Below are 72,089 nucleotides of genomic sequence, written 5' to 3' on the forward strand. Positions count from 1 at the left end.
ATTTTGGGAGGCCAAGGTGGGAGGATCACTGGAGGCCAGAAGTTTGAGACCTGCTTGGGCAATATGGCGAGACCCCATCTTTACAAAGAATAAGAAAATTAGCCAGTTGTGGTGATGTGTGCCTGTAATCCCAGCTGTTGGGGTGGCTGAGGCAGGAGGATTGCTTGAGCCCAGGAAGTCAAAGTTACAATGAGATACGATCACACCACTGCATTTCAGCCTGGGCAACAGAGCAAGACTCTCTCTCTCAAAATAATAGTAACATTAATAAAGGCATTCAGCCTGAGAGATCAGTTGAATTCCAGGATGTCCTGGGTATGTGTTGGGAATAGGGAAACTCAAGTGTGAGTATCAGGTGTTGTCACAGTTGCAAGATGGTAGCTAAGCTTGACTTGATCCTTACAGTTCCTGAGGCAAGTCCTCTGTCTGGGAAGCCACCTCAGTACCTCTATCCATCCTCACTACCTTTGGCAGCAGCATCTAAGATGCCTCATTCATCATGTGTGGGTGCACTTGGGGCACTGCCCTTGGGAGCTTTGACCCAGAGTCCCCATGTCCAGGGCAGGGGCAAATTGAAAGCTCGGCCCGGTGCCTTGGCTGGCTGGGCTGGAAGGCGTGCGGCAAGCCTGAGCCTATTCCAGCCAATGGACTTTATACCACGCAGAGAATCCATACCAGACGCTGTCTTGAAGAATCCAGTCCCAGGGAGCAGTTTATTGATCTGGCAGATGATTAAAAGACAGCAGAGATGAGCTCAAGTGTTGCTTCGGTTTTTCCATCCTGAGAGTGAATCTGACATCTCCTTGGGGGCTCATCAGCCCCGTCTGCTGCAGAAGAAGCAGATGACTCCTCTGTGCAGCCGAAGGTCACAGGAATGTTCGAGTCAATGTCTTCTGGCTCAATTCTGTTCGCAGCGAGACACCCAGGGGAGCGTCACGTTCGCCCCGGGTCTGGCGCATGCCAACGCCTTGCTCCGGATCATGTCTGTGCCAAGAGAAGTCCACGTGCATTCATCCCACAGGCTTGCCCTCTCCTCTCTCCTTATGGGATAAAGAGAATGATCACAGCACAGCCTGTAACGTTTTATGGCTGCTCAAAGAGAATAGGGGGAAAAAATAGCTTGCATACGTTGCAAAGAGAGCAGACCATTTTCAGCAGTAGGGAAAAGGGATGGAATTTTGGCTGATGTGTATGAAGTCAGCTGGAGTTGTCATTTGAAATAGACATCTCTGCTGTCAACCCTTGGATGACCTAAGCTGTGCAGCAGATGCCTAGGACTTGTCACTAAGTAGATATGCTGTGGTTTTAGGAGAAATTACAGCAGGTGAAATGCTCAGGCAACAGATTATTTACAACCTGTTTCTAATGCGAGAGTTTCTACAGCAAGTGGTTTCATGGACTAAAGTACATATTAAATGGCTCATGTAATTGTTCACATTGGCAGTGAAATATAACTGGGTTGGATTTCAACAGGACACCTATAGCAATGAAGCATGCTTCAATCTGATTAAAAAGTGAACAGCTCTTTACTGGGACAAATTATACACTGCCCAGGCCAGCAAGAGGAGAACCTGAACAGCAAATGAATCTTGACAATTAGCTTCTTCAAAGCAAACTTCCCATTCATCCACTTCCACAGCTTCTGACACCCCTTTGGAGTGAGACGTGTATGTTCTCCTACAAGTCAAAGAACACCAGCTCAGAGTTATCAAAGCTGATTCTGCTTTGGAAACCTTGAACAAAAAGAAGAAAAAGGAGAATATAAGGAGAAAGAAAAGGAGAAGGAGGAGGAGAAGGAGGAAGAAGGGGAGAAGGGGGAGAAGGAGGAGGAAGAAGAGAAGGAAAACAAGAAGGCGGAGAAAGAGAACAGGAGGAGGAGGAAGAGGAGGAGAGGGAGAAGAGGAGGAGGAGAACAGGAGAAGGAGAGCAAGAGAACAGGAGGAGGAGGAAGAGGAGGAGGAGGAGGGGGAGGAGGAGGAGGCAGCTCAAGAGCCTGCCGTTCCTCTGTTCCTTTTTCATAGAAAAAGAGAAGGAAAAAGAGAAAAGAAGAAGAAGAGGAAGATCTTAAATCCCCTTCTTTCCTTAAAAATTTCTGCAAAACTTGGCCTACGGTAAATATGCTCTGTCCCAGAAAAGCTCTGATCCACACAGTTAGATTGGCTGCATGGAAGGGAACTTCCCTAGACATTTTTATGGGGACCAGAGGATAGATAAGCTCCCTGCATGCTCCCCACCCCCAACTTCCCCAACCCTCGCACTGCTGGTTTTTGTCAAAGATATTTGTAGTTACAGCTCATTAATCATCCGTCACCCAGACTGACTCTGACAAGAATGCTGATAGCATCAGGGCCCCCAGGGAGCAAACCACAGAGGCAGGACAAAGAGTGGGGGCGACATTCTCTCCAGCCTGGCCCAAAAGGCCACCAGCCCCAGAGCCTGCCATTTCTCAGCTCTTTTTCATAGACTGAAAGCTCATGCCTGACTCAGGCTCAGATCAATTGGGCGAGATCTCAGACAATAGGTTCTTTGCCACCTGAATAGTAACAGCACTCCCAGGCCATCTTAAAGGCCGGCATAATTAAAACAACCAGAAGTGGTTGGCATCCTTTATTAAAGGCATTCACTGGGGCTGAGCACGATGGTTCATGCCGGTAATCACAGCACACTGGGAGGCCTGAGCGGGAGGATTGTTTGAGCCCAGGAGTTTGAGACCAGCCTGGGCAACATAGGGAGCCCTCATCTGAAAATTTTACAAAAAGGCATTCACTCTGGGTCTGCAAATTAGTTTTCATTTATCATTACATCAGCAGTGTGATTCTGTTTCTGGATGCCAGCTGGAACCATCTGTGATTTAAATGGTGTATTTGCACACACACATACACACACGCTCATATCTTCAGAGAAGGATGTGCATCATTTATATATTAACCCTAATTTCAGAACCCAACACTGGGATGTCTGGTATGATAAGCAAAAGTAATATTGTTTTATCTGGGAAAAGTATATATATCAAAGAAAAAAAATCAGTGGATAAAAAATTGAAATCCAAAGCACCCCAGACCAGGAATTTCAATAAATATTTGCTTCTCTTCTAAAGAGATACACCAATATTAAAATCACGTCAGAGTAAGACCCAACTCCAGTTTTTAAAGAGAAGCGTCTTAATTTGTTCACAAATATCTGTAAGTTGCAGAGAGGCAAAACGTATTGCATTTTAGAGGTGAAAATTTGGAGGCCATAGAGATTGGATGCCCACCTCACGTCACTCGGGGAAGTCTCATTCTGTGACACCCCATTTAATACAAATTCCATTAGCCACCCTGTCAAAGACACTCATTTCCTTCCTCAGACATTGACTTTAATGGATATAATGTCACATTTTGGCATCTGGAAGACCTTATTTCCTTTGCCAGTCCTCTCTGTCGGGGAGATGGAGGGAGAGAGGGAGAGAGCCCAGACAGTAGGGGTTGTGGGGGGTTGAGATGGTGAGCTTTGTTTAGTGTGTTCAATTGCCCTGATTTGAGAGTCAGGACCTACTACTTGAAGTTAGCTGGGATCTTGTGAATTTTCTGAATCAGACTAGGAGGGTCTTGTGTGATTCATGGCGTGTTTCCCTTTCCAATTAAAGGAAAGATTTCAGGGGTGCCTGTAGCTCAACTCCTTCTTTTTGTTACCACACCCTCTCCACGAGCCAATGTAATTCCCAATTTATGAACCGTGTGTCCTACGGAAGGACTGCAAACTTCAAGAGGGTTTCGCCCACAGTCCCACCTACTCAGCCTTATTAAATGTCGTGAAAATTTGTTTCCAAGCAAATCCCAGTAATTCATGTAATTGAAACACACAGAAGCTTGTCTATAAACAGGAACATTGACGGAAGAGGTTAGGCAAAATATTAAGACAGCCAAAGCTGCTTACTGAGATGTGCAAGTGACTCGCGGGGGGACAGACATGCCACTTCCTCACCAGAAGATTTTAATTTAAACAATATGATTCTACGACCACCACCCTTACCCACTCTTCCGCCTTCCCACACCTGAACTCCAAAGAAGTTTGAATGCAAGGGGAATTTAAATAAAAGTGTTCAAAGGAAAAGGCATTGAGAAACCCTCAAGTGGACAAGTGTTTTTTTTTTTTTTTTTTGCAGAGGGTTTCAGAAATGTAACTTTCATTAGTGTCCATGTGAGCTGTCCTGCCTAAAGCCAGCTATTGAGCAAGTTGAGTAAATCCCCCTAAGGTAGGAAACAAAGTCCTCTCTCTTTACATTAAAGGGAAGGAAAATTTAACAGCAGAGTCCAGACATACCACAAGGCTCGCTTCATAAATAAAGGGTTTTATTTAGGAGATAAGGTGAACTCTGGGGATCTGTAACAGTTCCTTTCTGTGAGATAAATGCTATGGCATTTGTAGAAAATAAAACTCTCAGAGAAGCCAAGACTTTTCTTGTCAAAACAAGGAGATTATTTTCTAGCAACTAAGTTCATTCTCTTTGACCTTGCCTGCCATTAGGGTAAAGGAGATAATAAAAGAGGAAGGGGGAGATTGAATCAGATAGCTAATGTGCAAAGAGAATAAGAAAGATATTTAAATATTTCTGGAGAATTCTGTTCCAGTGAGATGCTTTTAGGAAAAGAAAAAAAAAAAGATGCATTCTCCATTGCTCCCAACTGGATTGCAGAAATAGCACAAGATTATTTGGAATCACGTTTTATTTTTATTTATGATCTGGAGGGGGATGTGATGCGCGAGGGCTGACTCCTACTCCACAGCTGCACTCTCCAGGTTCTGGAGCTGAAGACATGGTGTGCTCTTGGGGGAAAGGTTAGCGCTGAGAACACATTGCTGTTTCTTGCTCAGATGTGCTGGTGAGAGGGGCCCTGGCTTTGCCTTGTAAAAGTAGCTCCGAAGCAAACCATTAGCACATCTAACCTCAATATTTTGAAATCCAGAAACAACATTGAGTCATGCTGGTCATACTATAAAGTTTTACTGCATTTTTTTAAGAAACAGAGTCAAAAACAAGCCGGGGGTCATGTGAATTATCTCTTTACATGTGTCAAGCCCAGGAATTTGGCACATGGATCAAAATGATGGAATGGAGCAGGGAAGCCACCGGGAAAGTGTCATTAGAGGAAAAATCACCCTGGCCCCCGGGAATGCATGGCACTTTATCAGGCGGGGTGCCCCTTGTCTTAACCACATACCTGGCACAGTGTCTGATCTTTGGAAAACTACAGCTATAAATACCCTTCATCCTGTACTAAAAATAGAGACTCTTTAACAGAAAGAAGCCAGAGAAAAGAAGGATCTAGTGACATCAATGTGTGTCCAGTGTCTGTGTCATCGTGGCCATGTCTCTGTGAGATGGTGAAGCCAGGATCTTAGTGTTTTCAGGAGAAAAATGAATGAATGAACTAATCCCCTTCTGGAGAAAACTCAGGATGTGTTGATGACTGGAACTCCTTGTCAACTTTTCCCAGATGCTTTCATGAGTTCGAGGTCAATCTTTTCTGGGAACAGTCCAGCAATTTCACCCCAAGTGTCAACTTTGTAAAAATACTCGGTAGACAAGAATCCAGGAATGGTTCCTTAGTCTATGGCACCCGAGGCCATGAGAGCAGACAGTTTTCCCAGGCTGCTCAGGGCTGACTTTACTAAACCGACCATAATTCATACTAACACCTTGAATAATGAGGAGCTCTAAACACATGAGAAAATCCAATAAAGTATTTTAGAAGACAAACAAGAAGACTAGCAGTAGACTTGCAGTGCCAGGTGCTATTACAAAGCTGCAGTAATTAAACGAATACGCCAGTAGCCCCAGAATGGACAAAGAAGTCAATGGACCAGAGTAGAATGTTGAGACTAGATCCCCCCAAATTCAGTATCGTATGATAAATGTAGCAAGTTCATTTAGAGGGGAATAGATGATTATTAAGTTGTGCCAGGATAACAGGTTGACCCTAGAAAACACAAAGTTAGAGCTTTACCTTATGGTTTACACCAAATGAAATTCCAGATGGACTAAAAGAAAATAAAGATTTAAAATAAAATCATCAAAGGAGAAAATTTGGTTGTTTATGTAGTTGTTTTACAAGAAGGGAAGGTCTTTCTAAGCATGACACAAGAGGTAGAAACCATACTAGAAAAAAACGACCAGTAGGAGATGCAAAACAAACCTTCTATACGTCACACACACACACACACACACACACACACACACACACACACAGCGAGAGAGAGAGAAGAGAGAGAGAGAGAACAATGTGTAAAGGAGGTGAATATGCAGTTCATAAGAGAAGGCATACACAAAGAAGATAAAACCATGAAAAACCTCTCTAATAATCAAAGAAGTGAAAATTAAAGCCATCAATTATGCCAGGCATGGTGGCTCACACCTATAATCCCAACACTTTAGGAAATGGAGCCAGAGGATCGCTTGAACCCAGGGGTTCAGGACCAGCCTGGGTGACAAAGCAAGACTCTGTCCCTACAAAATAAAAATAAAAAAATTAGCTAGGTATGATGGCATGTGCCTATAGTCCCAGCTTCTCAGGAGGCTGAGACGGGAGGATCGCTTGAGTCTGGGAGGTCAAGGCTGCAGTGAGCCATGACTATGCCACTGCACAACAGCCTGGACAACAGACTGACACCTCATTTCTTAATAACAAAAGCCATGAGTTATTATTTGGTTCTTATCAAATTGACAAGTATTTAAAATAATGCTAATGCCCAGATTGGGCAACGTAGAAAGGCAAACCCTCTCATACCCTGCGGGTGAGAATATAAAATGTGTCCAAGGTTTTATAGTTATTCTACTGTATTTGTCCTACCATATTCTTTTCTAAGATAATTTTTGAATGATCACTCTTCTGTAATATAAAGCTCATGGTGCTGGTATGAAATGACCCAAAAGTCCAGATTGAAAGGACAGTTGAATGACATCAAAGCCATTTTCCTGGTAACTGGAGCATTGGACTATGGCCTGTGGCCATTGTATGTTGTGGTTGGGCATGGCAGCTATTGCTGGCTGGCTGTCCCAACCACCACGTGTGAACCTCTTCCTCCTAGTTCATTTTGATCACAAAGGCTATAAAAATCTCAATACTTACTTTCCACACCTGTAGCCATGGTTGACCATGTGATGTGAATCTGTATAAAGAGTTGTAAAAAGAGGTTTGTTATAGCTTCTGGGACAGTCTTTGCTTTTGTCTCTGGGGGCACTTCTTTGTTTCTTCCCAACGTGACTGAGGAGGTAAAGCCTGGAGCAGGGGCAGCCATTTTGTGACTGTGAGGCAAAGTCCAGAGTATCATAGAGACTTCAGCCCCAACACTGAAAACCTTCTTCAGTCCCCAGTTTTCTTGTTGTATAAAAAAAAGAACCCGTATTTGTTTAACATAGCATAAACCTAGCTCTCTACTACTTGGTAGCAAATAGCATTTTAACTGATTGAGAAGTGCACAACTGTTAGCAAACATAACATAAATATATAATATATGTTAAACCCCTTAATACATAAAAAAGGGGAAAGAGTATGCATTTAGAAGAAATTTGGCAGAGGCACATTTTTATTTTTTTAATAAGTATACTATTTGGAATAAGATGCTTACATTCTAGCAATATCGTTAGCTCATGAACAGCCATGCCTGAACATTCTGGATGAATAATCTTTCACTAAATATCTAAAAAGCTTTTAAAGTAAGTCTGGTATTAAAGTAACAAAAAATAATAGAAACAAAATATACATTCAAGAATGTTCATTTTAACAGTATGTTGTCAAAATAAAAAGGGAGGAATTCAAAACCCTAGGTGTCTAAAAATAGGAGATTGGTTAAATGAATAATGGTAAATCTATAAAATGAAGTCATATGTACCCATTAAAAATAATGTTGTAGAAGAATATTTATTGGTATAAGAAAATTGTCACTATATAATTAAGTGAAAAAAGCAACCTACAAGATGGAATAAACAGTACATAATTATTTCTGTTACTGAAGACCGAGACCACCTTAGTCTTGCTTCTCATTGCATTCCCAGTGCCTAATACAAAGCCTGACACATACCAGCGGTGCTTTTATTTTTTTTATTTTTTTGAAACAGAGTCACCCAGGCTGGAGTGCAGTGGTGTGATCTCAGCTCACTGCAATCTCTGCCTCCTCACTTCAAGCAATTCTCCTGTCTCAGCCTCCTGAGTAGCTGGGATTACAGGCATGTGCCACCACACCCAGCTAATTTTTGTATTTTTAGTAGAGATTGGGTTTCACCATGTTGGCCAGGCTGGTCTCGAACTCCTGACCTCATGATCTGCCCACCTGGGCCTCCCAAAGTGCTGGGATTACACTTGTGAGCCACCAATCCTGGCCTTAATTTTTTTTAATGAGGCTGGGTGTGGAGGCTCATGCTTATAATAACACTTTGAGAGGCTGAAGCCAGGAATTCGAGACCAGCCTGGGCAACATAGTGAGACCATGTCTCCACAAAAAATTTAAAAGTTATCTGGGCATGGCGATGCACACCTGTAATCCTAGTTACTCAAGAGGCTGAGGCAGGAGGATCACTTGAGCCCAGGAGTTCGAGGCTGCAGTCAGCTATAATCACACCACTGTACACCAGCTTGAGTGACAGAGCAAGACCCTGTCTCTAAAAATATATGTATATAAAATATAAGTGAAAATTGCGTTAAATGAATTAAAATGTGAAAGAAATATACTACATTGTTGCTAGTGTTTTTCTTTCTTTTTGCTTTTCGCTTTGAACATATACATATCCTTTTTCATATTTTCCACTGATTTTTGCATTCAACATCTATGACTTTTTTAATTAGGAAAACTTAAAAGACAACTCATGAAATGAACTTTTCTTCTCTCCGATGCCGCTTTTCACCATTGTATCCAAAAAGGGTATGCAGACTTTTCTACCTGAGGCCCCTTCCTGACATGTGGTCTTCGCGGGTGTGGAAGTGAGCGTGTGCCAGGTTGGAGCAGGCAGGCTGATTCCTCAGGGCCACGCTGCTGCAGGGACGGCCACAGTCCATGGCTTTTCCCATTGTCCACTCAGCCCTGGCCCTCCCAGGGATCTGCCAGCTGATCCCCGGCTGCTGTTGACTCCCCACTGAGTGGCCACCAGAATCTCAGCCTTTCTGTTCACCACCCTCCTCTCTCTACACCCCATGATCTATGTCCTCTCATAATCTATTCTCTGCTTGACAAAGTGACAACAAGCTATCATGAACAGATGTTGTTGTTGTTGGTGGTGGTGGTTTTGAGACAGGGTCTCGCCCTGTCACCCAGGCTGGAGTGCAGTGGCATAATCATAGCTCACTGCTTGCAGGGCTCAGCTTCCTGGGCTCAAACAGTCCTTCCACCTCAGCCTCCTGAGTAGCTGAGACTACAGGCACACGCCGTCACACCCAGCTAATTTTTTTTTACTTTTTGTAGAGATGAGGTCTCACTGTGTTGCCCAGGCTGGTCTCAGACTGCTGAGCTCAATCAGTCCTCCCATCTCTGCCTCCCAAAGTGCTGGGATTATAGGTGTGAGCCACCATGCCCAGCCTGTTTATTTATTTTTGCTTTTTTTAATTCCTTCCCAGGGTAGTATTTGCAGCAGAAAATACACCTGGTATATCTGAAATTTAGCTAAAATGGCAGAATGTGATAGTGAAGTTGCCCTGTGGAGGCTCTAGATGGATTTCAGGTTCTAAGACATTGGGTTGGTCCCAAGTATGAAGTCCAGACCAGGTCAGGATTTTAAGGGAATTGGAGTAGGAGCATGGAAAGTCAAAACACACTCTGCCCCCTTGACCCTATTTCTACCATTGCTCCTTTGAACGTAGCTCTTTTGAATGTGCCAGAGGAGAGAAATCTCATTTCCCTCACTGACGGAGGTCTAAGACCTAGAGGACAGTATTGGTTTTTCTTCTTCTAGAGAGCAAGTTCAGACATTGCCGGGAACACCAGCTGCTCAAGCCCATCCTTTGCCTCTTACTGACCTTTCTCCATCTGCCTTTTCACCCCAGACTCCCTGCACTCGACATTTCCCAGTTATCACTCAAGTACTAATTGTCAAGGGGGGCTGCCTCATGAAAACCCCACTCTTGCCATCAATATCACTTTTAAAAACACTCCCCACACACCTGACCCTTCTCCTCCTCCCAACTCTGTGGTTACAGGCAGTAAGATTTTCCACCATTGCCACGGTTCCATTTTGGAAATCTTGCACCTTAGAGCAGAAGAAATAAAGAAAAATTTCAAAAATGAAGGAAACAATCAAGGTGGAAAGAAGAAGAGCAATATAGGGATGCTGGGGAGAGGGGAGGAGTGGCATCTGGAATTCTGCCAGGCATTGGTAAGGAGCTCTCTCAAGGGTTTCATAAAAATGGCCCCAAGTCACTGAAAGTCAGCCAAACACTTGGTCCTCCCAGGGCCTCTCGGCTTTGGCAGCAGCCAACTCCACTGCAGCAGCCGTCTAAGGTTGAAAAGGGACAGAGACCTGAAACTGGTAGCAACTGATTGCCCAGAGGAGAAGGAGAGAGAGAGAGAGAGAAAAGGAAAGAAAGAATGAGAAAAAGAGAGAAAGAGAGAAAGAGGGAAAGAGGGAAAGAGAGAAAGAGAAAGAGAAAAAGAAAAGAAAGGAAGGAAGGAAGAAAGGGAAGCGAAGGAGGGAAGGAGGAAGGAAGGAAAAGAAAGAGAAAGAAAGAAAGAAAGAGAAAGAAAGAAAGAAAGAAAGAAAGAAAGAAAGAAAGAAAGAAGAAAGAAAGAAAGAAAGAAAGAAAGAAAGAAAGAAAGAAAGAAAGAAAGGCAAGCAAGCTGTTTGTTTCCTTCTACTCTGTCAAATGCTGGCCACATATTACATACAGCCTTATGAAAAGCCTATGGCTTCCCATTTCACAAAGAAAGAGAGAGGGGAAGGGAGGGAGGGAGGGAGGAAAGAAGGAACGAAGGAAGGAAGGGGGGAAGGAAGGAGGGGAGGAAGGAGGGAGGGAGAAAAGGAAGGAAGGAGGGAGAGAGGGAAGGAAGGAAGGTTGATAGGTAGAAGGGAGGGAGGGAAGGGAGGGAAGGAGGGAAAGAGGGAAGGGAGAAATAGGAAAAGGGGGAAGGGAGGGAGGGAGGAGAGAAGGAAGGAAGGAAGTAAGTAAGGAAGGAAGGAAGGAAGGAGCTATTTGTTTGTTTCCTTCTTCCACTCTCTCAAATGCTGGCCACAGACCTACAGCCTTGTGAAAACTCCATGGCTTCCTATCTCACGCAGGCAAACCTGGTGAAAATTCCCCACACTCCTGTGCTCCACCTCTGCTCCCAATCCATGGCCCAGCTGTCTGCTCATGTGACACTTGTCCGAGGTGCTCTCATGTGAACAGTGACTTCCGCCCACAGTTCCTGGTCTTCTCTCTGCACCGTGCTATCCCCAGGGAAGAGTTCCCATGAACTGCACCCTAAAAACAGACTTGAGAAGGGTGGGGGCCTCGTCATGAAGTAGAAACACAGACTTTTCCTCCAGCGGCCATCTAATAAGCAGCTACTATTGAGGGCGTTATGCTGTATGCCGGGGCAGAAAGATGAACAAGGCATGACTCTTGCCCTCAAGAGGCCAACAGACCAATGTGCCCAGTTGCCATGTCACAGCTCTCTGGGGACACAGGCCCTTCTCAAGGAGGAAGATGCCAAGGCACAGAGCAACCAAGCAGACTGCTCATGGGGGTGCATGGTTAACAATTCTGGTTCCTTCCTCATGCCAACGTTGAATTAAGCAACATGAATGGAGGAAGTGGGAAATGACACCAAGAAATACTAAACCTGGTTTTCATCTTCTCTTGCCTATTTTTTAAAAATATGTGTTTTATGTTTATACACTGTTGGTGGGAGTGTAAATTAGTTCAACCATTGTAGAAGACAGTGTGGTGAATCCTCAAAGACCTAAAGACAGAACTGCCAACCCAGCAATCCCATTACTAGGTATATACCCAAAGGAATGTAAATCATTCTATCATAAAGACACATGCGTGAATATGTAAATGGAAGCACTATTCACAATAGCAAAGACATGGGATCAACCTAAATGCCCATAAATGATAGACTGGATAAAGAAAATATGGTACATATACACCATGGAATACTGTGCAGCCATAAAAAATAACGAGATTGGGCCAGACATGGTGGCAAACGCCTGTAATCCCAGCACTTTGGGAGGCCAAGGTGGGTAGATCACCCGAGGTAAAGAGTTCGAGACAAGCCTGGCCAACGTGGTGAAACCCCGTTTCTACTAAAAATACAAGCCAGACATGGTGGCAGGCACCTGTAATCCCAGCTACTAGGGCGGCTGAGGCAGGAGAATCACTTGAACCTGGGAAGCAGAGGTTGCAGTGAGCCAAGATTGCGCCACCGCACTCCAGCCTGAGCAACAGAGTGAGACCCTGTCTCAAAAACAAATGAACAAAAAACATGAGATTATGTCCTTTGCAGGAACATGGATGGAGCCAGAGGCCATCATCCTTAGCAAACTAACGCAGGAACGGAAAACCAAATACCGTATGTTCTCACTTATAAGTGAGAGCTAAATGATGAGAATACATGGACATGTGGAGGGGAACAATACACACTGGGTCCTATTGGAGGGTGGAGGGTGGAAGGAGGGAGAGGATCAGGAAAAATAACTAATGGATACTAGGCTTAATACCTAGGTGATGAAATAATCTGTACAACAAACCCCCATGACACAAGTCTACCCATGTAACAAACCTGCACATGTACCTCTGAACTTAACATTTTAAACAATCCTATTATTAACTCATATTTTTAAAAGCCACCTTTTTCCTACACCTGTACCTGCACATTTTGTTCCTGTCGCATTACCCTCTTCCTTAGGCTGTTCATTTCAGCAGCTGTGAGAAACAGAATGCTCTGAAAGTTTGCAGGGTTTTGCCAGGCCAGCTCTTGTACGTGAAGTGCAGAGCTATACAATCGCAGACTATTCTGAATGTGCATTTGTGTGTAAACATAAGCACCATCATAACAACTGGTCAACGTATTTACACAGCTTGCCTGAGAGTGTGAAGAATTAAATTCATACACACATACATTTTACATTAAAATATATGCATGGAAACATAAAACGTTTAATGTGTGTATATCCATATCTATAACAACACAGATAAAGACAAAGAAAATTTGCACCAAGTAATTCTGGGACACCCAGGGCTGTACAGTAGTCAAAGCAAGCTAACTGTAGGGTAGGAGTCATCTTGATGGTTTTGCATGGCCTTAGAGAGAAAGGAAGCTGCTAGAATTGTATAAAATTCTGAAATCTTAGCCGGGCATGGTGGCTCACGCCTGTAATCCCAGCACTTCGGGAGGCCGAGGCAGGTGGATCACGAGCTCAGGAGTTGAAAATCAGCCTGGCCAAGATGGTGAAACCCCGTCTCTACTAAAAATACAAAAATTAACCAGGCATGGCTGTAATCCCAGCTACTCGTGAGGATGAGGTAGAGAATTGCTTGAACCCGGGAGGTGGAGGTTGCAATGAGCTGAGATCGCACCACTGCACTCCAGCCTGGGTGACAGAGCAAGATTCCATCTCAGAAAAAAAAAAAAAGGCCGGACACGGTGGCTCACACCTATAATCCTAGCACTTTGGGAAGCTGAGGCAGGCAGATCACCTGAGGTCGGGATTTTGAGACCAGCCTGACAGAAACCCCGTCTCTACTAAAAATACAAAAAATTAGCCGAGTGTAGTGGCGCATGCCTGTAATCCCAGCTACTCAGGAGGCTGGGGCAGGAGAATTGCCTGAACCCAGGAGGCGGAGGTTGCGGTGAACGGAGATGGCGCCATTGAACTCCAGCCTGGGAACAAGAGCGAAACTCCATCTCCCCCCACTGCCCACACACACACATAAAAGATGCTGAAATCGCAGGAAATTTAATGGTATATGTTCGCATTCTGCTGTAGGAAGCATTCCTAGCATTACTACCGTGAGACAGGCATGGTTATAACCTCAGAGGTAGATGCTGGATCCTCTCTGACACTATAAACATGAAATTTATATTCATTTGAAAACTATTCTGGTTGTGAATGGGAGAATACAGAGAAACATTAGAGGACAAGGGGGCAAATTTCAACAAATTAAAGCAAACAAAGGAAGTGTTTAGAGAGCACAAGTAGTCTCATTAGAAGAGACTCCTTACTTTGCTTTGCCTCTAAGGCAATCTGGAGTCTTCGCCACTGGGTTTGCCAAGTGAAATGTTTTTTTCTGCTTTACTATTGACCCAGCAAGTTGCATGGTGCCGTTTTATTGAAAAAACATGTGCAAAGTGTCTCCTAAGCAGCAATGAGGATGAGGCCGCTTGCTGCACTCTCTTGAAAGCAGCCACCAGCAGGGAGCCCGCTCTGGTTAACTGATGAAATGGCAGGCCGCCCAGGCTCCAATCATCGATTTCCACAGCCGCAAACAATTGATGCAATCATCCAAGCTCAGAATTAGCCTGACTTACCCTCATTTGTGTGTGTGTGTGTGTATTTGTTTTGTGTTGGTTCCCTAGTCCCAGGACCCATCTTCATTTTTGTACTTGTTTTGTTTATATTTCCAAAATGCAAATTTTGACTTTCTGCCTGGGAACACTACAAAGTCCTTTCTCACAAACATTGAGGAAACAGGAAATTCACAGATTTCTCACAAAAGGGGCTTTCAATTCTTATTAGATAAAATGATATTCATAACAGGTTCCCAGAAAACAAAATACTCTTATTTATTTATTTGCAAAGTAAAGGAGACATAAGATTCACCTAAAAAATAGGAGAAGCTGGGATTAGGGGGTCTCTTTACTGACTTTTTAAAAAATGCCTTACCAAAAATCTCTTGAATGTTAGTAGAACTTTCTAGAATTTTCTAAAACTTTCTACACAGAAAGTGTAGAAAGTTTTTCTAATGGGCTCTCTTTGATTAAATAACATATGATGATTCCAGGGCTATGCCCCCTTTTTTCCCCCTCAAAAAAGGTTAAAGGCCGTTTTTCAGCAGGGCTTTCTTACACATCAGCCTTCATAGAAAGCTGATACAAAAGTTACATCAAGAGAGGGTATGTATTAGGAAGAGATGAAAACTTTCCATGCTGGCCATCTTTCTTTCTTCACAATCCTCACAAATTTCTGGCTAGCATGTTTGTCGGCTTCGACTTGGTTAGACATAAAAATTCTTTTTTTTTGTGGAAACAGCAGATGTTACTCTGTGACTTTGAGGGTTGACACCATTCGTCTATCAACCTAGAATAGGTCCTCTGTGCCTAATAGTGTCTTCATCCTGAAATGCAGGACTCACTGCATCTGCTATAATCACTGCTACCAAGTGCTATGGGTGCCCATCTCACTTTTCAGGTGGGCTGAAAAGAATAGCTTGGCTGACTTCCAATCACAACTAGGAAAAATTTGATCTAGAAGGTGGGCCTCTAAGACATGTCACCAATAGCCCTACCAGTAGCATTCTTTCCTTTCTATTTGTGAAACAATTTAAGATATTTTATAATAAAAATCTCTTCCACACTGCTCCAGCGTGGGACCTGTAACTTAAAACACTAGTCTTCCCTATAAGGTTAAATCATAGAAGATTCATTTTTAAATACAGAGGGTTTAGTGGACAGGAATCAAATCCAGTGAACTATTTATTTTTTCTAGAGACAGGATCTCTCTCTGTCGCCCAGGCTGGAGTACAGTGGCACAAGCATGACTCGCTGCCGCCTCGAGCTCCTGGGCTCAAGCAATCCTTCTGACTCAGACTCCTGAGTAGCTGGGACTACAGGCGTAAGCCACCATTCCAGGCTAATTATTTATTTTTTACGGAGACAGAGTCTCGATACGTTGCCTAGGCTGGTCTCAAATTCTTGAGCTCAAGAGATCCTCCCGTCTTGGCCTCCCAAAATGTTGGGATTACAGAAATGAGCCACTGTGTCTGGCTTGGTGAACCATTATTTTTTTTCCTAGATGTACATATGCCTACATTTTATTTATTATTATTATTATTATTATACTTTAAGATTTAGGGTACATGTGCACAATATGCAGGTTTGTTACATATGTATCCACGTGCCATGTTGGTGTGCTACACCCATTAACTCATCATTTAGCATTAGATATATCTCCTAATGCTGTCCCTCCCCGCTCCCCCCACCCCACAAGAGTCCCCAGAGTGTGATGTTCCCCTTCCTGTATCCACGTGTTCTCCAATCCAAATGTCCAACAACGATAGACTGGATTAAGAAAATGTGGCACATATACACCATGGAATACTAGGCAGCCATAAAAAATGATGAGTTCATGTCATTTGTAGGGACATGGATGAAACTGGAAACCATCATTCTCAGTAAACTATTGCAAGGACAAAAAACCAAACACCACATGTTCTCACTCATAGGTGGGAATTGAACAATGTGAACCGTTATTAAACTTGAACATGAATAACAGAGAACAGGCCTTAGAGGAAAGGACAGAGGGCTGTGAAAAAATAATACTGTTGGCCAGGTGCGATGGCTCACGCCTGTAATCCCAGCACTTTGGGAGGCTGAGGTGGGTAAATCACAAGGTAAGGATTTCAAGACCAGCCTGACCAACATGGTGAAACCCCATCTCTACTAAAAAATACAAAACTTAGCCAGGCGTGGTGGCGCATGCCTGTAATCCCAGCTACTCAAGAGGCTGAGGCAGGAGAATAGCTTGAACCCGGGAGGCGAAGGTTGCAGTGAGCCGAGATCGTGCCACTGCACTCCAGGCTTGGCGACAGAGCGACATTCTGTCTCAAAAAAATAAAATAAAATAAACATAAATAATACAGTTGAGGCAAAGGCAAAGTTTCAAAAAACATGGTTTTGCTAGGACTCATGGCAGGATAGGTGCTATAGCAAAGGCAGCTGGGGGCCACAAGGGTATTAATTAAGATACTGGATACCTCCAGGTGGGTGGGCTGGAACAAGAACACTACTAGAGGAAGAGGTGGATGGTGAGACACCCAGAAAGCTGTCTGCTAGGTAGTTCTCCCTGGTCTACATTGTTCAGATGAAGACACTGCCTTTGAGATTCTTATATGACATGATTATCTCCAGACTTAGGGGCACCTGGCCCAGGAAGGTGACTAAAATCCCACCACCCTTTCTATTCCACAAATATGGCAAATGGTTTTCTAGGCCTCCTCTCTAGGTTTCATAAAAGAGCAATGGAAATTAAACTAACAATGCACATCCATCAATACCTTGCTCAAATTTTATTTCCAAAGAGTAAGTTCCTCCAGAAATGTCTTACTACTACAAAACATTCAGAAAAAATATATATCTCAGATGAAATGACTTTATGCTTCTAGCAAAACAATATTCCTGGAAATATGTCAAAGTCTACCCATTTCAAAGAAAATATTGATATGAGAACATCAAATATTAACAAAACAAATCATGCCATCTGAAGGAAAGTAAAGAAATGACACGGAACTAAGCCTTTCATGTGTTTTTGATGGGGATGTAATAGGATTTGGAGGGGGCCTAAGTTTCTCTTTAAAATGATAGCATCCATGTGAACACGTGTTAAATTCAGCACATTTATCGTCCAGTTGGTGAAGTAGTTCCTTGGGAAATGAGATGACAAATGCTTTTGGTTTCATAAAATGTACTTATGTCTTTCTTCGGTTGGTATTTAATTGGCAATGAAAACACTTTCCACAGATTGAAACAGACACTTCAGGATCTCATTTATAGTCCATTGGGACAGGGAAGTATATGGCAGGAAAACAGTTTCAGCTTCCTTGGAAACGCAAAATGAATGAGAGTTTGCCAAGTCAGAAGTGTTTTAACAACCATCGAGTGTGGGGATCCTTAAGGCTGGTCCACATCAAATTTTAGGGTGAACTCCCCAGGTGTGTTTGCATGTTTATGTGTGAATATACATTGTTCTAGGGCTATGGTTTTCATCATATTTGGAGGCAACTCCAAAAATGTTAAGAACCACTGATGTACAGTAAAACAAAAATGAAATAGTAAGATACAGAAGTGTATTTTGGAAGGAACAAATATTGTAAAATTGAATAGTTACTGTAGAAGAAGGATTTGTTGACTCCAACATTTTCCTAAAGACTCGGCACCCAGGCCCGGGAAGGGGCGAAGGCAGAATCCCATTCCCTTGGAGGGAGAGGCCATCCCCGAGCAGACTTCATGCTTTATGTCTTAATGTCTTCAAAGCTAAGATTTACTTTTAGGGTTTTACAAATATATGGCAGGATGAAAGGTCAAGACCCATTGGATCCAGAAACTGAGATGAGTAGGTCTAGCATGAGAACCAACAGGCTTCCCGAGGACTCAGTCCAGCACTGCCTCATTCTTCAATTCTGAAATTAGGATGACGTTAGAGAATATACTACAAGCAAAATGAACCCTTTGCAATTGTGTTGAAGTCCACACCTGTAGGAGGATTTCATCTGGCCTACAGATACTGACATTCGTATCTTTTAACATTAGTGTGTGTAAAAGCCAAGACAGACAATAATGCAGGTCATAGTCTTGCAACTCACTTGCATACACACAAAGCTCAGCTCAAAGAGAAAGAGTGCAGCAGTCAGGTTCTCCAGAGAAGCAGAACCAATAGGATGTATATTTCTGTGGAGATATGTTTAGACAGAGAGAGAGGACAGAGAGGGGAAGAAGAGAGACAGTGATATAAGGAATTGGCTCATGTGATTATGGGGACTGGCAAGTCCCAAGGTCTGCAGTTGGCAACATGGGGACCTAGGAGAGCCGATAGTATAGTTCCAATTGGACTCTGCAGGCCTGAGAACTGGGAGTACTGATGGCACACATTCCATCAGCCCAGAAAAGCCAATGTTTCAGTTTGAGTTTAAAGGCAGGAAAAGACTGATGACCCAGATCAAGGCGGTAAGGCAGGAGGAGGAGTTTCCTCTTACAGCCTTTTTGTTCTATGTAAATCTTCAATTGACTGGATGAGGCCTACCCAGATGAGGGAGAGCAATCCACTCCACTCAAGCCACCAATTCAAATGTTAATCTCAAAATCATCCTTACAAACACACCCAGAAAAATGTTTGACCAAATATCTGGGCACCACATGGCCCAGTCATGTTGATACAAAATTAAGCATTAAAAAGAGGCTGTTTCTTTTTAATCAATACCTCAGCTCCTACACATTAAATGTCTTTTGTCTTTTTCAAAACTGCCAATTCAGTAGTCTTTGCAGATCTAATAATAATGGCTGGTCTTTGCTTAGCAATTACTGCACGCCAGAAAAAAAAATCTGAGCATGTCACACAGATTGACTCACTTGACCTTCACAATAACTCTGTAATAGAGGTTCTATTATTTTCCCCATATTATAGATGAAAAAACTGAGACGCATGTTCTACAAGAGTCCAAGAGATTTTAAGAGAAGGGAAGGAGCTGAGATTCAAATCCAGGCAAACTTGGCCCCAGAATTAGGCTTCCAGCTGTCTCTCACTCTGTCTCATGCATTTACTACTCTCCTACAATGCTTCCACATCTCAAAATGCTTTCATCACTTTTTTTTCAGAAACACATTCAGTGCCAGTATGCACTATTTTGAAGTTTATTTCCTCTGATGCTGAATTTTTTTTAAAGCCAACTATAATTCCACATCATATCTGCCTATTAAGGTAGTTGATAAACTCAGATAATACTAACTTGGCAAGCGGTGCCTATAACATAACAAAGTGAATCCTCAAGTGTTCTTCATATAATACCTCTAGCAACAAAAGCAAAAGAGACTTTGGTCAGTGCGGTAGTGTAAATGTTGTGTCCTCTCCTAAATTAATACGTTAAAATCCTAATGCCTAAGGTAATGGTATTAGGAGGTGAGGCCTTTGGGAGATGATCAGGTCATAAAAACAGAGCCTTCATGAATGGGATTGGTGCCCTTGTAAAAGAGACCTAAGAGAGTTGCCTTGCCCCTTTCATTATGTGAAGACAGACTAAGTTGCCATCTATGACCCAGAAAGCAGGTCGTTTGCAGATACTGAATCTGCTGATGCCTTGATCTTGGACTACCCAGACTCCAGAACTATGAGAAGTAAACCTTGGTTGTTTATTTCATCATACCAGTCCAAATGGACCAAGACAGTGATTCAATGACACGTGTAATTGATATGGAAATATTCCATCCTAACCAAATATGATAGCAGAAAATATAACAATAGTTATTCCTGGAATGTAAAACAAAGCGAGTGCTGTGATTTTACACATCAATCCCCTGCTTGCATTCCAAACATGTAGCATTAACAAGTTAAAGTAAATTAATTTTTAAAATCATAACCATGCAAAAAGAAAAACAACCCAAGATTAGTGACCTCATGGGTAAGGAACAAAACAAAATACACAGCAGTAAGTGGGAACTGAAGCCTTTCTATTGGGTTCCAAGATTGAAACGTGTGTGAAACCAGGGTCTAAGGTGGCCCTCCCCAGTTCAAATGGAGCTTTCATGCTGTGCCGTTAAACTGCACAGAGCTGCTGCCTGATGTGGTGGGAGGAAGTAGAGACAGCTCTACAGTTTGGAGGTGAGCAAGCCCTTGCTGGTTTAGGAACAGGAGCTCTGACATCCCATAGGACACACTAATAGAAGAACTGGTTCTGAACTGGGATCCCTGATGGGATAGAGGCAACTGTAAGATATCCACATAGAGGTATTAACATGGGAAGAGGAAAAGAAAACATGCCACACACACATCAACACACACACATCCTTCTCAAGGTGAGCTTGAAAACCAAAGCAAGAACAAGACACTATGAAACAAACAAATCAATACATTAATCCAGAACAGGGATGATTATAAAAGATAAGTACTACCACTCAAACAATAATATATTAACTGAAATTTAAAACTAAATAGAAGTGATAATAAATACTAGACTTGTCATAGCCACAGAATTAAAGAGCTATAATATACTGATTGATTCAGAATGAAGCACAGACAGATAAAAAAACCTAAAATATGGAAGAGAGGCCAGGAAACACAGAGAACAGATTGAGACCCTCTCTGATGGACCTAATTGCAGTTCCAAAAGTAGAGAATATACACAATTGTTGGTGGAGTGGCATTTTTGAGAAGGTGATGGCTTAACATTTTCTTGAATTAAAGGAGAAAAAAAGAGTGTTCATACATGTAGTGCATGCCAACTGTGGACAGGACACCTGTCCACACCTAGATATTTTGTAGTGAAATTGTAGAACACCAAGGAAAAAGAAACAACCTTAAGATGTTATAAGGGAGAAATGACAGATGAGCTACACACTGGTAACAGTAAGAGTACTGTCTTAGTTTTCTGTGCTATGTAAAAAATTACCACAAGCTTAGCAACTTAAAACAACACATATTTCTTATCTCATTGTTTCTGTGGGTTGGGAGTTTGAACATGGTTTAGCAGCAATTGAGGTGTCAGCCTGGGCTGGGTTCTCATCTGGAGGATCAATTGGGAGAGGATCTGCTGCTTCCAAGCCCACTCAGATTATTGGCAGAATTCACTTCCTTGCAACTGTAGGACTCATGGCTGCTTGCATCTTCAAAGCAGCAAGGAGAGCGAGACTCCAGAGCCAGTCTGCAATCAGTCAGTGTTATGTGACACAATGTGATCACAGGAATGGCATCCCATTACTCTTGCCACACTTTATCGGTTAGCAGAAAGTCACAGGTACAACCCACACTCAAAGGGAGGTGATTATATAAGAGCTTGCACACCAGGAGGTGAGATTGTGGAGGCTGTCTTGAGGTCTGCTTGCCATAGGCAGTAGACATCTCACCAGCAAGAGATACCAGAAGACAGTAGAGGAATAGCCTCAAAGTGATGGAGAAAATAATCATCAGTCTGCAGTGGGAGGAAATTTCATTTAAATTGAGAGCCAAATAAAGTCGTTTTCAAACACATAAAAACTTAGAAAGGTGACTACTCTTTCTGACTTTTGGAACAGTATTTTAAAATTATTTTAAATAACAGTAACAAAGACATTGGTAAAATATGTTGACATGTCTAACTACTGATATTTAAATGTTAAATAATTGCTTATATTTTGTCTTTATAGAGATAGACCTAAAATTCCCGCTAGAAATAGTATGAAGATGGGGAGATAAGATGGAAAGGAGGAGGGAATGCATGCTAACTGACTAACAGAGTCTTTGTTTTTCAGAAGAAAGACAGAGGCACTGGATAACTTTAGATATCATTAGAAAAATGTAAAATAAAATATATATATTAAAACTGAATTTCATCAAAAAGTGAAGGAATACAAGTTGTAATATTCAAACCAGCCTAAGGGAGGGAAAAAAGCAAATTCAAAACAAGAACAATTTAAAAAAAAGATTTTTTGTTTGAGATGGAGTCTTGCTCTGTCACCCAGGCTGGAGTGCAATGGTATGATCTTGGCTCACTGCAACAGCTTCCTCCCAGGTTCAAGTGATTTTCCTGCCTCAGCCTCTCTAGTAGCTGGGATTACAGGTGTGCGCCACCACACCCAGCTAATTTTTGTATTTTTGGTACAGATGGGTTTCACCATGTTGGGCAGGCCAGTCTTGAACTGCTGACTTTAGGTGATCCACTCGCCTTAGCCTCCCAAAGTCCTGGGATTACAGGCATAAGCCACCGTGCCTGGCCAAAAACATTTTTTTAACCAAGTCAACAGATGTCAAGAAAGTAGGAAAATATATGCAAAAAAAAAAAGCATGGTTCAAAAAAGATAGCAGGAAGAAGCCCAATGTGTCAATAAACACAACAAATAAATGTAATGTGATTACACTCACCTATTAAAATATGCTGATTGTAAAAAGCACAGTTAAAACATCTGGGGAAAGTTTTAAAATGAAAGAATTTTTTGAATTCATGCATTTCCAATGCACCATATTGCTTAGTGATTCTCTAATATCTAGTGAAGGATTTGATGAAAATGCAGATTCCTGGGCACTGCCCCAGAAATATTGGTTCAACAGGTCTGGTTTCTAAGCCAATCTTCTGGATAATTAGCAAATTAGCCAGTTTTCTCTGATGAGGATAACCTGAATGCCAAGCTCTAGAAGTCAGATTCTTCAGCAGCCTTCGGCCTAGCCATCTAAACCTTCCATCATCAGCTCATCCTACTTCTCTCGATTTAGCTTTCCCTGATCTCCCAACAAACAATATTTTTCCTTTTACCAAGAAGAGAAGGGAGGCCTGACTTTGTTACAGGAAAGGTGTCCAGATCTAGACCCCAACAGAGGATTCTTGGATCTCACGCAAGAAAGAATTCAGGGTGAGTCCATAGAGTAAGTGAAAGCAAGTTTGTTAAGAGAGTAAAGGAATAAAAGAATGGCTACTCCATAGACAAAGCAGCCCCAAGGACTGCTGGTTGCTCATTTTTATGGTTATTTCTTGATGGTATGCTAAACAAGGGGTGGCTTATTCATGTCTCCCCTTTTTAAACCATATAGAGTAGTAACTTCCTGATATGGCCGTGGCATCTGTAAACTGTCATGGCACCGGTGGGAGTGTAGCAGTGAGGACAACCGGAGGTCACTCTCCTCTTGCCATCTTGGTTTTGATTTTGGTTGGCTTCTTTTTTTTTTATTTTTATTTATTTATTTATTTTTTGAGACAGAGTCTCGTTCTGTCGCCCAGGCAGGAGTGCAGTGGCGCAATCTCTGCTCAATGCAACCTCGGCCTCCCTGGTTCAAGCGATTCTCCTGCCTCAGCCTTCTGAGTAGCTGAGATTACAGGCACCTGACACCACGCCCAGCTAATTTTTGTATTTTTAGTAGAGACGGGGTTTCACTATGTTGGCCAGGCTAGTCTCCAACTCTTGACCTCAAGTGATCCACCCACCTTGGCCTCCCAAAGTGCTGGGATTACAGGCGTGAGCCACCACACCCTGGCCGGCTTCTTTACTGCAAGCTGTTTTATCAGCAAGGTTTTTATGACCTGTATCTTGTGCTGATCTCCTGTCTCATCCTATGACTAAGAATGCCTAATGATCTGGGAATACAGTCCAGTTGGTCTCAGCCTATTTTACCCAGCTCCTATTCAAGATAGCATTTGCTCTGGTTCAAATGCCTCTGACAACTTGTCTAGTTTACCGCTTCCCAGGCTCAAAGCTACAAGAGTAGGTCCAGGGTGTTCTTCAGCCGTTGTTTCTGCAGCAGCAAAGATGAAAGTCAGACAAAATAAGCCAAAAAGTGCTGAACTATGACGGCTAAGTCCTTAGGGGTTTATTAGACTTTACTTCCCTCGGACATTGAGAAAAGTCTTCAGCTGAAGTCCATTAAGCAAATTGAAACACTGGAGAAAAATAAACATAGATTGAGGTAGATAGCAGTTTTATGAGAACAAGGAAGCAGTTAGTTTTAACAAATCTCCCGTCTGTAACTTGGACTCTTGGATGCTCTTAAAACTCTTAAGATACTGTTCTCTCCAAGATATTTTTTTATGACTACTGGCAGTCATAAAAGAAAGTTAATAGAATTTTTCCCCCACGAATACAAAAGCTGGTATAACCAAAAATAAAAATATAATCACATTGTTTCTCAGTACAATTCCTGACACCAAGCCATTTGTCCTTGTGTCTCCAAACAGGGAACTAAATAATAAACCCAAGACTGTGGTATATTGGGTACATGCCACATAGCGCTTGGACTTCAAATGAAACCAAACCACACTAATATACACTTGCCCCAAAGTGGAAACCTGTATGTTAGAGAATCACTTCAAATTCATACTTTGGGGGAATTATTAGCAATATCTGAAAAACAAGACATTTTATTTCCAAATCTTTAATAATGCAAAATTTAAAAAAAAATTTGTTTCACACCTATGATGTGCAATGCTTGGGCCTATGACGCATGCGAAGAAGATGAACAAATGGTTTATATGCAAATCATCTTTCTTGCAGATGATTCCGTGCATTTATTTTAGGCATTTAAAAATAAAGTCACCACTTGGACTTTGTCTCCAAGGCAAGGAATATTCCCTCAGGGCGATGACTCTCAAAGCTCTATGCATGCATATTTTCCTAAGGGACAGGGGTGAAGCCAGCATTAGATTTTTCCATTTCACATTCTGTGGCATATTCAGAGGCCCTGCTCTCTTCCTCACCTTGCCCTGAGGTTATGGAAACAGAGCCTGGTGCCAGCCTCATTCTCCAGCAGATCCACATGCATGGCCTTGTTCCTCTCCAGGGGGCAGGGCTGCAGAAGATGGAGGAGGTGAAATACAGATTTAGTCCTTGGATTTTCTAAGCCAAGTAAATTCAATATTTCAAAACATTCTTACATTTTAAAAGGCTCGAGCTTTCTAAATACTGCAAAATTATTTACTTCCAAATATTTTCAGCCTTGCTTCATACTGAATATATGTATGCATGATTAAAGACATTACATATTTCCAAAGAAGGGGGGAGCAAAATCCCTGAGTCATCTAAACCCGTTACAAGTGAGAACTATTGTTTTGCAGAAATGTCACAGTATTTTTTTAAAGGGAAAAAAAAGCAAGTTGTACTAATTCATAATAGATAAAAGCACAATTTCCTCTTTTATGTGCAATTAGTTACAAAGGAGAGCGTCTCTGAAATATAAATGGCCAAATTCTCCCTCAGCCCAAGTAAATATCTCCCAAAAGAGCCCATAATAATCTCAAAGCTAGCTGCTGCTCTCTTGACACTGAGAATCCAATTAAATCTGATTATCCTTTCTAGCAGGGCACGGGAAAGACATAAACAGTTTAAATCCACAGAAACCCCGAACTTCATTTTTGCCAATCATTCTAACATCGTCTCCCTTGAAATCTTTCACAAGAGATGCCTTGAAAAAACAAAATGGGCTAATTTGGCTCCTGCTGTGCTGTCTTTTCTCACTGGTTAGTGAAGACACTATGGCATGCATTGCGCAGAAACCAGAGACAAGAGGTTCAAATACTCCACAAACCAGATTACCAGCCAAAGGAAAAATCTAAAGGACCAAGAGTTTCCCCAAACCCCCAAATGAAATTAGAAATAATAACCCCCTGGAAATGCCCAAGGTCTTTAACATTTGTGGAATGCTTGGTTGAGTTAATATCAAGTATTATGACCACATCTGAGTTAGCAGGCAGAATTCCCACTCAACCCTGGAGCCTTGACTTTTTTCATGCAACCTCACTAGTGGCAGAAACTCTGCTGTGAAAACCCAGATTCTCAATTAGCATTATCTCCTGTTAAAAAGACTATGCGTACAACAAAGTGTAGAATTCTATGTTGTGTAAAATATGGAGTTTAATTATAAAATGGGGAGCTTGAGGGGTGGGAGTGCCTTCTCAAATGGGGCTGGTGACCCACTGCTCTTGGAGTGGAAGATGAATGAGGACCAGCCTTCTGAGCACTCAAAGGTTTGGGAGGGGCAAGGGGATCTGATTAAAGTAGATGGAGAAACTTTTTTTTGCAGAGATTGTGAAAAAGATGCCAACTTCTAAGGGGGACAGTATGCCTTTATTCAACATCAGCCACCATGAGCAGAAGCACACTTCTCAATTACAGCTGACCCTTAAACACCAGGGATTTGAACTGTGTGGGTCCACTTATCTTCAATTTTTTTTCAATAAAAGTTGCACATAATATGCCTGCCTCTTCTGCTTCCCTTTCTACCTCCTCCACCTCTGCCACCCCTGAGACAGCAAGACCAACCCCTCCTTTTCCCCCTCCTCCTCAGTTTACTCAACATGAAGATAACGAGGATGAAGACATTTACAATGGTCCACTTCCACTTAATGAATAGTAACTATATTACTTTTCCTTGTGATTTTCTTTTTCTTTCTTTCTTTCTTTTTTTCTTTTTCTGGAGTCTCACTGTGTTACCCAAGCTGGAGTGCTGTGGCATGATCACAGTTCACGGCAGTCTTGACCTCCTGGGCTCAAGTGATCCTCCCACCTCAAGCCTCTCAAGTAGATGGGACTACAGGTGCAAGCCATCATGCCTGGCTAATTTTTGTATTTTTTGCAGAGACGGGGTCTCACTTTGTTGCCCAGGCTGGTCTTGAGCTCCTGGCCTCAAGTAGTCTGCCCACCTCAGACTCCCGAAGTGCTGGAATTACAGGTGTGAGCCACCACACCCAGCTGTGATTTTCTTAATAACATTTTCTTTTCTCGAACTTCTTTTATTATGAGGATACAGAACAGAATACATATACCCTACAAAATATGTGTTAATCAACTATTTATGATGTCAGTGAGGCTTCCAGGCAATAGTAGGCTATTAGTTGTTACGTTTAGGGGGAGTCAAAAGTTATAGATGGATTTTTGGCTGTGTGAGAGTTGAGGCCCCTTTTATTCAAGGATCAACTGTAATTTGAATGATAGATATTGGGCAATGGCAATAATTTGCTCTTCTTGTTTAGAATTGTGCTATATTAACACTGCTATATTAACAAAGGAACATGATGACATGGGTTTTCATTTTATACTGATATGAGCCGGTTATGTGGACAGTTGTATCTCTGGATTAAATGATAGTTTATTATTATTCATTTGTTGACTGAGCTCCTATAGTCATGTCCTATTAACTCAATATTCATTAAGCTCTGACTGAGTGTCTGGCACTAGGACTCTCTTTCTCAGAGCAAGTCACTCGATCACACATGTTGACTCAACAAGCACTTACCAAATGCTTAACTTGGAGCCCAACTTTGTGCCACACATTAAAAAGGCAAAAAAGTAACTCCCTGGACCTCAGCGTTTTTTAATCTGTAAAGGAAGGTACTGGACCACAACAATTTTTGGGGGTTCCCTCTGGTTTTTTTAAAAAAATGAAATCTCATTTTTGGTTTTGTTTATAAATAATTACCTTTAATTTATAAACGTCAAGAATCTAGATTCATTATTGCAGCTTCTCCTGATTCTAAATTAGACATTCGAAAGGTCACCAGATGATTCCACACTCACCGTTGGAGCCCGCCAGCACTGGGAGATCAATGTGAACTGGAATTTTCAACACATGCTTACAAATTACTGCAAACCCCAGATACAATAAACACATGACAGAGAGGGAATCGAGATCTTTAGAGTCATTTCATAAAACGCCTTTCCCACTTGATAATGGCAACATAATCAGGATTCCAGCAGAGACGGGGCCCTCCTGTGTGAGGAGGAGCTAAAGGCTGGAGGTGATGGGGTTGGTGCCTCCTGTCCCTCTTATCCGTCTCAAAGTAACAATCATTTTGCCATTGACAGGAGCCTGCAGTTGTAAGCCTGCTGGGTTTCTGATTTTTCTTATTCTGGAAGTGCACTGTTGGATTAAATGATGGAAAAAATCATGCCACACAGACATTTTCCTTTGAAGACGTTAAGGAGAGTTCAGCCACAGTGCAAGTTCTTTCTGCATTTATCTTGGACTTAAAAAAAAAATTGGAAATGGCTATAACATGACATGCTGACATATGAGAATAAAAATGGGAAAGATCTGCAAAGATGTTGGCAAAGAAAAGAGGTCTACCAATGAGTGGGCATTTGTAGGAAAAAAGTAGCAAAATGCATTGGGCACAGGACTGAATGTTCACACACACACATGCACACAAATACGTACACACTCACATACAGACACACACATAGTGAGAGAGATTCTCCAACGGTTAGAGCACCAATAACTGAAGAAATTCCAGGGGTACCACAAAGGTAGGGAATTTGTGTTTCATGGAGTAATGCGTGTTATCCTACTGTCCTGAACTGTGTGTGCCTAAAGGATTTTGGAGTGTTTGGGATCCTGGAAAATTTTCTGCAAGCATTTGGCAAATGTCAAAAATGTCAAGGAATTGAAATAATTTTTAAAAGACCCAGTGCAAGATGAGTGTGGCATGGAAGACACTGAAGGATTCATGTCACATCCATCCACCTGCCTCCAGGCTGGGCAGAACACAGCCTGCAGAAAAGCTATTTAACTTAGCAGGCTCAAAAGTAGCAGTTCTTAACATTGTGAAAGTTCCACATTCCTTTGAGAATTTGGTCAAATTTAGAGTGCGTCCCCAGAAAAATGAACATGAATACCCCCACTTAACATAAATTTACAGGCTTTTTAGATCATTTGAAGCCTTGGACTAAGAACTCCCACCCTTATTAGAAAATATCCCTAGACCTTATTGATGAATGAATCTTTATGCTGCAGGACCTCACATTTCTTCACCAAAATAATTCAAACCTACTTGATACTTTTGCCTAAGGCTTCATTTTTTTTCACCATGGGGGTGGGTTAATAATAACATTCATAGTAGTAATATCTCTACTAATGATCATGATAACCATATATGTTGAGCTCTTGTCATGTGCCAGGAATTATTCCAACAGTTTTTATGGTAACAATTGGTCATTGGCAGGGCACAAGTTTGTATCCTGGAAATCTGATGTCAGAGCTTGCATTCTGATTCTAGATTCTTCTACCCATGAAAATGTTTCTTTTCTATGCATGACAATGGAAACTGTTGAACAACATACATGATACAAAACTATGAAACATATTAAAAAGAAATTTTTTTAAAAAAAGAGAATCACCCACCACATCTGTCTGTCACCTAGGCTGGAGTGCAGTGGCACAATTGTAGCTCACTGTAACCTCGAAGTCCTGGGCTCAAAAGACACTCCCGCCTCGGCTTCCTGAGTAGCTGGGACTATGCTCAGCTAATTTCCTGATCTTTGTTTTTTTTTTTTTTTTTTGTAGAGACAAGGTCTCACCACACTGCCCAGGCTAATCTTGAACTCCTGGCCTACAGTTATCTTCCTACCTTGTCATTTTAAAGCTCTGGGGCTATAGGCATGAGCCACAGTGCCCAACCTTAAAAAAAAAAAAAATTATCCTTTTTCCTTATCATTTCAAAGAACTCTAGATGGTTACCTAGGGTTTTGGTCAAAGTGCACATCCTTTTGTGAGGATGGACCACTTTGCAGTTCCAGTGGCCAGCTGCTACCCACCAAATTCATAATTGGAATCCTACAAAAATCTAAGGAAGAGTGTAGTCTTGAGAAAGTATGATGTCAAGATATATGGGTGGGTCTCAAATGACCACTGGAGTAATCCAACCTGTTTGATCACTTTTAGAAACATCTAGAGAGCAAAGACTAACTCTTTCCTATGATATAGTTGGTGCCTCTTCTGTGTTTGAATTTTTGAAATAAGCTTAACCAGCAATGGTAGTGTCTGTCGTACAAGTCTAAAATAGTGGAGGTAGTAGCAGACTATATACAGTGGGATGGGCCAAGGCTTATGACATGGCAATGAGGTTTGATTTCCTATAAATCCATCTCTGTGTTTATAACATGTTCTGTTGCTGTGTTATTCCTAGTGGTACTGTCTTAGTCATACTAGGAAACTTACCCAGTGCGCTTGACTTAGAGATGCATTACCTGTGGGCACCCTTGAAACTTAGAGCCATGTGCTACAGTCCCCAAAGTTCCCTAGAGTAGTCTTAGACTCAGCCCTATCTGTCACCCTAATGCCATAATGACTCCCCTACTGGTCTATAACAGTCTCAGAAATCTGACTAGTAGGAGTTCATTGATTTGGGTTAAGGAGGTGTTTTTTGTTTTTAAACAGGTTTGAAACCAAATCTTATTCAGAGCCCAAATATTCAAGCTCCTCCCACTCCCCCTACACCCACAAAAAGTAGAGCTGGAGAGCAAGTCAGATTGCCCTGGGGACAGGAGTGAGTCTGTCCATTCCCAGGGTGGCTCAGACCTCCTGTTGTGGGGCTTGGGGAACAGGGGCATCCATCCTAAGGCAACTTCATGGGGCCTTTAGTCTCTGAAGAACTGAAGTTTTCACAGTCTGAAAACAGGTTTCAGGGAAAGAAAACCACAGTATTTTGAAGATGTCTCAATTCATATTGCCATTCTCTTGGGAAAAGTTACACATTTAATCAACCTCAGTGATTAATTCCCAATCGTAAATTCATTTGTCAAGTTGGCCAGCTGAGCCCACAGGAAAGCAGCCATCCATGGTGTCAAGGTTAATAGGAGATGGAGAGGACTAGCTATTTCAGATTTTCTCACACTTCAGTGGGCATTAGGATTACCTGGGGAGCGTGTAAAATCTCAGATTCCCAGAGGCCACCACAACCCTAATTCTGATTCTGCAGACCTTGACTGAGATCAAGAAAATTTTATTTTAACATGTTTTTCTGGTAAGGTTCCCAGGCTGGTGGTGAGAACTACACTTTGCAAAACACTGGTAAAAACATTGTAGACTCAGTTATAGGAAATATCCAGAACAGGTAAATCCATAGAGACAGAACACAGATCGGTGGGTACCAGGGCTGAGAAAAGGGGAAATGGGAAGCGAATTAATGGGAACAGAGTTTCCTTTTGGGGAGATGAAAAAGTTATGGAACTAGAGAAAATTGATGGATGCGTGCTGTGAATGTACTTAATGACTCTCATTATATACTTTAAAATGGTTAAAACAGTACATTTTATGTAATGTCTATTTTACTGCAAGTTTTCCAATAAACAAATAAATAAAAACACTGCACACATTTAAAACCTCTGCTGCCATCATCACCACTGAGCTGACCAAGTCTGTGTTTGATTTGCTTCGTGTTTCTGCGTGGTCTTAGCTTTGTGGCTGGTGACTCTATGTAGATAAACGTGTAAGTCAGCTCAGGAGCTTGAAGCTTTACCCCTGTGTTGTTTGGCTCTTGTGTCTTCATCTTACTTTCTATGGCCCCCAGGTAAGAAGATGGAGAATAATGTATCCATTTGCTCCTTTTACTTTACTGAAATATGTGGTCATTTAGATGGCACAGGATATCACCAGTGCGGTCCCATTTTATACGAAAAATAAGTAGGATCAGACTGTATTAGTAGAGTGAAATTAATATGGTTAATTTGATTAAAATGAGACCTTTAAATAATAGAACCTTACAATAATTTATCATGAGAAGAGGAGTGAGTTTGAAAACTTTTTGTGGCACATGTGTGCTGGGTTTCTCATTGGCAACATAGTTACAATCATTGGCCACTGTAGAGGTCAGTCACTTTTATTTTACAATAATCAAGCAATTCAAATCTGCTCACCTTTTCTGTGGTAAGTGGCTATCAACAGTATGCTAACAGATTTTTAAACTTATTTTGGTATCATTTTAGATTTATAGAAAAGTCGTGCAGAGAGTCCAGAGTCCCACATACCCTTTTCCCAGCTTCCCTAACATGAGCATCTTACACGTCCACAGCATGTCTGTCAAAACCAAGAAATTAACATTGGTGCAATATATTAACTGCAGGCTTTATTCAGCTTTCACTCGTTCTTCTAATATTGTCCTTTTTCTATCCCAGGATCCAATCCAGGACACCACATTGCTTTTAGTTCTCATACTTCCTCAGTCTCTTCCAGTCTAGCATTTTCTCAGCCTTGGTTTTCTTGACTTTGACATACTTGAGGAAGCAGCGGTCAGGTATTTTGTGGATGTCCATCCTTTGGGGTTTTATTTATGTTTTCTCATGATTCGAGTGGGGTTATGGATTTTGGGGAAAGAAAACCACAGAGGTGAAGTGCCCTTCTCTTCAAGTCCTATCGGGGGACCTAACATGACTCATCCCTGATGAGGTTAACCTGGATGGTCACTTGACTAAGATAGAGTCTGCTGGGTTTCTTCACCAGAAAGTCACCATTTTCCCCTTTCTGCATTCTATCTGTGGGAAGCAAGTCAGTCAGTGGAGCCCCTACTCAAAGGGAGGAGAATTAAGCTCCATTTCCTGGAGGGGGATTATCTACATAGATTACTTAGAATTCTTCTGTGAGACAGACTTGCTTCTTGTCCTCAGATATTTATTTATTCAATCATTTATTTATATCAGTATGTCCTCATATATATTTATTTTATTCTGTGTGTTAGAATCCAGTACTATCATTGTTTATTTTGTTGTGTGATTGTCCCAGTTTAGACCATCAGGGGTTTTCTCAGTTTGGTTCCCGTGTCTCTTCGACATGTTCCTCCCCCACCCTCAGCATTTCCTTATTCTCTGGCACCAACAAGATACCCCAAGCTTATTTTGCATTTTCCCTGACTCAGTTCTGAAATCAGCTTATTTTCTAAGGAGTCCTGGTTTCTTTTACTGGAGAATAAAATGGTATTAGAAGCAAGTCTGTATGTTGAGAATGCTCGTAACTACTGGAGTGCCACTGTTTCTAGGTAGATGGACAGATTTATATTCATGTCTCCAACTCTAATCCAGTGTTACAGAGTTCAATTCTAGTCTTTCTCTTTTGCTTATTTTTAACTTCTCTCTCTGACAGTGTGAAATCTGGCTCCCATTATCTGCAATTTTTTTCTTCATTTGTTTAATGCTAGTTTACATGTAGTTTCAGAATTGCTAACACTTATCCCAGTGAGAAGGGAATTCACCAACTGGAGTACAGTGTTTATGTACAGATTGTTTTGTCTTTAGACTTTAGATATTCAATCAAAACACTGTTTTCTGAAGTTACCTGGATCTGCATCTCTTTTCCCACACCTTCAATGAGGTTATGTCATACGTTTGTAATACAGTTAGGTCTTTTTGTCACAGACTAAATTCTATCCTGGTATTCCCCAACATCCTGGATGATTTTTTTAAAGTTTGCATACAATGAAGATCTCCCATTGTGGTGTATTGGTCTATAGATTTTGACAAATTCATGAAGCCATGTATCTACTACCCCAGTATCATAGAGAACAGTTCCAATGACCTAAAATAAAATAGAATGTGTGTGGTTCCTTTGTAGTCAATTTCTCCTCTAACCCTTGACAATCATTGAACTGTTTTCAATCCCCATAAATTTTGCCTTTTCCATAATGTCGTATATATGGAATTATATATAATACATAATCTTTTGGGTCTGTCTTCTTTTATTTAGCGAAATGCATTTAAGATTCATCCACACTGTTGCGGGAATCGAACAGCTCTTTCCTTTCATTGCTGAGTAGTATTCCATGTATGGATAGATCATAGTTTTTGAATATATTTGCCTGCTGAAGGTCATTTTTGTTGCTTCCAGTTTTTAGTGATTATGAATAAAGCTGCTATAAACATGGGTTAGCTTGTTTTTGTGTGAATGTAAGTTTTTTATTCACTTGAATAAATACATAGGTGTGTAATTGTCGGTTTATGTGATAAGTCCATGTTTAATTTTATGAGAAACTGACTAACTGTTTTCCAAAGTGACTACCATTTTGCATTTCCACCAGTGATAAATCAGAGTTCTTACGGTTCTGTGTCTTCATCATTTGGTTTTGGTTTTGTCTAATTGATTTTAGCAATCCTAATTAGTGAGAAGTGATATCTAATTGTGGTTTTATTTACTCTTTCCTGGTGACAATGATATTGATCATGTTTTCATATGCTTATTTGTCATTTGTATATCTTCTTTGAAATGTCTGCTTAAATCATTTGCCCATTTTTTTAATTGGGTTATATGCTTGCTTATAGTTGAATTCTAAGAGTCCTTTATATATTCTGAATACAAGGCTTTCATCAGATATTGATTTTTAAATATTCCTTCCAATCTGTAGCTAATCTTTTCATTCCCTTGACAGTGTCTTTCAAAGAGCAAAAGTTTTAAATTTCGATCAAGTCCAACTAATCAGCATTTTTTTCTTCCTTTCATGGATTGTGCTTTTGTTGTTATATCTAAAATTTCATTGCCAAACCCAAGGCCCTGCAGATTTTTTATATTTAACTTAAAGAATTTCATCGTTTCACACTTTTCACATTTAGGCTTTTGATCCATCTTGAATTAATTTTTGTATGAGATATAAGGTATGTATTCTTCAATATGCCTTATGCCTTGTTTTATTTTTGTTGTTGTTTTTGTTGTTTTGCACATAGACAGTCTTATTTTAGTACCATTTGTTGAACGGAACATCATCTTTCCATTGAACTTAATTTGCATCTTTATAAAAAGCTAGTTGACTACATATTTGTAACACTATTTCTAGGCTCTCTATTTTGTTCCACTGTTCTATGTGTCTCTTTCCACCAATATCATCCTGTCTTGATTATTACAGCTTTATAGTAAGTTCTAAAATCAAGTAATATGAGTCCTTCAATTTTGTTCTTCTTCTGAATAGTTTTGCCTGTTCTAGTCCCTTTGCCTTTTTCATATAAGTTTTAGGATCCTCTTATTGATATTTTCTAAACAATTTTTCTGGAACTTTAAATGGGATTCCACTAAATCTATATATTAAATCTTAATAATATTGACTCTTCAAATTCATGAATATGGTGTATCTTATTCATTTACTCAGGTCTTCTTTAATTTTTCAACTGTCTTATAGTTGTCAGCATATATATCCTGCACATATTTGTTAGGTTTAAATTTAAGTACTTCATTTGTGTTTGTGTACTATTGTAAATGGATTTTTTTATTTCAAACTCTTATTTTCTATTCCTAGTATATAAGATTGTAAATGGCTTTTGTATATTTACATCATATCTGAAAACTTGCTAAGCAAGCATTTTTGAAAAAGAAAAAGACAATCTGTCTCTATTTTCTCACTGGTAAGATCCCTATTTCAAAGCATTTTGAAAAAGATGTTTGAGGGAAAAACTTATACATTTTCTCATATTATAGACTGTTCACAAGAAAAGTTCCACTAATGGCTTCTAAGGATAAAAAAGACCCTCAAGCAGCTTGAAATAACAAAAGTTGAAATTGAAACTCTGCTGAAAAATTATGTTTCATCTCTAATATTGACAAATGTTGAAACATTTGATAACACAGTGTGCTATCTTCCTGATATAAGCCCATGTGAAAGGCAATTTGGCAAATATCTAGCAAAATTACAAAATTATACCCTTTGATCCAGCAAGATATTTTTGTAAAGGTACAAATGACATATGTACAAAATTACTGGTTGTAATATGTTTATAATAGAAGAATAAAATAAGTGTTCATCAATATGAAATTGGCTAAGTATGCTATGTTGTATCTGTATAATGCAATACTATATGAACTTAAAAATAGATTTCAACAAAACCTTTGCATTATTGGCAAATGGAATTAAGAAAATATAACGATTAGTTAGGTGCAGCCAACAATAAACTTCTACTTAGATCTACAGATTCCAATGAGAATTCATTTCAAATGTGTCACTAAATCTGAACATTGAAATAGACCTTGAACACAGCTCTTTAGTTATTGATTCACAAAGTGTTAAGCCAAATTTTTCAAAAATAATAAAATCATGTTATTACAAAAGTATTTTATTAATAATAATTTGACTATAGCAAAGAAATGTGCTGTTAATAAATTTTTAATGTTAATTTTACCTCTATGTCATTAATTTTCAAATTTTAGTTTTGTGTATGTGGATAATTTATGTAGCATATTAGTACAGAGGTACAGAAGTATGATTTATAACTTAATGTACATCTAAAGAGGATACATGCTTAACTTTCTTTATTAATGGAATTTGTGATAAAGTTTGCAGACTGTTGCCTCAGAGAACAGCTCTCACTTGGACGGGAGGCCCTGGCCAAGTTGTGTAATGAGAAGGGTTGTTGAGGGGAAAAGAAAAAAAACAAGAGGTATTAAGCCCCAGAAGACAGTTATCACCTGCCTCAGAACACAAGCATGCAGGATGATATAGCTTTCAGTGCCAAGAAGTAGAATTCTAGCATCTCTAGGTGGTGAGAAACAAAGGACTAAGAATTTTTCTTTCTCTAACACTCTAAAGAAAGGTTCTTGAGGTAGGAAAGGATTACTTGGGCCTTGTTAGAATCACACATGGCTTCAGGGGATGCAGGATGCTCACCTGAGCTGCCAGTCACCGACTGAGTAAGTGGAGCAGTGCTTCTTCCGCAGACTCAGCTGAGAAGTCAGCCTCTGGGGCAAGCACCAGGAATCTGCCTTTTCAGTAAGACCTAAATTACTCTTATGAAGCCACCTGTCCCTGAGATCCAGCAATGGCAGGTTCTTAAAGGATGTAGAACATGATGCTTGGGGTTATCATTGCTGCGGGTTTTCTTTTGACTTGTTTGAGATCAGTAAAATTCTAAGGCAGGGGATGGAAACCAACTTTATTTGTAAGCTCTGCATCTTTTTTTCTTTTTCCTTTTTTTTTTTTTTTAGACAGGGTCTCTCACTCTGCTGCCCAGGCTGGAGTGCAGTGTCACAATCATGGCTCACTATGGCCTCAACCTCCCAGCCTCAGGTGATCCTCCCACCTCAGCCTCCCAAGTAGCTAGGACCACAGGCACACACCACCATGCCTGGCTAATTTTTGTATATTTTGTAGAGACAGGGTCTATCTTTGCTGCCCAGGCTGGTCTCAAACTCCTGGCTTCAAGCAATCTGCTCGCCTCAGCCTTCCAAAGTGCTTGGATTACAGGTATCACCCACCGTGCCTGGCCTTAGCTCTGCATCTTAAACCTGGTTTGTCTGTCCCTCACAGCTTAACACAATGCTGTACACCACTGACTGGCATGCTGTCTCTGAAAAGGGCCAGATAATAATATGTTAAGCTTTGTGGTCTATACAGCCTCTAACACAATTACTCAACTCTGCCACTGTAGTTGGAAATCAGCCACCAATGATATATTACTAAATGGGTGTAGCTATGTTTCAATAAAACTTTACATACAAAAGCAGGCCTGGTTTGCTGACGCTTGCTATTCACGTTTGTAATGTACATGCCCCTCATGCAATGCGGTTCCTTAACTTATTGCTTAGTCACCTTAAAGCCTCACTTGTTACTTGGTGCAGTGGCCTTGCTGATGACTACTTATCCCTGTTTTGGGACTAGCCTTTCGATGCAGGAATCCAGCCCCAGGGAGAGAAACTAATGACTGGAGAAGTTTCTAGGCAAGTGCAGAAAATGACATGGGATGAACATATGTAAGAACATCAAGTTCAGGATCCCGAGTAGTTGCCAGAAATTTCACTTCACCCCATCCCAGCAAGGCTGTTGTATTTGGGGAAGACATTATTTCAAGAGGGGAAGAGATTGTGGAAAATCGGTAGGCAGCAGGAGATGGCGCTCTTGATCCTACTCCCATTTCAGATGATTCCGCAGGTGTCTCTTTATTGCCCCTCTGCTCCCCCAGGTGCTTTCCTCCTTTTGTGAGGCATCGTCATCCATCCCTCTTGCTCCCCAGTCAGGCGCCAGACTTTTAGGAGGCCCCCTGGAGCACTGGTGGTGAAGCTTAGCAAAACAATGCGTTTGCAATCTAAGATAAAACACTGGTACTTTGGGCTGGGCATGGTGGCTCACACCTGCTATCCCAGCACTTTGGGAGGCCGAGGTGGGCAGATCACAAGGTCAGGAGTTTGAGACGAGCCTGACCAACAATGTGAACCCTGATCTATACTAAAAACACAAAAATTAGCCAGGTGTGGTGGGTGCCTGTAATCCCAGCTACTCAGGAGGCTGAGGCAGGAGAATCGCTTGAACCTGGCAGGCAGAGTTTGCAGTGAGCCGAGATGGCGCCACTGCACTCCAGCCTGAGCAACAAAGTGAGACTCCATCTCAAAAAATAAGTAAATAAATAAATAAATAAATAAATAAATAAATAAAAGCACTGATACTTCGGAAGCAACGCTCCCACATTTGGAACTGAAGAAAAGAAAATGAAAGAGTAGGTGCTTAATCTTCACTCTTTGATAAACCCCCAAACAATAAATCTTAAAGTTTTCCATACAGGCCCATGTGTCTTTCATCTCTGGCTGAAATGGGATGTCTGTTTCTACACATCCAGTTGACCCTTGAACAAATGTAGGGGTCACGGGTGCCAACGCCTGCTCAGTTGAAAATCTGCATGTAACTTTTGACTCCCCAGAAACATAACGACTCCATAGCCTACTGCTGACTGGAAGCCTTATTGATAACATAAATAGCCAATAAACACATATTTTGTATGTCCTAGATCTTCTATACTGGATTCTTACAATAAAGTAAGCTAGAGAAATGAAATGTTATTAAGAAAAGAATAAGGAAGAGAAGATATATTTACTATTTGTAAATATAACTATTTGTTAATAGTAAATATTTACTATTATATTATATTTACTATTTGTTAAGTGGAAGTGGATGATCATAAAGGCCTTCATTCTGGTTGTCTTCACACCGTGCAGGCTGAGGTGGAGGAGGAAGAGGAAGGGTTGGTCTTGCTGTCTCGGGGTGGCAGAGGCAGAAGAAAATTCACGTATAAATGGACCCACACAGTTCAAACCCATGTTGTTCAAGGGTCAGCAGTATAGGGAATGTTTCGCCTTGTATTCTATTTTTTTATTCATAGAATTAAAATAGAAATCCTAAAAATGCCCCCTGTGGTTTTCACCTGGATGTGTATTAAGGAGGGTTAATTTTTTTCGCTTGCTTAACCCTGAAAACACAGCATTGACTTGAAAGTTACAGCATGGAAAAGCATTAAGGAGACAGCCTGCAGTCGCGTTCCTTCCCTGGACTGTAGAGTGGCCGGTTTTCCCTGATGGTGGCTCTGAATGACCAAAGTGACAGGCAGCATCTAGGCAGGGCTGTGCACAGTCACCGCTGCTGGATTTCGAAGTTCTTGAATCAAGATCGTCTGACCCGTTCTCCTGCTCTTTGGCAGGTTCTGTCTCCGGCAGGCTTTGAGGATGAAGGCTGAGGGCATTCTGACCCTCATTGGCTGCCTGGTCACAGGCGCCGAGTCCAAAATCTACACTCGCTGCAAACTGGCAAAAATATTCTCGAGGGCTGGCCTGGACAATTACTGGGGCTTCAGCCTTGGAAACTGTGAGATTCTTTCTTTCCTGCTTTCTTTCTGTCCTTGACAGAAACCCTGAGATGTTGAAGGTCCTGGCCACACTCCCTGCTGTGTCTTCCCAACTACCCCTGCTCTGCCCTCACCGCACCCAGGGGTGGCTGCTAGCCTAACTGTGGCTCTCTGGGTCTCCTCTCCTTCCTCCCCTGCCCCTCATTTCCTTATTTCTGGAGTCCTGTCCTTACGACACCAGCCAGGGAAGGGGAAAATAATGCCACCTCTGCTGGCATCGTGGGGAGTGGGGGGACCTGACTTTTGGTCTAGATTAGGCTCAGCCCCTGACTGGGTGTGCAGCTTCAGGTGTGCCATCCCAGCCCCCAGTGTGCCTCTCGTGTGCCCCCTGGGTGCATGCCCACCCTGCCCTGCCCAAGGTGTATTGGGAGGAAGCAGTCAGCTAACAGGGATAAGGAAACTCGCCCTCAGACCAGGCTTAGAGCAAACGATGCACTTCCTTTGCTGGCGTTTCTGGGTACCCCCCTCCAGGGATCTGCATGGCATATTACGAGAGCGGCTACAACACCACGGTCCAGACGGTCCTGGATGATGGCAGCATCGACTACGGCATCTTCCAGATCAACAGCTTCGCGTGGTGCAGACGCGGAAAGCTGAAGGAGAACAACCACTGCCATGTCGCCTGCTCAGGTGAGGCTCTGACTTTCCAGCGATGCCATCCTCGGGACCAGGCGAGAAAGCTGACAATGGGATCATCAACCATGTTTTGCTTTAACTAAAACTTGGAGTTCAGGCTTGCAAATAGGTCTGTTCCAGATTGGTAAATTATGCAACAGTTTCCGAGGTGACACTCAGGATCCTGCAGCTGACTTGTCCAAAGATGATTTATTCCTTGTAAGACGGTTTTATGAAGCCCTCCGCTAAAGCAGGGGGATGGACAAACAACCCTACTGCCCTTCATGTTAGAGATATTTGATGTCTTCAGTAAGAAAAAGGAAGCTGCCTGCCAGCCGTTTTCCATAAGCAATTCACTCAAAGGATGAAGTTTGTACTTCTTTGTGCAGAATGAGATGAATACAATTTAGATTTCTTTCTTTTCTTCTTCCTTTTTCTTTTCTATCTTTCTTTTATTTTTTATTTATCTTTTTTGAGATAGGGTCTCACTCTGTTGCCTAGGCTGGAATGCAGTGATGTGATCATAGCTCATTGCAGTCTTGACCTCCAGACTCCAAGCGATCCTCCCTTCTCTGGGTAGCTAGAACTACAGGCACACGCCCAGCTATTTTGTAATTTTTTTGTAGAGACAGAGTCTGGCTACGGAGTCCCATTATGGGGTCCCACCTGGGCTGGTCTTGAACTCCTTGCCTAAGGAGATTCTCCTGCCTCGGCCTCTCAGAGTGCTAGAATTATAGGCGTGGGCCACTATATTTAGCTAGCAAAATGTCTTAAACATTAGAAATTAAGCTAGAATTTACTTTCACATCTTCTACTTTAGTCATTCCAGAAATACATATGAGCACAGCATTGAGGATAACAAAATACATCAAGCATGAATTCTGCTTTACCAAACTTTCATGTGACATGACAAGAAAAGACAATATGTGCTTACATGAAGTTAAATCATGTAAGGAGGAGTGCGCTGAGTGCCATGGGCTTCAGAGGAAAGTGACAGTATTAAGAAAACCGTGCAGCCAGGCACAGTGGCTCATGCCTGTAATACCAGCACTTTGGGAGGCCGAGGCAGGTGGATCACCAGAGGTCAGGAGTTCAAGACCAGCCTGACCAACATGGTGAAACCCCGTCTCTACTAAACAATACAAAAATTAGCTGGGCATGGTGGTGGGCACCTGTAATCCCAGCTACTCAGGAGGCTGAAGCAGGAGAATTGCTTGAACCCGGGAGGTGGAGGTTGCAGTGAGCCGAGATTGCACCATTGCACTCCAGCCTGGGTGACAGAGCAAGACTCCGTCTCAAAAAAAAAAAAAAAAAAAAAAGAAAAAGACAAAAAGTAAATCATGGAAAATTCTGTAAACACAGTGATATTTGACCTGAGACTTGGAAGATAGGGAAGATTTGGGTAGAGATAGAGAAACGTTATCCCAGGCCAGGGGAACAGCAAAAGCAAAGAGGTGCCTGTGGGAAGGTGTGAAGCATGAACAGAGAGTAGGGAGAGGCTTGTTTTTTTTGTAACAAAATGACATGAAGAGAATCCCAGGAAAGGCAGGTGGAGAGGCTAACAACCACCTAAGTGTGAAAAACCCAGGCTAAGAGGCTTTCACTGATTTCTGCCTGCAAGAGGAAACCAAAAGAGGTCAGTTAATTAAGCATTGATTCAGCAAGCTCAATCTGCAAGCAGGGTGTGGGATGGATTAAAGCAGAGACCATTTAAGTGTCACTGCAGTTATTGAGCTAAGTGCCACAAAAAGACTGAATGATGGTCATGGTTGGTGACATGGAGAAGACTGATGCAAGAGATGCTGAACAGGCAGAGGGCAGAGCTCAAAGGCATCTTCTCTGTGTTCCCTCTAGAGTGTAAGTCCCTTGAGGGCAGAGTTCTGCTTCATTCACTGACATATCCTCAATGTCTAGAATGGTGCCTGGCCATTGCAGGAGCTCAATAAATGTTTATTGAATAAATGGACAGAATGAGGAACAAGAGTGAAGTCAGAGAGTCATAAAATATTCTATTGCAAATTCTTTCAGAGCAGAAAATAAACTGTTTTAACTTCTCTTTGCCACATCCAGGAGTCTCCTCCTTATTGAAGGGGGATACATCCCAAGACCCCCAGTCGATGCCTGAAACTGCAGATAATACCTAACCCTGTATATACTATGATTTTTCCTGTACATAGATACCAGTGACAAAGTGTAAGTTATAAATTAGGCACAGTAAGATGTTATCAACAATCAATAATAATGGGATAATTATAACAATATACTGTAATAAAAGTATGTCAGCAGCTTCTCTGTGACCCTCAAAATATATTATATTGATAAAACTAACCAACCACTGCTGAGTGTAAATGAAAACTTGGAAAATGAAACTGCAGATAAGGGGGAACTATTGTACAAGATAATCAGTATATGGGTTTGAATGTTTGAATGACTGAATAATATGTTAAGTTACCTAGTATATTGTCCCTACCCTAACATTGATAAAGAATGATCACTACCTCCTGAGATAGATCTCCCGATTGTTGGTCAGCCCTTAATTTAGAACATTCCTTTGTTAGGCCAAAGTCTATCTTCTTCTAACCTTCTATTATCAATCCTAGTTTTTCCTTCTGGGTTTATTCAAAACAAGTTTTCTTTATGATACACATAAAAACTTATTAACTGTGTGCAAATGATTTATAAGTATCTCTCATCTCCGGTTTCTTATCTTCTGAGCTAAAACATTCAGTATATTCACTTTCCATAAGCATGACTTTTGAACCCTTCCCTGTCCCAGTCAATCTTATTAGCATTCCCTAAGAGCTCACCAATGGAGTCTTTCAGTTAAATATGAGGATTAAATGTGTGCATTTACCTCCCATGATGGGCTGAGCCCCCAACTTCCAAATGTCCACTCTCTAATCTCTGAAATCTCTCACTCTGTTACCTTACAAGGCAAAAGGAACTTTGCAGATGTGAGGAAGGATCTGAGCTCAGGCAGGGGAGATTATCCTGGACAATGTGGGTGGAGCCAATCTAATCTCGTGAGTCTTTAAAAGCACAGAATCTCCAATGATAGAAGAAAGAGAGATTTAAAGTGTGAGAGGGACTTGACCCATCATTGCTGGCTGTGAAGATGGAGTAAGGAGCCATGAGTCAAGGGGTGTGAGTGCTCCCTAGAAGCCTGGAATGGCCCTCAGGTGACAACCTGCAAGCAACAGGGATCTCAGTCCAACACCCATAAGGAACTGAACTCTGCCAAAACTCAAGTGAGCAAGGAAATGGATCTTCCCGCAGAGCATCCAGAAAGGAAAACAGACCTGTGAGCACTTTGACTTCAGCCGTGTGAATCCCCTGGCACTCTTCCAGCCATCGGAACTGTAAGGAAATTTTGCAGTGTTTAAGCCACTACGTTTGTGGTAATTTGTTAGGGCAGCAACAGAAACCCAATACCCCTCTCCTCCTTCTTGTTGTCCTACCAAATTAATACTAAAGGGATTTGAGAATCAATAAGATAAAAAGGTAAATCCACATATACAAGATAAATGGAAGAGGAAACAATACCAAAACATTTAGAAGCTGGAACGCAGGAGGCAAGTGGTGACTAACTTAGTGATTAAAGAAATCTGAATCCTAAACCTGCAGAGAGAAAGCTGAGAAGCAAACATGGAACCAACAACAAAAACAACAGAAAGCTCTGAAATCAGTAGCATTCGCTAATTCTGGAAGTTAGAATGAAGACAGATTACAGACAGGAAGATATATTCAAAGTTCACTTAAGGAGTAGTTAGAACATCCAGTCCCTTCCTGAGGCATTCACCTACTGACTGCCCCTCACTCACCCTGGCAGAATACTGGGACAGTTTCCTCTAGACAAGTAAAGTAGAAAACCTCTCAACCGAGACCTCAACAGTCTTTGAGGGTGAGAGCTCCAAACCACAGACATGGGAGATTAAGTTATAGTTTCTATAGTTCCAACCACCTTCTCCACTCAGACCCCACGATGATGGCAGCCAGGCCAGACTCTCCAGATGAGAAGATTTTCTTCTAGGGATCTGGCCAAATTGAAAGGAAATTACTAATGATTCTGAGTGGGACTCCCCAGTGAACAAGACTGGTCAAACTACCTGCAGTGAGATCCACAGCTGAAAATCCCTACCTCTGAGCACAGGGCTCTGCCAGCCTTTAGTGCCCCTCTCTTAAATAGATGCAGAGAGCCAAGGCTCACCAGACTTCAGAGGAGTAGCAGTGACATGAAAAAAAATGAGGCAGAAACCAAACAGATAAAACTTTTTGAAAGCAGAGTTTATGCAAGGAAATGAAAATTTGAATCATTCATATCTTCAGATAGATAAGAGAGGATGCTTGGATGAAACAAAGCAAGATTTTTTTTTGAAAAAAAAAAAAAGAGAAAAAGGAAACATTCAGAGAACCAAATAAAGAGCCTTTGGAAATTAACAATATTATAACAGAAATGGAAAACTCAATAAAGTAGTAAGAAGATAACACTGAAGAAATCTCTCTAAAAGCAAATGCAAAAAAAGAGATGAGTGGAAAATAGGATAAATAAGAATGATAAAATAAATGGATATAAAAATATGTTTTAGCAGGAGAGAAGAGAAACGATAGATAGGACACAACCTTTAAAAATCATTTCCAGAACTAAAGAGCATGTGATTTCAATTTGTAAGGTTCATCACATGACCAGTACAGCAGTCACTCTTTGTCTATAATTTTGCTTTCCATAGTTTCAATTACTCATGGTCAACTGTGACTCAAAAGTATTAAATAGAAAATTCCAGAAATAAACAATTCATAACTTTTAATTGCATGCTATTCTGAGTAGTGTGATGAAATCTTGCACCATTTTGCTTTGTCTTATACTGGATATAAATTATTTCTTTGTCCAGCATACCCACATTGTATACACTACGTGCCCATTAGTTACTTAGTAGCTGTCTCAGTTATCTGCCTTAAAAAGCATAGTATATATAGAATTTGGTACTATTCATCATTTCAGAAATCTACTGGGAGTCTTGGAATGTATCCCCCTTGGATAAAGTGATTATTGTACACTCACACTCAGGAACATCCTCACACAATTTCAGAACACTATAGAAAAACAGAATATTCAACAGGCTTCCATTTGAAAAAAAAGTTCCATACAAAAAATCAAGCATCAGAGTGACATCAGACTTCTCAACCACAACACTGGAAGCTAGAAGAAAATGGAAAAAGTCTTCAAAATTCTTAGGGAAAACCATTTCCAATATAAAATTCTGTGCTACCAAATTATCAACACATTTTGAGCATAGAATGAGTACATTTTCTGAGAACCAAGTTGTTAAATTTTTTACCTCCTGTATCATAAAGAATCCTGGCTGGAAGATAGAACAAAGACAAACTGGGTAATTGGAGGAGAATATTAATAAAGACTCTACTTACAAAAATCTGATCAAATCATAGAAAAAACATGGCAATAGTGAAGTAAGGGATTAGGGATCACAGGCAATTACCACCCCCTTGCCCAATGAGGAATGGAAAGAGAACTATGACCAGCACCGAGGTACAAAGGGTCTGCAGGGAGAGGACAAACTTCTAGGATCTGAGACCTTCCTTCAAGGGACATGACTTGTGCTGAGTGACCTGACAGAAAGAAAGCTGGAAGATATTATATGTGTATCCCAATCTCAGTGTCCCTCCTCTGTCCCTTCCCTGCTGATGCCTACTCTTACTTAAACCCCTTCAGAAGTCAGAGGACATGGGAGACCATTGACGGCAACTGTGTGCGTCAGCCTCTGAGTGCACAGAGCATGGTGGAGAAGCATAGACAGTGGATCCATCAGGGCAAAGATGACATATTCAGTTCACCTCCCATGCACCCTCTCTCACAAAACTATAGGAAAACATGCTTCACGAAAAGGATAAACTAAAACAATAAAGAGGAAGACATGGTTCAGGAAACAAGGGACTCGATAAGGGAGAAAGGCAAGAGGAATGCCCAGCCTGACTGTGAAGGATGATCCCAGGATGAGCTTTTATTATAGATTTCTAGTTACACCTCATTATGGTCAGAGAATATGGTCTATATCAGCGGTCCCCAACCTTTTTGGCACCAGGGACCAGTTTGCAGAAGACCAATTTTCCATGAACCAGAGGGAGGAGGATGGTTTCAGGATGATTCAAGCACATTACATTTATTGTCCACTTTATTTCTATTATCATTACATTGTAATATATAAGAAATAATTATACAACTCACCATAATGTAGCATCAGTGGGAGCCCTGAGTTTATTTTCCTGCAACTGGGCAGTCTCATCTGGGGATGATGGAAGACAGTGGCAGATCATCAGGCATTAGGTTCTCTTAAGGACCATGCAACCTAGATCCCTTGCATGCTCAGTTCACAATAGGATTCGCACTCCTATGAGAATCTAATGCTGCCACTGAGCCAACAGGAGGTGAAGCTCAGGTGGTAATGCAACCAATGGCAAGTGGCTGTAAATAGAGATGAAGCTTAGCTCACTTGCCTACCGCTCACCTCCTGCTGTGCAACTTGGTTCCTAACAGACAATGGACTGGTATCTGTCTGTGGTTAGGGGGTTGGGGATCCCTGGTCTATATGGTTTCAGACCTCTAATATGTCTTTAACCTTGTTTTATAGCACAGCAAATGTGTCTTATGGTGAATATGCATTTGAAAAAAATGTGTATTTTATATTTGGTGGGTAGATGTTCTATAAATGACTGCTATTTCCTTTCTGATTTTCTTACTGAGAACTTATTAGACAGATCTTACTAGAACTATCATATAGTGAGAGATACATATTGAAATTTGCAACTATCATTTTGGTTTTGTCTATTTCTCCTTTCAGTCTTGTCCATTTTTGAAGCTTTGTTATTAGGCACATATTCATTGAGGACTGTTACGTCTTTGTGGTGAATTGACCCTTTTATCACTGGAGTCCATGTTTCTCCTTAACTCTGGTACTATTTCTCATCCAGAAATCTACCTTATCTGATAGCAATATAGCCCACTCTCACTTTCTTTGGGGAAGTCTTTGCATAATATGTTTCTTTCCATCCTTTTACTTTTAACCCATCTGTGTCTTTATATTTAAAGTGAATTTCTTATAGATAGCATATAGTTATGTGTTGCTTTTATATCCATTCTGGTAATTACTGCTTTTCAGTAGGAGTGATTAAACCACAGGTCAGCAAATGTTTCCTAAAGGGCCAAATGGTAAATATTTTAGGCTTTTCAGGTCATATGGTTTTGACTGCAACTACTCAACCATGACAGAATGTGAACACAGCCATAGAAAGTATGTAAATGAATAGGACTGGCTGTGTTCCAATAAGGCTTTATTTACAGAAACAGGAGGTTGGCTTGTGGGACATACATTGTGGAACCTTGATTATATCATTTACATTTAATATGATTATTGATATGGTTAGTTTTAAATCCCATCCTGCTATTCTGTTTTCTGTTTATGCCATCTATTCTTGGTTCCATTTTTTCTGCCTTCTTTGGAATTTTTAAAAAAATATTTATTATTTTCTTTCATTTCCTCCATTGCTTTGTTAGCTATATCTCTATATTGTTTTTAGTAGTTACTCTAGGGTTTCCAATAGGCATCATTATCTTATTACATTCTACCCTCAAATAACACACCACTTCATATATAACATATGAGTTTCTTAACAGTATTCTTTAATTTTTCTGATTTCGTCCTTTGTGCCATGTTGTCATGCATTTTTCTTCTATATTTATATACCTCACAATCCATTTTTATTATCTTTGCTTTAAACAATTGTCTCTTAAATAAATTTTTAAATGAGGAAAAGGGTTCTATAATATTTATTATGTATTTACTATTTCCAATACTCTTCATTCCTTTGGTGGATTTATTTGGGGAAGTAGTTAATTGATATCACTTTCCTTCAGCTGAAAGAACTTTCTTTATCTTCTTTTTAGTTTGGTTTTGGTTTTTTTAGACTAGAGGTCTACTAGCAAGCATTCTCTCTGCTTTTGTTTGTCTGAAAATATCTCTATTTTATTTTGATTTTGAAGAATATTTTCTTTACATATAAAATTCTGGGCTGACAGTTGTTCTCCTCTCAAGTTGTTGCTGTTTTGAGACAGGGTCTTGCTCTGTCACCCAGGCTGGACTGCAGTGGCATGATCACAGTTCACTGCAGCCTCAACTTCCTAGGCTCAAGCAATCCCCCCACCTTAGCCTCCTGAGTAGCTGGGACCACAGGTACATGCCACTATGCCTGGCTGATTTTTATTTTATTTTTTGTAGAGATGGGTGATATGGTTTGGCTGTGTCCCCACCCAAATCTCATCTTGAATTGTAACTCCCATAATTCCCATGTGTTGTAGGAGGAACTCAGTGGGAAGTGATTGAATTATGGGGGCAGGTCTTTCCTGCACTATTTTCTTGATGGTGAATGAGTCTCACGAGATCTGATGGTTTTAAAAACAGGGGTTTCCCTGCACAAGCTCTCTTTTTGCCTGCTGCCATCCATGTAAGATGTGACTTGCTCTTCCTTGCCTACTGCCATGATTGTGAGGCCTCCCTAGCCATGTGGAACTATAAGTCCATTAAACCTCTTTCTTCTGTAAATTGGCCAGTCTCAGGTATGTCTTTATCAGCAGAATGAAAATGGACCAATATATGGGGTCTCGCCATGTTGCCCAGGCTGGTCTCAGACTCCTGGGCTCAAGGGATCCTCAGCCTCCCAAAGTGCTGGGATTACAGCTGTGAATCATCACGCTCAGCTTCAAATTGTTAAAGATATTCCATTGCCTTCTGGCTTGCCTTGTGTATGATGGGAAACCAATGATTTTCTTATCTTTGTCCCCTGTATGTAATATGCCTTTTTCATCTAGTCATTTGTAAGATTTTCTATCACTCATTTTCAGCAATTTGATTATGTGTGATATTTGTGTTTATCTTACTTGGTATTCATTAACATTTTGTATCCCTGAGTTTATAATTTTCATTAAATTTGAAAACATTTGTCATTCTTTCTTCTAATACTCTTCTTTTCTCCTTCAAGGATTCTAATGGCACATATGTTAGATCGCTGATGCTGTCCCATTTATCACCACGGCTCTTCATGTTTTTAGCCTTTTTCCCTCCCCATGTTTTATTTTCAGTAGTTTCCATTGTTATGTCTTCAAGTCCACTGTTACTTTTTTTTTTAATGCTAATCTATTAAGCTTATTGATTGGATGTTTCTTTTCAGATACTGTATTTTTTATTTGGTGTTAGGCAAACTTTTGTATCTCTCATTTCATTTTATTCATGTTTTTCTTGAAGTCCTTGATATAAGTAAGCATGTTTATAAGAAGTGATTTAAATTTCTTATCTGCTGTGGAATCAACTGTCATTTCTGGGTCTTTCCCTTGACTGATCTTTCTCCTGGTATGTGTCACATTTCCCTGCCTCTGCACAAGGAATCATTTTTTATTGAATATATACACAGTGTGTGGGTTGATGGCTGTTGTGAGTCCTCGAGTCTTGTCTTCCTAGTTTAAAAGAATTTCAACAAGAGATACACAGCAAAGGAGATGTAGCATAGACTAATTTATTGAAAAAGAAAAAGAATATTTTGAAAGTTAGGTGCAGAATGGACCGTACACCCTGAGAGAAACTTCAGGGCAGGCTGCTCGTAAGGATGAGACATCAAAGGCCGGCGTGAGGGATGCTCCCTTTAATGGAGTCTTCCATGATTATTCATAAACGGATGGGAAGAGGTGTTGCTAGTAAGCAAGTTCTGGGCGGTCCTCTTGGTGCATTTGCGCAGTAGCTGTACATGGTTGTTCATATGTCACATGTCTCATTAGCATCTTACATCTCCATCCAGGTGTGTGTTTTTTATTATTATAATGAGCAAAGCATCAGTCTGAGGACAGGTAAAGTCAAAATGTGCATGTTCCCTACAGGGGAAATTCCCTTCTGGAGACAGCTTTGTTTGAATGAGCTGGCCTACAGTGTGGATGCTGAGGCTCCTGGTGTTGACTGGCCGGTCAGCACAGTTGCCGTACCCCGAGGATACGGTTGCTTCCTTGCCTCCCTATCCTGCCTCATATGCAACATTGTTGAGTGCTAGACTACGCTGTCCTCCTTCAAAGAGTGTTGAATTTCTTTTGCCAACCAGTTAAGTTTATTCTGATCAGTGTAACCCTTTTAAGACTTGTTCTTAAACTTTGTTAGTGAAGTTCTGGAGTAGTCTTTATGGTAGGGCTAGTTTAGTCCCACTACCAAGGCATAACTAAGCATCCAGTGTCTCTTTTGAATGTGCTGAGGGATTCAGCAAGGTCTATTCCCTCAGGCTAGTCAGATATCAAATGTCTTGTAGCCCCATGAGGTCTGTAATTGCCCGGCTCCTGGGGTAGTTCTCTGCCTAGCCCTGTGGAAATTTACCTGTGCATAACCAGTTTAGCCTTCAGTCAAAGACTGGATGGAATCCCTTTGCAGATTTCTGCTGCTCTTCTTCTGGGTAGCTCCTGCCTCCCAGGTATTCTCCACAAAATCTGAGCTGCCTTGGTGTCTGATGTCTGTCTCCTCCTCTTAGATGGGCATCCCCTGCCTGGTTCTACTTCCCTGGTCTGCAGAGCTCCTCTGGGCAGAAAGTCATGGCAGTCACAGGGTTCACTGTGTTTTTCTCTCTTGCAAAGATCATGATCCTGCAATGCCGGTTGTCCATATCCAAAAACAATTTTTCATCTATTTTGTCTAGTTTTCTAGTTGTTTACAGTGGAAAGAGAAATCTGTGACTCCATCGTGGTCATGTTTGACTTTAAATGCAGATTACAAATTTAATATTGTTCAGTTTCATTCCAATTAAGGAAGCCTGGGACAAGGGTCTATCTGCAAGACAATCTCAGATTCAAAGAAATTAAAGTGTTGGACGGTTCATCGCCAGAGGTAAAAGGACACTCATATCTGTTTTCTTATCGTGAAGAGCATGGGATTTTCGGGGATAGCCTTAAAATAGAAAACAAGATGTTGGTTTTATACACTAACCACCCTCCATGGCAGGCCTCCCTTAGCCTCAGGCCAGAGAGGCTTTTATTAGAACAATGTCATTCTGTCCCACATATTACAGAAGTAGGGACATTTGTCATGGGAAACTGAAAAAAAGTCAGCATTAGGGTGTGTTTACAAGGTACGTGATGTTATATGCATGTACAGCATAGATACACTTCATGCTCATTTTCTTCTTCTTCTTTTTTTTTTTTTTGGTAGAGAAGGGGGTCTTGCCACGTTGCCTAAGCTGGTCTCAAACTCCTGGGCTCAAGCGATCCTCCTGTCTCGATCTCCCAAAGTGCTGGGATTACAGGCGTGAGCCATGGCACCCAGCCCGTGCCCATTTTCTGAAGCTAGACAGTCTCCTCACTCTCATTCCAAATTGTATTCCTAAAATTCCTTCCTACTTTCCCTAAACTATTTGGACAGAAAATTGATGCTATATTCATATATACAAAGCATACATAAGCACACATGTTCATATACCTACACATATACGTACACACAGTGTACAAAATGCCTGATGTGATGACAGTATTTGCCCCCAGCAGCACAAATTTCATTAAAATAAGAGCATTTGAGGAAAAAATGATTACTGACTCTCTATCTAGTGTACTCTAGTGCACTTATATTAATCTTATTTTTCATCACCCTGGCATCTGAATTGACCTTTGTCATCTCAAGGGGGAAAGAGATGAACATCAAGGGCATGGCGGCTGCTAGATTTCACCTGGGAGGCAGGAGGATGCCGAGGACAGACACAGATACTTTGAAGTAGAACTAACATAACTGAAAATAGCACTGAAGCTCTTTTTGTGTAAATTGTTGCTGTTTTCTGTTGGATGTGGAAGAATAAATGATTCTTTGCTGTTCAACATAACCCTTTCTTTATTCATGTTTGACTGGACAGAACTGTCTATTTAAAGTAAATTGAGCAGAAACAACTATTGGCAAGAGTCCTCATTTAAAAAGTGCCATCTTAACTCATTTCTGCCCCTCTGCTGCCCTTCTGTGGCTATTTCTCGTAACGACATCTCAGTGCTTAGGGCTGGGGGAAGGGAGCTTTTGATTTCCCAGCCCCTACTTTCCCTAACATATTTTCCCAAGCAAATTCAGTCAAGTCCAACTTTCAAAACATCCCAATTGTGCAACAAAATGCTCTAACAAAGTAGGAGGAGACAAACAACTGTACTCGGTGTCCGCTTCCTGGTCCTATATGGCCCGACCCTCGAAATCCTTCCAGGGCATTGCCACAAGCAAACTGCCCTGCCCCAGTACAAAATGTGGTCTTTCTGTACATGCCTGGGATAACCTCCAATCCCAGAATAATAGAATGTGATCTGCTTCTTCCTCACTATGTATTATATAATCTGTGTCCCTCCAACCTCTAGAGACCGCCCCAAACCCACATCTCCCAGAAAATATGCTAGACCACTTCCAAACACAAACCACAGTGTCTCAGCATTTACCAAGCACCCAAAATAAAGTGTCTCTAAGTAGCCTGAACATGTATCAGGTACCAAATGCTTAAATTTGGATAACCTCATAGATAATTACTTGAAAAATTAATAAAGTATATTTTAATTATCAACTTTATTAACATATAGTGTTTCATGAGCAGGAATCTTTGCTTAAGTGAATTCTGTTGGAAGAAGAGATCAGAGGAAAACAGAAGTTAAGCCCTCTATCAGAATACAGGCTCATTAACCGGGTGTGTGACCTCCTCCGTTTATGGGGATAAAATGGTACCTACAGAAATGGTTGTTCAGAGGACTGATGGAGATTTTGCATGAAGAGATTTAACATGTGCCTGACATAGAGTAAGATTTCTATAAAGCGTAAGCTAGTAGTAATAGCTATTATTATCCGAAATATTTATATGTTGAGAAGATAGGCAAGAGACTTTTATAAGCTGATATAGCTTCAGTTTTCACTGTAGAATTGTACACCAAATGCTAGCAAATTTGCATATGTTGTTTCAATTGCTATCTCTTACAGCTGATATATTTTGTTAGTTTTTCTCCTGGTTAATAGAATTTTGTTGTAAATAAAAATTGAGTCACATTCAGAATAAATTTGCTTAAAAGAAATCTGTCACTACCTTTATCTTCTAGTTAAGCCGAACTGAGAAAGCCACAAAATTAGCAATTCAGGGAAATAGCATGCTCGAGGGAAAATTCCACTTTCAACAGAGTTAACAAAATAATCTGGTATTACAATGCTCTATTGAAATGCAATATTTTATGCTAGCATTTTTTTTAATTTTTTTTTCTGGTATCAAAAATAGTGCATTTCTATTGTAAACAAATTTTAGAAAATACGCAGCAAAGACTTAAGAGCATTGGTGATCCCACAGTTAAGAGCCAATCCTTCTTATAGTATTAGTGAATTAATGACTGTCTTTTTTTTCTAAACCAGTGCTGTCTAATGGAACTTTCCGTGATGATGAAAATGTCTTCCATCTGTGCTGTCAAACATGAGAACCACTAGCCACGAGTGGCTGTAAAGTATCTGAAATGTAGCTAGAACAAATAAGGAACTAAAGTTTTAATTATGTTTAATGTTAATTAATTAAAATTCATAGTTTTTGGAATTTTTCCCAGCTTTAGTGAGATATAATTGACAAATCAAAATAGTATCTATTTAAAGTAAATAACATGATAATTTTATGTTTGTATACATTGTGAAATGATTATTACAATCAAGTTTAACGAATCCATCACCTCACATAGTTACCGTGTGTGTGTGTGTGCGTGTGTGTGCGTGTGAAAGAGAGAAATTGAGAGAGAGAGAGAGAGAGAAAGAGAGAGAGAGAAGAACACTTAAGATTCTGGCTCTGTCACCCAGCCTGGAGTGCAGTGGTGCAATCTCAGCTCACTGCAACTTCTGCCTCCCAGATTCAAGTAATTCTCCTGCCTCCGCCTTCTGAGTAGCTGAGACTACAGGTGCGTGCCACCATACCTGGCTAATTTTTGTGTTTTTAGAAGAGATGGGCTTCACCATGCTGGCCAAGTTGGTCTCAAACTCCTGACCTCAAGTGATCCACCCATCTCAGCCTCCCAAAGTGCTGGGATTACAGGCGTGAGCCACCGTGCCCGGCTACTCTCAGCAAATTTCAAGTAAGCAGTACGGTATAATTAATGGCCACCATATTGTACATTAGATCCCCAGACCTTCCTCACCTTATAACTGAAAGTCTGGACCCTTCCATCAGCATCTCCCCATTTTCCTCACCAGCTACTGCTCTACTCTCTGCTTTTATGAGTTCAACTTTGATAGATTTTGCATATGACTGAAATCATGTGGTGTTTGTCTTTCTGGGTCTCCCTTCCTTCACTTAGCACAATCTCCTTCAGTTCATTCATGCTGCTGCCAATGTCAGCATTTCCTTCTTTTCCATGACTGAATACTATTCCACTCTCTATATAAACATATTTTTATCCATTCATCTGTCAACAAATATAATTTAAATGTAAATTGTCACATGTTGCTAATGCCTGCCATATTGGCATTAGCCAATACAGCTCTTGATGGATATTTTTATGATATTGGGAACTTAACGTTGCATTGGGAGCATTTCCCCCATGTTATAAAACATTCTGGGAAAACATAATTTAAATGACTATTTTATTAAATGAAGGTATTATGATTAATTTGAACATCACTGATTATGAGGCAATTAGATTTTTTTCTTTTTAACTCTTGTAAATAAAGCTATAGTAAACCACTTTGTAAAGAAATATTTGTCTAGTGTCATGACTGTTTCCTTAGGATAGATCTGGAGAGAGAAATTATTAGGCAAAAGGATAAACACATGCTGCTCTAAACACATGCTGCTATGTTGGTTTCCTGAGATGTTGAATCAATTGTACTCCCACCAGCAAGTATTCCAGAGAACCTGCCTCTCTGCGCCCTTGTCAACATCAAGCATTACCCAATTCTCTAAAAAAAAAAAAAAAAAAAAAATTGCATAATTGACAAGCAGAAATGAGATCAAGTGGTTTGAGTATTTTTGCCCTTGATTGGATTGGTGGTTGTGGTGGTCATGGAGATGGGCCTCCCAGATCCCCTGCTAAGGGAAGACATGCCGCCCCCGCTGCAGTTGTGTGATGATCAGACAGTACCTGCCACCTGCTTCAGGACTGGCTTCAGGTGCAAGTTGTTCCCTTCCGGGGTGACCCACACCCAGTGACATGTGAGGCAGAGGCATGCGGACCTGGCATGTGGGACTGACTTGGGCCACTCTGATGGGCAGTGCTCACTCGGGAGCTCATGGCTGGGCTGCCCAAGGAACTGCTGGGTCGGCATCACAAATGGACATCTCCGTCTGCCCATCCTGCTTCCCCCACCCCATTCCTTTCATAGGTGTGGATCCCTGAGGAATATCTAGCACCCCAAACCAATCGCAGCATCTGTTCCTGGAGACCCAAATTGCAACAGAAGTGATGTTGGACTTTTAAATTTTATTTGCCTTTTTCTGTCATGTTTGTGTTGAGAAGGATTCTGAGGCTACTTTTCAGGCAATCAGGAAAGAATGCAGATATCAAATAATACATTTCAATCAAAAGATTTGTTATGTCTGAAGCAATAGAAAATGTAATAAATAGCCGGGCACAGTGCTGGCTGTAATACCAGCACTTTGGGAGTCAAGGAAGGAGGATCACTTGAGCCCCAGAGTTCAAGACCAGCCTGGCCAACATGGTGAAACCTTCTCTCTACAAAAAATACAGATAATAAAAATGGCCTGGCATGGTGGCGCATGCCTGTAGTCCCAGCTACTTGAGAGGCTGAGGTGGGAGGATCACTTAAGCCCAGGAGGTTGAGACTGCAGTGAGCTATAATCGTGCCACTGCATTCCAGCCTGGGTGACAGAGTGAGATCTTGTTTCAGAAAAAAGGAAAAGTAATAAACGTAGAGATAGATGTATTTGACTTAAAACTTAAAACTTACTGCATATGAAAAACACCCTAGACCAGGTGCGATGGCTCACACCTGTAATCCCAGCACTTTGGGAGGCCGAGGTGGGTGGATCACTTGATGTCAGGAGTTTGAAACCAGCCTGGCCAACATGGTGAAACCCCATCTGTAGTAAAAATACAAAAATTAGCCCAGCATGGTGGCACACACCTGTAATTCCAGCTACTGGGGAGGCTGCGGCAGAAGAATCACTTGAAGCCAGAAGGCAGAGGCTGCAGTGCGCTGAGACTGTGCCATTGCACTCCAGCCTGGGTGACAGAATGAGATTCTGTCTCAAAACAAAAACAAAACAAAACAAAACAAAACCCTGGATAAAAATTTTTTAAGGCACAATTTGAAATGACAATAGACAAAATTTAATATTTACCTCTAAAGAGATCTTATATGTCAAACTAACCCAAGTAGAGAAAACATTGTGCTATCCTGTCTTATGTGCCGTTTTTTTTTCTTAAGACAGAGTCTCACTCTGTTGCCCAGGCTGGAGTGCAGTAGTGTGAACACAGCTCACTGCAGCTTCAGCCTCCTGGGCTCAAGTGATCCTCGCACTTCAGAATCCCGAGTAGTTGGGACTAGAGGTGTGCACCATCACGGCTAATTTTTTACTTTTTGTAGAGATGGGATCTTGCTATGTTGCCCAGGCTGGACTCAAACCCCTGGCCTCAAGTGATCCTCCTACCTCAGCCTCCCAAACTGCTGGGATTACAGGTCTGGGCCACCACGCCTGGCCTGCGCCTATTTCTTTAGGACATAAAAAACATTCTTGCGTGGCATCTTCTCTAAACACATTTCCAAAAACCCTTCAGGATTGGGCTCTTCTTCTGAAACGTCAGGTAGTGCAAGATGAAAATGGTCTTAAAACAACAAAAAAAGTTCTTTTTGAAGAAGCTTAACGAAAATGAGATTGTGGCTTTGCAGGCAAAATCATAGTTCTTCCAACCCTCTTGATCCAAAAAGACTGAGAAAAGTGAAGGAAAGTTGAGTTGGGGTCCCTTTCCAACAACAAAGTCTCGCCTAACCCTGATGACCTCTCTTTTTACAGCCTTGATCACTGATGACCTCACAGATGCGATTATCTGTGCCAGGAAAATTGTTAAAGAGACACGAGGAATGAACTATTGGTAAGAGTGTTTCCTTGGGAGACTTGCGCTGTCGTGGGCAAAACCTAGTGTGTGTATTTATCACAGTTATGGTGGAATTGACAAACTCACCTCCACAGAGTGGTACAACCAATGGAACAAGACCTTGTCTATATTCTCCTCCACCGGTGTGTGGGTGTGCAGTGAACACAGAAGTACATAGAAGGGGAAAGGAGAGACGGGATTGGGTTAAGACAGTTTGCAATCGCTTTTCGTATGAACATATTCCAAACAATGGAGAAAGGTATTTTCTAAAGTGACTTGGAAAGGGTCAGTTGAGTCAATCCAACAGAGGGAAAAAAAAAGCTTGAGTTTGCTCTAGATTTGGATAAGATTTTGGAGGTTACAGCAACATTTTGCAGGGAAAGAGAATGAGCAGCAGCGAGAGGAAAGTGAGCAGGTCTGTGTCATGGTGACTCAGCAGAAAGCGTCCCCAGCATTGAGCCTGGGACCTTGCACTCCCTGCTGCTGTGTTCTAGTGAAATTTGCCAGCCGGCCCCACTCAGAGAACCCGAATTTTCAGAGATGTGGGTATGTCATGAAATGACCCATCCTTATAAAAGTTGATTGCTTGTTGCTGAAGCTAACAATGGCTAGGAGAAAACCAGGAGACAAAAGTCTGAACTAGGCAAAAGGACAGCGTCCTTGAATCTCAGAAGCACATGAAACCCAACCCAGATTTCTGCTGGCGATTTTGGTTAATTTCTGTAGACTTTGAAACTGAGACGATTTGGATTGTCATGCTTCTTTCTGCTGCTCTTGCTTCCCTCTCGTGCTCAGGCAAGGCTGGAAGAAACACTGTGACGGGAGAGACCTGTCCCACTGGAAAAAAGGCTGTGAGGTTTCCTAAACTGGAACTGAACCCAGGATGCTTTGCAGCAACGCCCTAGGGTTTGCAGTGAATGTCCAAATGCCTGTGTCATCTTGTCCCGTTTCCTCCCAATATTCCTTCTCAAACTTGGAGAGGGAAAATTAAGCTATACTTTTAAGAAAATAAATATTTCCACTTAAATGTCTTCACCCTGTCTCAGTTTCAATGATGTCATAATAGCATGGTGTTAAGACTTGAAAAATCACCTCCACAATGCTCTAGCCTTGGAAGAAGCAAAGCTCCCTTCTTCATTGTAGGGAGTCCTGGTTTCTGTGTCCCTGAAACTGCTGCTCATTCAAAAATAAGACTCCCTCATCTTCAGGGCCATCCTCAGAAACAGGACGCATGCAGAAAAGTGAGGTTAGGAGCTAGGAGCACCTGAGGGGCCGAATCCCCTTAAGAGTACCCCAGAAAGACTGTCTATGCATGCACGCCCACAAACCTAGACACCATTTATCTACCTACACACACACACACAAGAGACACGGAGAGACAGGGCAACTGAGATTCACTGTTTGATGATTGAAATTCTCATAAAGGTTCTCAGTTGTATTTTCTGTATTTTGTATTCTGCATTTTCCAAGTTTTTCCTGACATAGTTTGCTATTAAAGAAATACGTCACCAGGCGCGGTGGCTCACGTGTGTAATTCCAGCAACTTTGGGAGGCCAAGGTGGGTGGGTCACTTGAGGTCAGAAGTTTGTGACCAGCCTGACCAACCTGGAGAAACCCCGTCTCTACTAAAAATACAAAAATTAGCCGAGCATGGTGGTGCGCACCTGTAATGCCAGCTACTCAGGAGGCTGAGGTGGGAGGTGGAGGTTACAGTGAGCCGAGACCATGCCGCTGTACTCCAGCCTGGGTGGCAGAGCAAGACTCTGTCAAGAAAGGGAAGGGGAAGGGGGAGGGAACATTTTTTTTCCAGAGTGAAAAATAAGACCCCCGGCCAGGCATAGTGGCTCACGCTTGTAATTCCAACAACTTGGGAAGCCAAGGTAGGAGGATTGTTTAAGGCCAGGAGTTCAAGGCAAGTCTGGGCAACATAGCAAGACTCTGTTTCTACAGCATTTTTTTTTAATTGCAGCTTTTATGCCCAAATCCTGCTGGAAATTCTAATGGGTCCAAATAGATAAAATTGTAGCTCTTACCCCCAACATCCAGAGAGTTCCCCATGTTATTCCAACTTCTACTTAAATCAAGCTTGTCAAACCCACTGCCTATGGGCCGCATGTGGCCCAGGATGGCTTTGAATGTGGCCCAACACAAATTTGTAAACTTTATTAGAGCATTATGAGATTTTTTTTTGTGATTTTTCTTTTTAGCTCATCGGCTATTGTTAGTGTATTTTATGTGCGGCCTGAGACAATTATTCTTCTTCCCATATGGCCCAGGGAAGCCAAAAGATGGGACACCCCTGATTTAAATTAAACCTATCCAATTCAAAAAGCCATGCTTACAACCCCATGACAAAGTTGTTTTCAACATGCAGATTTTATTCGTGTGGCCAGGAACCTGGTGACCCTCTGATGGAAGTCTGGTGACATGGCAGGGAGCTGAGCATCTCAGACCCCAAAGAGATATTCCCAGAATGCCTTCGGCTCCACGCAGGGATGGTTCCTCCTCCTGGCTCCCATGGAGGAGTGGCTTTGTGGCATCTGCTGGGTTTTCTCTTGCCCATTATCAATCCACATGCCTCTGCTGGGGCAGAGCTGGTTGGAGCTGTCTTCTTCTAAATTTAGGTGAAGGTAGTAGGCTCATGCTGAATGCAATTTGACCTAAAAAATGCCTTTAATTGAGGTTTGTTGGAGAATTGGTTATGCCAACAAGTAAGTTTCCCACTTAGAAGAAAGTCTCCACGGATCAGACTGATGGATACTGTGATAGCGCCTAAATAACCCTTCAATATGCTCTTATTGCCAACTCCCCAGGCCTCACTGATGGCTCCTTTCCTGCCCACCAGCTTCCCTTGCATGCAGAGGCTTTAAGAACTTCTAACTGCTACTTGCCTAAATAAATAAATAAACATGTTATAGATTCCTAAACATACACACCATCCTGGGACAATTTAACAGGCATTATAAACCCTGGGGAAAAAACCTTTTGAACCCCATCTAAGAATTGAAAAGTAATTTTATAAGATAGCTGAAGAAAATTTTTAAAATGTAGAATCCATTAAGCTGCACTAAATCAGTAATCTGTGCTTACAGAAGGCCATAAATATGCATTTTTCATTATTATTGTCCTGTTAGTCATCTGCCTTGCAGTCCCCATTCTTAGCCAAATTTCTGCTTCATTAAAACCAATGGCACCTATTTATGAGCTAAGTTAGCATGAACCTGGCACTAGCCATTCAAAGACTGGGGGAAAGATTTTTTTTTAAACCAACTCCAAAAATAAGTGTTTTAAAATTCAAGGTAAAAAGACATTGGCTGTCCTAACATTAGACTCATCTATCTTTTTTGCAAAACTCACAAGATTTCTAAGCATGGAATCCTCCCCTTCCCCTTTCCCCATGTTTGATGTATTTCTATAAAGAATAATTTAGGATGAAAAGAATGCATTTTCCCAGATAATTTTCCATAATTAAAGGTTCAGAAATTCAAGGGAAATGAATACTTCTATGCCTGAGTTATCTTTATTTAACAAAAGCATATTTTAGGAAAACCCACACTCATATTCCCCCTTATAGTTTCTAAGACACTTGGAAGTAGATTTTCATTTACTCCTCATGGCCACATTATCTGCTGGTTACCAGATACACTGAGCAGACCATTGGGTACTAGGGGATAGTGACCAGCTTATGTGGATACGTTCTTTCTGTGGGGACTCAGCTCTGCCTGATTCTTGGGACACCTCCCACGCCCCCAGCATCTGGCCCTTTGAATCCCAACTTGTTCCCTGTTGTTCCTCGATGCTTTCTGCTCTGGTCTGGTCTGTGATTTTCCCTTGATGCCTTTTATACCCAGCATATCGTTTCCTCTCAGGTGTCCTTGCTCTTGGTTTTTCCCATACTTGGAGGTTGTGCCACTCCCCTGCAGCCTATTCAAGCCTGGCCCAGCCAACATAAGCTCCCTGCTCCTCTAACCCCCTAAAGCTCTTGCCTCTGAACACATGACTGGTGTGTGCTGTAGGATTAGGTCACTGGGGATTAGTGTCCTCATCCAGCCTATAAGCTCCTTGAGGACTGGACCATGCCTTTCACTGCTATATTTCCACAATCCCTGCTGCAGTGCTAAACACATAATAGTTAACGTTACAAAAGATTAGATGTTGGACAGCCACAATGACTCAAGCCTGTATTCCTAACACTGTAGGAGGCCAAGACGGGAGGATCACTTGAGACCAGCCTGGGCAACACAGTGAGACCTCCTCTCTACAAAAAGTACAAAGATTAGCTGCGTGTGGTGGTGCACACCTGTAGTTCCAACTACTCAGGAGGTTGAGGTGGGAGGATCGCTTGAGCCCAGGAGTTTGAGTCTTCAGTGAACTATGAACAAGCCACTGCACTCCAGCCTGGATGACAGAGTGAGGCCCTGTCTCTTAAAAAAATTAATTAATTAAAAAATTTGATGTTGGTTTTTTGTACCATTGGACACATGTGGAATCATAGAAAGAATACATATCAGACCTTGCATTTAGAACATTTTTGTTTTCAAATCAAGTTCATGTTTGTTATTTCATATGCTCCTCACAACAACCTTGGGATATAGGGGAACATAACCTTCATTCCGCACACATCCCTGAGATACAGAAGCGGTAACTATCACCCAGGGGACACAGTGCAACAGCAGAGAATCCAAGAGGCCCCTGCTGCCCTGCGGGGATCTTCAGAACTCAGTGACAGAACGTGTCCTAGTTCCTTCATGAACAGGGAGTGCCTGAGCCCTTCACCTGTGTTCCACACAGCCACTTCCTTGAGTGTCTCAAATATGGTACAAACCCTAAGCCAGCCCCTGAGAGATCTGCAGGAACAACTTAGTCTCTTCAAGGTGAATTTAAAAAATAAAGCCTTCATCAACAGACCCAGGAAGATTTGCTCTGTGTCTCCAAAACAGAAGGACAATGCTCTGGATGTCTAAAACTGCAACTGTCAATAAACAGGAACTACTCTTTCCAACTAGAAATATATTATATTTTTTTGACTTAAAAAGTTTAGGCCGGGAGCAGTGGCTCACACCTGAAATCCCAGCACTTTGGTAGGCCAAGGTGGGCGGATCACCTGAGGTCAGGAGTTCGAGACTATCCTGGCCAATATGGTGAGACCCCCATCTCTACTAAAAACACAAAAAAATTAGACGGGCGTGGTGGTGAGTGCCTGTAATCCTAGCTACTCTGGAGGCTGAGGCATGCAAAGTGCTTGAATCCTGAGGCGGAGGTTGCAGGGAGCCGAGATTGCTTCACTGCACTCCAGCCTAGGCAACAGAGTGAGACTCCATCTCAAAAATAAATAAATAAGTAAATAAATGGAATAAAAATAAAAAGTTTAAGGGCCGGATGCAGTGGCTCACACCTGTAATCCTAACACTGTGGGAGGCCGAGGTGGGAGGATCCCTTGAGCCCAGGAGTTTGAGGCCAGCATGGGCAACAGAGTGAGATCCCATCTCTACAAAAAATAAAACAGATTAGCTAGGTGTGGTGGCCTGTGCCTGTTGTCCCAGCTACTTGGGAGGCTGAGGTGCAAGGATCACTTGAGCCTTGAAGGTCAAGGCTGCAGTGAGCTCTAACCATACCATTGCACTCCAGTCTGGGCAACAGAGTGAAACACTGTCTCAAAAAAAAAAAAAGTTTAAAGCATGAAAATGTCTTCCAACATAGGCCAAATAGCCCATTCCAGCCCTGCTCAGCCCCCTGCTGATGCTTCTCCAGGTTGCCAGGTTTCCTCTGCAGTGCTTCTGTCTTGAAGGGTCCAACTGCTTGAGGACAGACATCGCCATCCCCCAGCGCTCGGGCTGCAAGCAGTTCTTTACACACAATGATGTCAGGCGAAGGAAATTCACACATCCAGCTTGCAGAGGAGTCACGGCCAGGGAGAGCTTAGGATCCTGATCTGGGAGGAACCCTGGGCATAGTAGAAGCTTCTGGAACAAAATGGGGTTCCTTGAGGGCCAGGAAGGCAGCTTCACAGCACTCTGCCTTGAACAGATAATTCTTTCCCTCATTTTTCTCCCCTCTCTCATCCGATTCCAGAAGTGCAGGAAAACGGAACAGGGGACACTCAGAAACTGATCCGATTCACAGATTCAGCAAGCACTTCAGTTTAAACTGATCCTCCAGTAACAGTAGAAAGAGAAGAGGAAGCCCAAGGTCGGAAGCTAATAAACAGCGTCTTGCTGGAGAGCAGGAGAGAGAAGAGAGGCAAAGAATCTTTCTCTACACTAGGCTGCAGTTTGCACAGTTTTTACCACTGGGGCCTCCACGCTGATGTAACCCAAAAGAAATGCTGTGTTTTGAACGGAGACATTGTTTTACTCACCTTATTGGTTAGGCTCTGTTCATAACAATAATCTACATTCTTTGTAGAATAGATAGAAAATATTTTCCAAAACTGAAAAAAATCCATAACTGCTATTAATATATTTTGATGTTTTTTTCTTCCAGGTTTTTTTTTTTCTTTTTCTTTTTACTTTTCCTTTTTTTATTTAGAGGCGATGTCTTACTCTGTCACCAGGCTAGGCTAGAGTGCAGTGGCACAATCTTGGCTCACTGCAGCCTCAAATTTTCAGGCTCAAGGGAGCCTCCCTCCTCAGCCTCCCAAGTAGCTGGGACTACAGGCGTGAGCCACCACTCCCAGCCAATTTTTTAAATTTTTTGTAAATACAAGGTCTTGCTACGTAGCCCAGGCTGTTCTCAAAGTCCTGGACTCAAGCGATCCTCCCGCCTCAGCCTTCCAAATTGCTGGGGTTACAGGCATGAGCCACCATGTCCAGCCTCTTCCAGGTTTTTTATAGATTTTTAATAAGGTTGGAATTATAGGATATCTAATTTTATAGCTTTCTTAACTTAACACAACACAAGATTTTCCCCACATTAATATTTTCTAACACCTGACACATAGGAACAGCATAACAGTTACTTACTCTGACCCGTGATTCACTTCCTCTCTCCCCTCTCTCCCCTATGGTTGGATATTGAGGTTATCCAGTACCATTTTCAGGCCTGGAGCTCTAGGCCAAGTTTTGCAAAGAGCGCTTCCTCTTCTCACTGTTTATTCTCCTCCAAACCTCACCAGAAGTCCTCAGCACACGTTCTTCATGGAGGTCGTCTTTCCCTGGACTGCTTGGCTACTTTAGAAGTCAAATCAAGACTAGAAATATGAAAGCCAATCGCAATTTCTCAACCATTAGGATCCATCATTCACCGTTTGGTTGGTACGTAGAGAAAACATTTTAAGTCAGTACTGTACTGAAAAATCCAAAACACGCCATTACCTTAGCTCCAGGTCTTCTGTCCCTGGTGATGGAGCAAAGCCAATAGCTGTGCAAACAGAGTGGGGAGTAGACAGGGCTCCCTTGAGAGGCTGCCAGAGCTAAGCCCAACTCCTCTGTGACTGGCTGTGTGAGCACAGACAAGACACTGAGCTTCTGTTTCACTTCCTGTAAAATGGGAATAACAATATTTGCCATGCACAGCCATGGTAAGCACTAGCAACTGTGTTAGAAGCATGTTAATCACCTGGCACAAACTAGGCTTGTAATAAACATTAGTGATTAATTTAGCTGGGGCTGGTGGCACACACCTGTAGTCCCAGCTACTTGCGAGTCTGAGGTGGGAGGAGCGATTGAGCCTGGAAGTTCAAGGTTACAGTAAGCTATAATGACACCACCGCACTCCAGACTGGGAAACAATGAGACCCTGTCTCTTTTTTTTTATTAAAAAAAAGTGATTATTATCCTATTTTTGCATTTTTCTTTGTCTATGATTTTGTAATAGGTGATTTCTAACAGGACCTGCAGACACTTCGACAGGATAAACTACATTTTAGTGTGAAATAAAGGCATGTTCAAAAAGCAAAGGTGCAGATAGTGGCTGAAAGAAACCACCTGAAACTGAGGCTGTTTATTTTCACAGGTCCCTGCTGCTAAGAATTCCAAACTACAAGGGAAAAAGTTAAACTCATCGCTAGATTTCCCTGCCTGCTCAAGACCACACCCCCACTGGCAACATAATTCTTGGTGAGGATGAAAAAACTAAATCTATACTTGCCTTGAAAAAGCATTCATGCAAAATAAAGCCCAGATTCATAAGTAATCTGACTTCAGCATCACTTTTCAAAACAGTATCCTGTTACCAGCTAAAGCAAACAGAGCGGTTTCAACCCCAGGAACTGACAGGCAGTGCAAAAGGGCAGATTGGAAGAGATTAAATATTTGTGCAAAAGCCCGTACCCCCCTTCACAAAGGGCTGCCTCTGTCTGGCATAAAAGGGAAGGGATGCAGGAACCGAGAAGAGGGCCTTATCTTTCCAGAGGAAGGACTGTTTGGGGCCGGAGGAGGTGGAGAAGGGGAGAGAAAATAGCAGAGGAGGGGAGACATCAGATGGGTGTGTGTCCCCGGTCTCTGTCGAGCCAGGCCAGGCTGCAGGCTGCACTTCTGACCCCTGCGGTGAAGCCAGGCCACGCGGGCTCAGGGGCAGATGGAAACAGGATGACTCGAGCTTTGAAGCTGCCAGCCTGTGATGGCAGAGAGGCCAGAAAAAAGCTCGCTCCAGAATCCACTCTCTCAGCAGCAGCACCACATTAATTTGCAGGGGGGTGGGGAGGGCAGAGGAGGGGAGAGGCGGAGGTGGGAGGGCAGGAGAGGGCGGGCTGGGACTGAGGCCAGGGAAGCGGGTCATGTGCACAAGGCAGCCCAAAGGCCTGCCAGGGGGTGCCCAAGAAGGACTTTAGAGAAGAGAGATTTTGAAAAATTGTTTTTTAAAAAATTTGTAGCTTTCGACTCTGCTGACAGTCGATCAAAGCTAGTTTCTGCTTCTGAGCCATTTTAGTGGCTGCCAGGAACTTAGAATTTAGAAGAGAAAAAAGAAGAGGAAAGGAAAAAATCGACAATGGAGCAGTCTGCGCGGGCGGTGGGGAGATGCTGGTAAGATGAGAGTCTTTGAGGAACTGGGATTTTTTTGTGGACTTTGGAGCTCCTCGGGGCCCACCACGAAGACCAACATGGGGCCGGCGATGCAGGGAAAAACACCCTTGGGAGGCCCTTTGAACACAGCTCACGTTACCACATTTGAGGAGAGACAACGGGAGGGACGGTCCCTTGTGCCAGTCGAGGGACAGGGCTGGAACTGTGGTTCCAAACCCTAGCTGCACAATGCAATCGCCAGGACACTTCAGAAAATGCAGATGCCAGGCCTGGCTCACTTCAGTGAAATCAGGCTCCCTGAAGACAGGGTCCTGATGCGGATATCTTTTAACTCCCCCGTTAATTCTAATGCTCAGCCAAAGTCATGAACCCTGAGTAAGAGACTTAACGGGACCCTGCTGAGCACAGGCTTCCCTTGAGCTACAGTGCCCCCTTTCCGTCTCCGCACTGGGAGAAGAACATCAAGGTCGCCCACCTTCTGGCTACCGTGAAGACTCAGGAAGTCGTTCCTCTCCGATAGCTGAGGGTCAATACAGGGACCTCAAGAGTGGAGCCTCATCATCAGAGTAACCTGGGGACAACAGAGGCCAGAACACACACGACACTCAGCAAGTATTCAAAGGCCAGGCACGGAGGCTCATGCTTGTAATCCTAACACTTTGGGAAGCCGAGGTGGGAGGATTTCTTGAGGCCAGGAGTTTGAGACCAGCCTGGGCAACGTGACGAGACCCTCCTCTCTACAAAAAGAATTAAAAGAATTAGCCAGGTGTGGTGACTCATGCCTGTAGTCCCAGCTATTGAGGAGGCTGAGGAAAGAGGATCTTCTGAGCCCAGAGTTCAAGGCTGCAGTGAGCCATGATAGAGCAAGAACCTGTCTCAAAAAAAAAAAAAAAGCCCACCAAAACAAATTTTAAAAACCCCCAAATATGTGAGTAACTGTGCCAGGCACTATGCTATGCAAATGGTGAGCATAGCCAATTGGTTGATTCTGCAGCTCTGGGTTTTCTCTGCAGGCAGGGGCAGGAGAACCAGCCATACCCTGAGGTCTGCAAGTCCAGAGAGGGCAAAAGCACAATTTCCAAAAAGCTAAATCCAAGACTCTTTATGCAAATATAAAACGAACACATGTCAAACACTTTATCCCACTCACTAATTAATGAGGAATCAGTAAGATCTTAATACCAGTTCAGAGAGATCTGAAGAGCTAGGTATTTACAGGCAATTAACAAAAGGAATGTTAGGGTACGATTACTGGCTAGTTAACATCTTACAGGGAAATAAACTATAAACTATGGAGTTGTTTTTGTTTTTCCTGCCAGATAGAAATCATTTTTGTCTCTACCAAAGAAAAATCTACAACTTAACATGTAACTTCTCTAAGTCTAGGAATTTTAAACAATAGTGAAGAATGTGTTGAACAAAGTGCTTCTGCCCCCGTATGACATTGTAAGGACGTGTTGCCTACAGATTTGCCTTGAGGTCTCGCTCTGCTGTCCAGGCTGGAGTGCAGTGGTACAATCATAGCTCACTGCACCCTCGAATTCCTGGACTCCAGCAGTCTTCCCACCTCAGCCTCCTGAGTAACTGGGACTACAGGCACAAACCACCATGCCCAGTTAATTTTTCTATTTTTTGTAGTGATAGAACCTCACTATGTTGCCCAGGCTGGTCTTGAACTCCTGGGCTCCAGTGATCCTCCCTCCTCGGCCTCCCAAAGAGCTGGGATTACAAGTGTGAGCCGCTGCACCCAGCCAATCATTTTTCTTGATAGCAAGAGACAGGTGACAAGACCACAGAAATATGAAGAAATATGAAGGTGATATTGCACAAGAAAACTCAGAATGTATGCAATTACAAACCAATAAAGTATAAGTGCTGTCTGGTTATACTGAGCCACACTAAGGGGTCACCCACACATCAGCTGTGGCCTTGTCCCCTCAACATCCTGGGCAGAATGACTCAACCTTTTATAAATATCAGAAAGCCCAAGGTCTTCTGCAAGATTCCTGAGATCTAAAGAGCTTACATTTTCATGCTTTTCTCTGGCTCTGAGCCTCTGCTTCTGCTGAATTCGTTCATTTAAAAATCCTCTCCTTTCCTTGCAATTGTGTCACTGACAGGAAAGGGGTCTCTTTTCTTCATTTGGACAATACAGAAATAAACCTTCCACAGAAGATATTTATATGGACTTTCCTTAGAAGGTTTAGGAAGACGGAAAGATCTAGATTTCCAATGCAAAAAACTCAGACGTGAGCAATTCCTGTTCCCCAAATGGTGCTTCTCCTCCTGCTCCCCTTCTGGGGTTTTTCCTCTTCTTTTTCTCTCTGACCAAACACCTGTTTTCTTTTATTCTGTTTTTTGTTTGTTGTTTGTTTATTATCTTGGTTCCTAATTATTCAGGTGCTCACAGTTTTATCTTCTCTGTAGGCAACTGATGAAAAAGTGCTCTTAAATGAAGTTCGATCCCGCCTGTAAGAAAAATTTTGGTGCCAGCAGATAAGAAAGCAAAATTTCCCACCACATTTATAGTAAAACATGTATGTAATACAGCCCTCCTCCCACCCCCACTTCCCCCATAGCCCTGCTCACTCTGTCCTAGCCCCCCACACCTGGGATCTAACCTGTTCCCCACACGCCCAGAATCTAACCTGTTTCTGGCACAGCCAGCAGCTTCTTGTTCCTCTCACAGGTCCCCGCTCAGTGGCCACAGTCTCAAGGCGAGAACCGTGGGAAACTCTCCTAGGTGTGAAATGAAAGAGGCACCAAAACACTCAGTCATCAGGATCAACAGGGTTTTAATGCATGATCTATTTGCAATATGTGATGCATTAAACTAATGCAAAAACTCCGTGATGAACAAAAAGTCAACATTTCAAAGATAGGACCAATATTACTGATTTTTTTTCTTTTTCTTTTGCCCCAGGTTTGAATGTGGCTCTTCACAGCACTATGAGTGATTTTCATTTCATTTTGAAATTTTTTTCTTTCTTTTTTTTTTTTTTTGAGATGGAGTTTCACTCTCGTTGCCCAGGCTGGAGTGCAATGGCGTGGACTTAGCTTACCACAACATCTACCTCCTGAGTTCAAGCCATTCTCCTGCCTCAGCCTCCCCAGTAGCTGAGATTACGGATGGCTGCCACCACACTGGGCTAATTTTTGTATTTTTTTTAATTTTCATTTTTAGTAGAGACAAGGTTTCACCATGTTGTTGGGCTGGTCTCAAACTCCTGACCTTAGGTGATTCGTCAGCTTTGGCCTTCTTTTTTTTTTTTTTTTTTTTTTTTTAATTATACTTTAGGGTTTTAGGGTACATGTGCACAATGTGCAGATTTGTTACATATGTATCCATGTGCCATGTTGATTTCCTGCACCCATTAACTCGTCATTTAGCATTAGGTGTATCTCCTAATGCTGTCCCTCCCCCCTTCCCCCACCCCACAACAGTCCCCGGAGTGTGATGTTCCCCTTCCTGTGTCCATGAGTTCTCATTGTTCAATTCCCACCTATGAGTGAGAACATGCGGTGTTTGGTTTTTTGTCCTTGCGATAGTTTACTGAGAATGATGTTTTCCAGTTTCATCCATGTCCCTACAAAGGACACGAACTCATCATTTTTTATGGCTGCATAGTATTCCATGGTGTATATGTGCCACATTTTCTTAATCCAGTCTATCGTTGTTGGACATTTGGGTTGGTTCCAACTCTTTGCTATTGTGAATAGTGCCGCAATAAACATATGTGTGCATGTGTCTTTATAGCAGCATGATTTATAGTCCTTTGGGTATATACCCAGTAATGGGATGGCTGGGTCAAATGGTATTTCTAGTTCGAGATCCCTGAGGAATCGCCACACTGACTTCCACAATGGTTGAACTAGTTTACAGTCCCACCAACAGTGTAAAAGTGTTCCTATTTCTCCACATCCTCTCCAGCACCTGTTGTTTCCAGATTTTTTAATGATGGCCATTCTAACTGGTGTGAGATGGTATCTCACTGTGGTTTTGATTTGCATTTCTCTGATGGCCAGTGATGATGAGCATTTCTTCATGTGTTTTTTGGCTGCATAAATGTCTTCTTTCGAGACGTGTCTGTTCATGTCCTCTGCCCACTTTTTGATGGGGTTGTTTGTTTTTTTCTTGTAAATTTGTTTGAGTTCATTGTAGATTCTGGATATTAGCCCTTTGTCAGATGAGTAGGTTGCAAAAATTTTCTCCCATTCTGTAGGTTGTCTGTTCACTCTGATGATAGTTTCTTTTGCTGTGCAGAAGCTCTTTAGTTTAATGAGATCCCATTTGTCGATTTTGGCTTTTGTTGCCATTGCTTTTGGTGTTTTAGACATGAAGTCCTTGCCCACGCCTATGTCCTGAATGGTATTGCCTAGGTTTTCTTGTAGGATTTTAATGGTTTTAGGTCTAACATATAAGTCTTTAATCCATCTTGAATTAATTTTTGTATAAGGTGTAAGGAAGGGATCCAGTTGCAGCTTTCTACATATGGCTAGCCAGTTTTCCCAGCACCATTTATTAAATAGGGAATCCTTTCCCCATTTCTTGTTTTTATCAGGTTTGTCAAAGATCAGATAGTTGTAGCTATGCGGCATCATTTCTGAGGGCTCTGTTCTGTTCCATTGATCTATGTCTCTGTTGTGGTACCAGTACCATGCTGTTTTGGCTACTGTAGCCTTGTAGTATAGTTTAAAGTCAGGTAGCGTGATGCCTCCAGCTTTGTTCTTTTGGCTTAGGATTGACTTGGCGATGCGGGCTCTTTTTTGGTTCCATATGAACTTTAAAGTAGTTTTTTCCAATTCTGTGAAGAAAGTCACTGGTAGCTTGATGGAGATGGCATTGAATCTATAAATTACCTTGGGCAGTATGGCCATTTTCACGATATTGATTCTTCCAACCCATGAGCATGGAATGTTCTTCCATTTGTTTGTATCCTCTTTTATTTCATTGAGCAGTGGTTTGTAGTTCTCCTTGAAGAGGTCCTGCACATCCCTTGTAAGTTGGATTCCTAGGTATTTTATTCTCTTTGAAGCAATTGTGAATGGGAGTTCACTCATGATTTGGCTCTCTGTTTGTCTGTTATTGGTGTACAAGAATGCTTGTGATTTTTGTACATTAATTTTGTATCCTGAGACTTTGCTGAAGTTGCTAATCAGCTTAAGGAGATTTTGGGCTGAGACAATGGGGTTTTCTAGATATACAATCATATCATCTGCAAACAGGGACAATTTGACTTCCTCTTTTCCTAATTGAATACCCTTTATTTCCTTCTCCTGCCGGATTGCTCTGGCCAGAACTTCCAGCACTATGTTGAATAGGAGAGGTGAGAGAGGGCATCCCTGCCTTGTGCCAGTTTTCAGAGGGAATGCTTCCAGTTTTTGCCCATTCAGTATGATATTGGCTGTGGGTTTGTCATAGATAGCTCTTATTATTTTGAGATACGTCCCATCAATACCTAATTTATTGAGAGTTTTTAGCATGAAGGGTTGTTGAATTTTGTCAAAGGCCTTTTCTGCATCTATTGAGATAATCATGTGGTTTTTGTCTTTGGTTCTGTTTATATGCTGGATTACATTTATTGATTTGCGTATGTTGAACCAGCCTTGCATCCCAGGGATGAAGCCCACTTGATCATGGTGGA

General features: G+C 41.8%; 1 protein-coding gene across 1 annotated transcript; it reads left to right on the forward strand.

Moving 5' to 3' along the window:
- The first annotated feature begins 36,728 nt into the window (after positions 1-36,728).
- Positions 36,729-58,512, forward strand: LOC129480252 (lysozyme-like protein 1). Its single transcript, XM_055273991.1, is given in 6 exon segments — positions 36,729-36,764; positions 36,766-36,845; positions 39,541-39,704; positions 40,216-40,374; positions 57,400-57,478; positions 58,277-58,512. Coding segments are annotated over 6 exon segments (588 nt in total). The 3' UTR covers positions 58,347-58,512.
- The last annotated feature ends 13,577 nt before the right edge of the window (positions 58,513-72,089 follow it).

Source organism: Symphalangus syndactylus, chromosome 4 (genome assembly GCF_028878055.3).
Source record: "Symphalangus syndactylus isolate Jambi chromosome 4, NHGRI_mSymSyn1-v2.1_pri, whole genome shotgun sequence".
NCBI classification, from domain to species: Eukaryota; Metazoa; Chordata; class Mammalia; order Primates; family Hylobatidae; genus Symphalangus; species Symphalangus syndactylus.